The sequence below is a fragment of the Castanea sativa genome, chromosome 5 (genome assembly GCF_040712315.1).
Source record: "Castanea sativa cultivar Marrone di Chiusa Pesio chromosome 5, ASM4071231v1".
Taxonomy (NCBI): domain Eukaryota; kingdom Viridiplantae; phylum Streptophyta; class Magnoliopsida; order Fagales; family Fagaceae; genus Castanea; species Castanea sativa.
The window spans coordinates 68,718,142-68,787,228 of NC_134017.1; the positions used below are offsets into that span (position 1 = coordinate 68,718,142).

Consider the following 69,087-nt stretch of genomic DNA (forward strand, 5'->3'; position numbering starts at 1 on the left):
TTTTTACATTGAATTAACTCACTTAGCACAAAAATTTAAAAATTTAGATTAGATGGGACACGTGACACAAAATTAAATTCTAATTGAATTTCAATTTGAAATCTAACTGGATTTTCTCTCAGCTTTACCTATTATTATATATATAGATGTGTAAAATGATTTGTGTGCAATAAATTTAACTCAAGTAAATGCATATTTTCAACTAAATGGAGAGAAGTTTAGGTTATAATATATGGACAAAACTTAGGTACAATATCTTAGGTGCTGTTTCCTAGTTTCACCTCTTAAAATTCAGCTATATGGCTACTTAAATAAAAAATATATACTTTCATCCCATAAGCGAAAATCTATATGACAAAATCTAAAAAGGAAAATCTAAGGAATAGTACCTAAATACTGTACCTAAATCTTGCTCATAATATATATAGGCGTTGTAACCATGCTTTTTTATTTATTTTTTTATGGTGCCTTACTAAATGGAGAGGATTATTTTCCTGAAAGAAAGACTGATATTGAAGCCTGTTTTTGTTTTCCTCCCCAAATACAAATCTAGCTACTAATCCTCATCGGGGCTTCTTTTAATGCAAAAGGGCAATGGCAGAGTTTAATGTTAAAAGTTGTTTAATACTCTTTATTATAATTAGATTCACTTTAAATAACATTTTTAAGTTTTAATTGTAGGGGTGGCTGTTGGATGTGGATGGCAAGCATTTGTGGCATATGTAAATGTGGGATGTTACTACGTGGTTGGAATACCTTTGGGTTGTGTTCTCGGCTTTAAGTTCGACCTTGGGGCCAAGGTTTACCAATTAAGCACCCTTCTTTCACTTGTATATATAAAAATCGTGTGCCAAATAAATATGATGCACCATTATTTTCATGCACTGATTATGCATATTTATACATATTGATGCATTATTTTAGATTTGACCAAAGAAATGATGCACTGAATAAAATTGCTTGACTGAACGAAACAGGGAATATGGACAGGGATGATAGGAGGAACTGTGATGCAGACCTTCATTTTACTTTGGACAACTTTTCGCACGGACTGGAATAAAGAGGTATATTCTACAATGAATAAAGAGGATTTGAACTTTAGTTTACTACTTGAAAATTGAAATGCTTACTATCATTTATGGCTTTTGAACATTGACTAATCAGTACCTCTATATGCTAATTCAAAATTTGGGGCACATATTAAAAATAAAAAGGAGAGAGGAAAAAGAAAGAAAGATAACCATTATGAGTTTGATCGTGGAATAACAACCACAAGCTCTTATTTTCAAAATAAAATTTGAGCATCTTAAATTTTTAGATGTTCCATCAACCCAACACTGTAATGATCAAACACAATGATAGCCTAACAAAGACCTGTCACACAATGTGGCTGGCCCAAAAACAAGGGTTTTGGAAGTTAGTGCCGTTTGGACCAGTAAGGTGCAATCAATTATTTTGGGCTGGAACCCATCTGACCTTCATGGAATTGATTAGATGATTATAAATTGACCCTTCAGACTCCCCAAAAAAATGACATATCTAAGGATAAAAAATAAAAAAAATAAAAACAAACAAACAAAACGTTAATAATTTGTATCACATGCGACTTCAACCTAGTTGTAACTTGTAAGTTGTAACTGAGGTTCTAGTGATAGCCCATTAATAATATCCTTTTAGAGATGTTTTATGTCTATACTTCAAAACCACATGCACCTCCTTCTCCCTCACCATCTATCTAAAATAACTAGTGGTAATTAGTAAACAAGAACTGAGAAGTTGAAATTTTCAGGTGGAGATTGCTAAAAAACGATTGGAAAAATGGGACGACACAAAGGAGCCTCTGCTGAAGAGCTAATGAGCTTGCTCACGTTGATCCACAAGCATCAAAAGTCTGGGCCTAGGTTGTAGGAGATGGACTTACAACAATCAATCATAGACAGGATTTGAGCCATCGATCAACTACCCAAAATCTCTGGCTAGTTAACAAGCCTGCCCATCATTCTTGGACCATAGAAGGAATTGAGTTGTGGTGTGCTTTACTGGGAATCAGCCAATATTGTGGCCATCTTTCGTTCGTTTTTGGCAGCAATTTGCTCAGTGTGCTTTAAACTTTATTGATCTACATATTCTCCTAGCCTTACTGCTGGACTAGTCGAAATTCATCCTAATAATTTATCATGAGTCAAATCTATAAAATTGATGATATTATTACCCCAGCTGTTGTCCAGAGGCTCACAGTTTACTTAATAGGGGACGTACTTGCATGTAAGCTTATAGTGCAAATGAGCAAATTAATGTCTATCATGCTGATATGAATCAAAAATTATACCTGACATTGTTAATTTGCACATGAACATCCAACGATTGCAAACTCTCTAGTGGGCGAAAAAACAGGACGGGACCTCGTATTACAAATATATCTCTAATCCTAGATCATAATCCGTGTATATATGTGTGTGTGTTGATAATGGATTTGATTGTATGGGAGAGGAATGGAGACGAGAAGGAGAGAACAGACAAATTATTTTTTATTTAATATTTATTAGGCACATAGATACGATCAAAGTCAAACGGATTATAAAGAGTGATTTCAAAAGCATAAATTTGGTGTAATATGTGTTTTCTTCCAGTTGGTTTGATTTTATATCATACATTAATAATTAAAAATAAACCACAGTTTTAGTCATATTATCAATGAAAATTGGCTAATGTGCATTGTGTGGGTAAAATGGTCAAAACGCGTATTTGGGCCTTGGGCCTGATATTGGTGGTGTAAGCCTGTCCGAGCAGGGCCTTTGAGGTCCACAAGTCAGCTTTTGCTGAAAAGGTTGATGATGTAGTCCGAGAAGAAGTATCTCCTCGGCTGAGTCCAATAAAGATTGTATGACACGTCATGATGTTTGGGGAGAGAGTTCTGAAAAGTTTAGTAGGTAAAGATATGTTTCACGCTGTTGTAGAGAGGAAGAACATATGAGAAATATCAAGGGAAAAAGCTACTACCACTGCATTAAAGACCCTGCATCTACCTCTCTGACCGCATTAATGAGGAAATGACATCTGAACAGTACCAGTTAGCCTTACAGTTGTTATTTGAGGACCTCCAGAGGGCAGTGGAGAATGGAAAGATCTGGATTATTAATTTGTGTTACACGTGGACGGTGAAGGGAAGAGAAAGAGTGATATAAAAGGAAAAAGAGAAAGAAAATGAGGGGGATCTTCTTCTTCTTTAATTGTAATTTATTGCTAAAAGAAAATAAGGCAATACAAATCATTCTCGGCTTATGTCTGAGGAGAATTTCTGTTATTCTTATCCATTGATTGTGTAGATAGTGGCAATCTAGCCTGCCTATTTGTTGTTTAATATCCATAAAGCCTAGGTTTCAAGCCCACGCTCTACAAATTTCATTATATAAGGCTCTTTGGGCCTGAGTCCATCTAGTGATTAGACCGGGTACAAATTGTACACTTACAATTGGCGCCGTCTGTGAGAAATCTTGTGTTTAAGGAATTGGAATACTATGGCAGGCTCAGGTCCGCATCACGCATAGTCTCAGGGGTCCCAGTGTGAGGATCATTTCCAGCGACTTGAACATGAGAGGGTAGTGTACATACGGTGCGCACCAGTGGAAGTCGTTCACGCAGTGGAAGCAGAGTCCCCCATCAAGATGATGCGAAGGCCATGTAGAAAGAGATTGATCACCTTAAGAAGAAGTTACGTCGTGCTAGATGGAGGAGGACACCATCTCTTTCTGATCCTTCTTTTGAGGGCTCCCAAAGCAGTAGTTACAGGCCAAGGTCCAGAACTCTTCCTAGTGAAACCTTCTCGTTTGAGAAGGACGATTTTCATGGTCGTAAGGATAAGAAGTCTTCCTCTAGGGGCTTAGGAAACGATGCTATGAGTAGGGCGCTGCACCAAATCTCCAAGTCACCTTTCACGCGTAGGATCGAAAAAGGAGAGCTTCCACGACGGTTCACTCAGCCCACGTTCACCATCTATAATGGCAGAACAGACCCAGTGAAGCACGTCAATCACTTCAATAAGAGGATGGCGGTGCACTCTAAGAATGAAACTTTAATGTGCAAAGTCTTCCCTTCAAGCTTGGGACCTGTGACGATGAGATGGTTTAATGGCCTAAAGGTGAGTTCTATTGATTCTTTCATGGAGCTCACTAAGGCATTTGGCTCTCAATTTATTACCTGCAGTAGGGTTCCTTGGCCCTTGGACTCATTGTTGTCCATGGCTATGAGGGAGGGAGAGACCTTAAAGACGTCTTCTGATAGATACTGGGAGATATTTAATGAAATCGATGGCGATTTTGATGAGGTGGCGATTAACACTTTTAAGGTGGGCCTTCCAACTGATCATGACTTGAAGAAATCTCTGACCAAAAATCCTGTACGGAGTGTACGTCGGCTCATGGACCGTATTGACGAGTACAAAAGAGTCGAGGAGGATCAACAGTAAAGGAAAGGGAAGGCGAAGGTTATCCCTCAAGAGAGGAAGGATTTCCAGTCGGATCGGTATAATAACAATAGGCCGAGGAGAGATTTCGCTGGGCAATCTGGTTTGGCCACTCCTCAGGTATTTAGCACCGTGTTCCGAGAACCGGTACATCAGTTACTGGAGAAAATCCAGAAGGAACGATACTTCAAATGGCCCAGTAAAATGGCTGGAGATCCTACAAAGCGGAACCAGAATCTCATTTGCCACTATCATCAGGATGTAGGTCACACCACCGAGAATCGCTGAACACTTTGGAGCCATTTGGAGCAGCTAGTTAGTGAAGGAAAATTGAAGCAATATTTGTATCAGCCCAACGGACAAGGAAGCCATTCAAGTTCGATCAATCAAAGGAATAACTCATCCCAGCCTCCCCTAGGGACGATTAATGTCATTTTCGCTGCCCCTAAAAGGACTGGCTCCTGTCCTACTAGGGTGATGTTTGTGTCCCATGTTCTTGCCGAGGAGTTAGGCTCAAAGCCGAAGAGAATTAAAGGAAATGTTTCGCCTATTTTGGGCTTCTCGGATGAAGACAAGGTAAGGACCATTCAACCCCATGACGATGCTCTGATGGTTACGCTAAGGATAGGGGGCTATGATGTAAAAAGAGTGATGGTTGATCAGGGTAGTGGTGCGGACATCATGTACCCTGATTTGTTCAAGGGGCTTAATTTAAAGCTCAAAGATCTTACCGCTTATGATTCACCACTAATAAGTTTTGAAGGAAAAGCTTTCGTACCAAAGGGACAAATTCACTTGCCTGTGTAGTCAGGTCCGAAAACAGTTGATGTGGATTTCATTGTGGTTGACGCTTATTCCCCATACACGGCCATCGTCGCAAGGCCTTGGCTGCATGCTCTGGGTGTTATTTCCTCAACCTTACATGTCAAGGTGAAGTTACCATCGGGGGGACTGATTGAAGAGATTCTTGGGAGTCAAACAGTAGCAAGACAATGCATATCGGCTGCAATACTGCATCAGGGTGAACCGGAGTCCTCAGCCATGACTACAGTGGACTTATAGCAATTAACGCCTCTAGATGCGCCCGGTGTGGTGACAACAAAGGAGGCAACATGCGAAGAGTTAGAAAAATTTCTTATAGGTGGCAATCCCAAAAAGTTCTTTCAGGTTAGTGTTCAGCTACCACATCAAGAGAAGATGAAATTTGTTGCATTTTTGAAAAGCATTATCGACGTATTTACCTGGGATCCCTATGAGGCCCCTGGGGTTGATCCAAGCTTCATTTGTCATCATTTAAATGTCAATCCTGTGGTTGTTCCGAGGAGGCAACCCCCTTGGCGTTCTTCTAAAGAGCACGCTGAAGCTGTCAAGGAAGAGGTTCTCAAGCTTAAAAGGGCTACAGCAATTAAAGAAGTTTTTTATCCGGAGTGGTTAGCGCACACAGTAGTGGTGAGGAAGAAGAACGGAAAGTGGAGAATGTGTGTGGACTTCATTGATCTAAACAAGGCTTATCCTAAGGATTCATTTCCGATGCCTCGTATAGATCAATTGGTGGATGCTACGGTCGGACATCCTCGAATGAGTTTTTTGGATGCTTTCCAAGGCTATCACCAAATACCTTTGGCCAAGGGTGATCAGGAGAAGAAATCCTTCATTACTCCTACAGGGAATTACCATTATAAGGTAATGTCTTTTGGTTTGAAAAATGCAGGGGCTAATTATCAGAGAATGATGACTAGGATGTTTGAGTCGCAGCTGGGGGAGACTATTGAAGTGTATGTGAATGATATGGTGGTGAAAAGCAAGGTTGTGTCCATGCACGTGAAAGATTTGGATGACACCTTCCAAACGCTCAGGAAGTACAAATTGCGCCTTAATGCCTCTAAATGCTCTTTTGTTGTAAGCTCTGGTAAATTCCTAGGCTACATGGTGACTAATAGAGGAATAGAAGTAAATATGGCACAAGTTAAGGCAATCAACAGCTTGCAACCACCTCAGAATCCAAAGGAAGTTCAGAGGTTGACTGGGATGACTGCTGCTCTCAACAGGTTTATCTCTCGTTTCGCTGATAGGTGTAGACCTTTTTTCTAGTTGCTTAATAAGTGGAAGGGATTCGAATGGACCGAAGAGTGTGCTTTGGCTTTTCAACAACTTAAAGAGTACCTTTCTCGGCCACCAATCATGTCTCGGCCAAAGGTAGATGAAATCCTATTTGCATATATAGCTGTTGCCATTCACGCCATCAATTTAGTTCTACTACAGGACGATGGTGGTATTCAGAGATCAGTTTATTATGTAAGTAAATCCCTCCATGAAGCCGAGATGCGTTATTTGCCGTTGGAGAAAGCGATTTTGGTCGTAGTACATGCTACGCGTAAGCTTCCTCACTATTTCCAATCCCACACAGTTGTCGTTTTGACTCAGCTCCCACTCAAGTCGGTATTGCGAAGTGCTGATTACTCAAGGAGGATAGCAAAATGGGGGACCATCTTGGGGGCTTTTGACATCAGATATATGCCTCGCACCTCTATCAAAGGCCAAGTCCTTGCTGACTTAGTGGCAAAGTTCGCTGAACCTTCATTAAAAGAAAGTACAAAGGGGTTGCACATGGATGGAAAATCAGTTGGTATGTTCTCGTGCAAGGAACTTCCGATGTGGAAGGTATATGTTGACGGAACAACAAATCAGAGAGGATCCGGTGTGGGGCTAGTTTTGGTATCCCCTAAAGGAATTATTTTTGAGAAATCTTTAAGATTAGGGTTCTCGGCCACTAATAATGAGGCTGAGTACAAAGCGGTATTGGTTGCGATGGATATGGTTCGAAAATGGGGAGAAAATTAGTCCAAATGTTCTCGGACTCTCAGTTAGTCGTGGGCCAAGTGATAGGGACATTAGAGACTAGAGATCCAAGAATGCAAGAATATCTAACCAAGGTTAGACACTTACGATCCAAATTTGATTCTTTTGTCCTAATGCATGTTTCCAGGAGTGGAAACAACCATGCAGATTCGTTAGCCACGCTAGCAACATCCTCGGCTCAAGGTCTGCCTAGGGTCATCCTCGTGGAAGACTTATTGAAACCTGCTAGGATATCTGTTGATGTCATCCATATTCATCAAGTTAGGCTCGGACCTAGTTGGATGGACTCCATAATATCCTTTCTTAAAAGTGATGCCCTGCCTAAGGAGAGATCTGGGGCAGATAAAGTTCGTAGAAAGGCGCCCCGATTCTGGTTGTCTGAGGATCAGAAGTTATATAAACGCTCCTTTTCTGGGCCATACTTGCTATGCGTACACCCTGAAGCAATGGAGTCACTGTTGGAGGAATTGCATGAAGGATTTATGGAAGTCATATAGGAGGAAGGTCTTTAGCTCATAGAGATCTGACCCAAGGGTATTGGTGGCCCAACATGCAGAGAGAGGCTTAGGACTATGCGAAAAAGTGCGACCAACGCCAAAGATTTGCTTTTAACATCCATCAGCCCGGTGGTGTACTCAATCCTTTATCTAGTCCTTGGCCCTTTGCTCAATGAGGATTGGATATTGTAGGACCTTTCCCAAAGGCCATGGGAAATAAAAGGTGGTTGCTCGTAGGAATTGATTATTTTACCAAGTGGGTTGAAGCTAAGCCTTTGTCAAACATTAGGGACGTGGATGCAAAGAAGTTTGTTTGGAAGAACATTGTCACTAGTTTTGGGATACCTCACACACTTATTTCAGATAATGGCTTGCAGATTGATAGCAAAGTTTTCAAAAAATACTGTGGTAACTTGGGTATCACGAATAGATACTCCACTCCAGCTTATCCTCAGGGAAACGGACATGCTGAGGCTGTTAATAAAGTTATAGTAAGTGGACTCAAGAAGAGGCTAGATGATGCAATGGGAAGATGGGTGGAAGAATTACCAGATGTTTTGTAGACATATCGGACTACACCACGAAGATCCACAGGAGAAACACCTTTCTCCATGACTTATGGGTCCGAGGCCGTGATCCCTTTAGAAACCGGGTATCCGACGTTAAGGGCAAGCTCTTTCACCCCGAATAATAACAATGGTTTGCTGGAGAAAAACCTGGACCTAGTTGAGGAACGAAGGGAGAATGCAATAGTTCAGCTAGCTTATTATCAATATAAGCTCAAACGGGGGTATGATGCTCATGTGAAGTTAAGGCCGCTTGCACCTGGAGACTTAGTATTGAGGAAGGTCTTGGGTAATGCCAAGAACCCAACATTGGAAAAGCTAGGACCTACCTGGGAAGGACCATATCGAATCATTTCTGTCACAGGCATAGGGGCATATCGTTTGGCATACTTAGATGAAAAAGTTGTACAACGTCCTTAGAATGTAAATAACCTGCGAATGTACTATTATTAATGAAAGGCATTTATGCCATCTTTGTTCAAGTTATTATTGTGTTGTGACTAATTGTTGTTCAATTTTTATAAGTATCAAACAGAAACTTTGTCATGTATGGCTCCTCGGACCACATACCTTGTGAAAATTGATATTTTACTAAGTGTTAAATAGAACCTTAGTTATGTCTAGTCCTCGGGCCATCTACTTTGGGAAAATTAACATTTCAGTTCAAATTTTTATAAGTATCAAACAGAAACTTGGTCATGTATAGTTCCTCAGACCACATACCTCATGGAAATTGATATTTTACTAAGTGTTAAACAAAACCTTAGTTACTTCTGGTCCTCGGGCCATCTATTTTGGGGAAATTAACATTTCAGTTCAAATTTTTATAAGTATCAAACAGAAACTTGGTCATGTATGGCTCCTCAGACCGCATACCTCGTGGAAATTGATATTTTACTATGTGTTAAACAGAACCTTAGATATGTCTGGTCCTCAGGCCATCTACTTTGGGGAAATTAACATTTCAGTTCAAATTTTTATAAGTATCAAACAAAAACTTGGTCATGTATGGCTCCTCAGACCACATACTACGTGGAAATTGATATTTTATTAAGTGTTAAACAAAACTTTAGTTACGTCTAGTCCTCGGGCCATCTACTTTGAGGAAATTAACATTTCAGTTCAAATTTTATATCAAACAGAAACTTGGTCATGTATGGCTCCTCGGACCACATACCTCGTGGAAATTGATATTTTACTAAGTGTTAAATAGAATCTTAGTTACGTCTGGTCCTCGGGCCATTTACTTTAGGAAATTAACGTTTCAATTTATTCTCTCATATATTAGACATGGATTTGGATATGCTTGAATTTCTAGGCGAAATTAACGTTTCAGTTTATTCTCTCAAATTAGGTCTCAAATTGTATTTCTCTTGTTTTAGGTTCAGATATATTCATACTTATTTAAATGTATGCTGTTTCACTTTGGATATTACGATTTCAATACATAGTTTATCTGTTGATGGTTTAAGTTAATAGAGTAAGCATAGTTTCATGTCGGATTACCAGTGTTGGCTGGAGCATTATAAAGACTTCTCTGTACATTACGATGTTAAGTCGATGATGCTATACATGTAATTTACCTTAAGGTGAAAGAGATAAATATTTCAATGAAGGAAATTAGCAATGGATTAAAGAACAATCCTTTGAATTTGTCATTGATACTATCAGTGAGTACATTGAACATGACATTCTAAAATGAAAGGATTAAAATAAAAGTCCCGAATAAAAAAAATAAAAAAAAGAGGGGCTACATAAAGAAAAAAGTCCTAGAGGGCCTATGCCTTGGGCTTCGATGGAGGGTTTTATTTGGACTTCTTGATAGCTTCTTTTGTTTGGTCCTCTTCCCTTGTCTGCTTAGACTCACCTTCAGACAAGGCTTGGACTTGTTTTCCTTTGTCCTTCGTCTCTAGTGGAGGATCATTTGGCTCAGCATGCTTGCCTAGGCGCTTCTCAGCCTCATCATCTTCTTCCTTCTCTTTATCAGAACCAGCCAATTCTGTAGAAGGTGGAATAAGATCTTGAACGGGAGATGGCTGTGTCGAAGGCACTGCCTCGGAGGTAGTTGAGTAAGAGGAAGGTCTTCAATCACTCGGATATCCTGTGGGATCCAAATGTTCTCGGACTTCCTCAACTCAGAAGTGGTTGGGACTCCTGCCATGTTTAGGGCCTCTACCCAAACTTGTTGACAGTACTCCCTACACAATTCTGCCAGCTCCTCCATTAAACGGGTTTCTGTTGCCTCGACCCCTTCATTGTAAGAAGCCTTCTTGGCAGCCTCCATGGTTTCCTTGAGAGTACGAGCCTGTAAGAGGCAAAATTTTCAGCCAATTATAAAATGCCACATCAAAGTTTAGTGGCAAATTCTAAATTAATGTCATTAAATTAATTAAATTAGATGATGACATGTGTCATCTAAATTGGCATCACATTGGCATATCAAAATTTGCCACGTGTCATTTGGCCCACAAGATAAAGATAAATTTCCTATTCAAAGTTTATGGGTAATTATCTTTATTAAAATAAATAAATAAATCAAATAAAGATAAATTTTCTATTCAAAATTGGTAGATAATTATCTTTATTAATTAAATTAAATAGAGATAATTATTTATCTTTATTGATTATTATCTTTATCAAAATATGATCTTTATCAAAATAGATAAATAGAGATAATTATCTCTAAGAAGAATTTAGGCCAATCAAAAGTCTGCTATATACTTTCAAGCATATCAATTCATAGTGGAGCTTATCCTCTAAAATCACTATAAATAGAGGACATCCCCTCTCATTTTAAAAGAAGGGAGGTTTTTCAAGAGGCCCAGGCTCTGGAGAAATTCTGTCAAAAGAATTTTTGAAGAACTTAAAAAACATTTGAAGAACTTGAAGAACATTCGAAGGGCTTGAAGAACTTGAAGGACAACAAATCTCTAACAAGCTTAAAGTCAAAGATTCGTTGTGAAGACCATTTGATCCATCTTTCAACCAAATTGAAGAAAGTTTCGCGTTTGAGTCAAGACCATAAAGAAGATAGAATCAGAGGAGCATTTGTAAAAACTAAGATTGAACTCATTACTTGATTAATACAAAAAATATATTTGTAGAACTCATTTTTTCAATTTGTTTGATTTTTCTTCAATTGAGAAATTTGTGTTTACAGAGCCTCTTCCTTGGCTTGAGCAAGCTCCTTTTTTAGGTCTGAGTTTTCTTGCTGAGCCTTGGATAGGTCCTCGTCTTTTTGGCGTAGGAGTTTGCGTTGCCCCTCCACCTTAGCCTTGGTTGTTTTAAGTTCGGCCTCGGCACTATTTCTTTCTGTCTTTTCAGCTGTCAATTTTTGGGCCAAATCCTCATTGTCTGCCACGGCACAACCTAAAGCCTTCTCGGTCTCGACTCTAACCTGGAGTTCAGCCTAGGCCTGGTTCTGACTATCATCCACCCATTTCTCAGCAATGAAAACCTCTTGAATGGCCTGCATGGAGATGTCGAACAGATGCATCATGATAGGAGTAATAGAACAGTATTATTGGAAAGATTTTTATGAAAAGAGAGGAAAAAAAAAAAAAAGAGAAATAATATAGCGAGGAAGTAATGGTTGGATGATACGTACCAAAGCTAAATCCCTTTTCAGGGAAAGGAAAAGGTGTGGCTTGCTCATCTTATCCAAAGCCTCCATGTCCTTCAGTAGAAGAATAGGTTGCTCTAGAGCGTTAGCCAGGTGGTGGGCATGTCCTTGCCGGAACGCCCTGATGCTGGACTGGCAGGGAATGGGAGCCCCATCTAGTTCCAACGCAGGAGACCAATTGGCCTGCGTACAGCGCACCTCGGCTAGGTCATGGCTTTCCCCACTCTCTATGGAGGGGGCACGCGTTCTACCCTTAGCAGCGTTTTGTTGTTGTTGGTGTTGCTTAAGTTTCTTCTGTTTCGCCATTTCTGCCTCCTCGGCCTCATTTTTCCTTTTCTTTTTAGGGTCAGGGGCGTGAATCTTGGGGTCGGAAGGAAGAGGAGGTGGTGGTAGCTTGGAGGGGGTTGAGACCCAACTGTGTCCTTTTTGGGAGCTTCTGTGCCCCTCCTGGTCATCAGCGATCTTAGGCTAGACATCTCGTCTTCCTCGGAACTGGTATCAACCTGTGCTGCTATTAAGCCCTTTATACCAAAAGCTTCCGCAGGTTCGTTTTCTTCGTCCGAGAGTATGACGACGTGATCCTCTTGAGGTCTTTCAGCTTCCTCGAGACTGAATTGATCAATTTCCTCTTCAAGGGACAGCTGCGAAGATGCTGTCTCTTCTAGGATGTTTGTCCCCTGAGGACGTGTCGATAAAGGGACTGCTCTAATCGGTCATGTGTATAAGATGACGAAAGGATCGTCCGATAGTTCGTGGATAGAAAGAAAACCAGGTCTCGAGATGTCTATCCTTCTGCGCCTCTTGTCACCTGCGATGATCGCGTTGCTGATATCTTGGAAGTCCTCGAACAGAGGGTTGTATCCCAATATGAGATGGGCTGCTCTCACTTACAGGTCTGCGCTCACGAACACCTTGGATCGTAAAACGCGGTTGAGGTCCGCGACACTACAAAGGCTCAGACAGGGTCGTAAATGTTGTTTGTCTGCAAAAACATCCGAGAATACAAGCATGGTTAGATCAGTGATGAATATCAAATAAAAAAGTTATAACATACAATGTAACTAGAAATGATAAAGTTAATAGAACCAAGTTACAGGTTATGGAATCTAACTCCTATGGAGTCACACCTGGGTCTCCCCATTCAACTAGGCAATGAAGACCGTCGTAGCACATTCTAGAAGCAATAAGGTAGTTGTCCTTCATACCTTTGTTGGATTTGGGAAGACAGGATATGAGCCTAATAATACTAGATCTAGATTTGAGGTAGTATCCTACGTCTTTAAGTTTTTGGCACTCGTACATATAAACGACGTCGTGCCGTGTAAGGTTCAGACCCATTTGCTCATTTAGAGCGTCGACACAGCCTAAAACTCTAAACACGTTAGGTGTGCATTGGTCTGGGTATAACCTATGGTTGCGGAGGTACTCACTGGTTACATTTTTCATAGGATGTGTCATCCCACCCTCTAAAAAGGCGATGATGGGAATGACAACTTCCCCTTCTTCCCTATCGTCAACTATAGCTTCAGGGGAACAATACCTCAAACCTACGTTTTGAGGAATACGATATTTAGCCCGAAAACCCTTCATGCCGGCATCGGTATCCACTAGACACTTGAATCTACCCATTCGGTCGGGGCAAGGGTGAAATTTTAGAGAGTGGAAGGGTATAACTAATGGCCGAGAACAACAGCCGAGGAGAAATGAACTTAAAGGATTGAGAGCATACGGGAAATAGGTAGACGGTTCTTCGTGAGCTTCTTGAGATGAGAGAGAATAGGAGCTTTTAAGATTTGATTGATTTCTGAAGTGAGAGGTTGAATTTCGGTTTCCTAGATGTTTAGGCGTATAGGAAGCGGCATTGAATGGGAGTTATCCCACCTAAATCTGAGTGGAAGATCTGAACCGTTGGATGTGCATCGCACCGTTGGATGTGGGGGACAAGGCGTTACCTACAGCAATTAATGCACGTCTGGCGGATTTCGAAGCGTCAGTGACGGTTTAAAAGAGGCGAGATGATGTTTTCATGCATGCTAATTTGAAAAGCGTATGAAGGTTGTGGTGATGTGTCAAAACTTCACTTTCCTTCCTAGATGGGGAGAAAAACGAAGTTTTGAGGGGCTATTGTGTGGGTAAAATGGTCAAAATGCGTATTTGGGCCTTGAGTTTGATATTGGTGGTGTAAGCTTGTCCGAGCAGGGCCTTTGAGGCCCACAAGTCAGCTTTTGCTGGAAAGATTGATGATGTAGTCCGAGGAGAAGTATCTCCTCGGCTGAGTCCAATAAAGATTGTATGACACGTCATGATGTTTGGGGAGAGAGTTCTGGAAAGTTTAGTGGGTAAAGATATGTTTCACGTTGTTGTAGAGAGGAAGAACATATGAGAAATATCAAGGAAAAAAGCTGCTACCACCGCATTAAAGACCCTACATCTACCTCTCTGGCCTCATTAATGGGGAAATGACATCTGAACAGTACCAATTAGCCTTACAGCTGTTATTTGAGGACCTCTAGAGGGCAGTGGAGAATGGAAAGATCTGGATTATTGATTTGTGTTACACGTGGATGGTAAAGGGAAGAGAAAGAGTGATATAAAAGGAAAAAGAGAAAGAAAATGAGGGGGATCTTCTTCTTCTTTAATTGTAATTCATTGCTAAAAGAAAGAAAGGTAATACAAATCATCCTCGGCTTATGTACAAGGAGAATTTCCGTTATTCTTATCCATTGATTGTGTAGATAGTGGCAATCTAGCCTGCCTATTTGTTGTTTAATATCCATAAAGCCTAGGTTTCAAGCCCACACTCTACAAATTTCATTGTATAAGGCTCTTTGGGCCTGAGTCCATCTAGTGATTGGACCGGATACAAATTGTGCACTTACATGCATCTTTTATGAAATTTTTATATACATATTCTTGTTGTGTTTTGTTAATAACATAAATAATAGCTAATTGAATATTTATCTTGATATTAATTTGTTTCTTTTTTCTTTTCTTTTTTAAGGGGGGTATTTATTTGTTTCATTGGATGAGAAAAACAATAAAGTTTATGGATTAATGGGATCTTAGAGGTGTTTCATATTTTGGTAAAAAATTTGATTTCCAAACCCACAAGGAGAAAGTATTAATTTAGAATTAAATTAAATAGATGTTATCTCTATATATTAAGAGGATTCAAAAACTACCGCACACCCTTAATGCGATGGTCACTCCACAAGTATAAGTACTTGTGAGGTGTGGGGGCCAACTGGTAAGGGCCGGGGTTCAAGTCTCCAAGAGAGAGTCTTTCACACATATACACTTAGATTAGGCCAGAGTAGAATTCTATCTTGTATAATAAAAAATAAATAAATCAAAAATCAAAAAGTTGGGAAGACAAGATTTACAACACTAGCACTTACTACTATTCTCTCTTTCCCCATCCCCATGTCTTCAGTCTATATCATCTCAAAAAAGAAAAAAGAAAAAAGATAAGTGGTCTAAAGTACCACATCAGTTAGTTAGTGAGTAAGTCTTCGGTTTATTAGTCTTGTTAGTACTTACAAACGTTAGGTCCTTTTGTTATTTCTAGTATTATAGGCCTTGTCTTTCCTCTCTCTCTCTTTCTCTATCCTCATATCTTCTGTTTATATCATCTCAAAAAGGAGGATTCAAAAAGTTAGTTTTTTTTTTTTTAATTTAAAAAATATCTCTAATTTAATTGATTTATAATTATTCTTAAAGCATAAAAAATAAGGTTAAAACCGTAAATCAACAAAAATTAAAAACAAAAAACCTACTCCATTTTCTATAAAACTACCCCATGTACACAACCAAAACTACCACATGTTCTATATATATATATATATATATATATATATATATATATATATATATATATATATATATATATATAAACTACCCCAAGTTCCTTTTTTTTTTTTTTTTAAAGAAAAAAAAAGAAAAAGAAAAGAAAGAGTCATCGCATGCGTGAAGCACATGTGACAAGGAAAAGGTATTAATTTTTAATTGAATAGGTGTTATTGGGTTATTATTCGTTTGACTTAGGATAATCATTTAGGGATTTAGAAAATTCTCAAGCATTCTCATTACTCCTTACGAATAGTTTGAGGGAATGCAAATGCTTTTGGAAGTATGACAAAATCTCTATATATTAAAAGGATTAAAAAAGTTAGTTATTATTTTTATTTTTATTTCTAAAAATACACCTAATTTAAAGAGGATTCAAAAAGTCTTTTTTTTAATTTCAAAAATACCCTTAATTTAATTAATTTATAATTATTCTTAAAACATAAAAAATGAGGTTAAAACCTTAAATCAAAAAAAAAATTTAAAAACAAAAAACCTACTCCATGTTCTATAAAACTACCCCGTGTACACAACCAAAACTAGCACATGTTCTATATATATAAAAACTACCTCAAGTTCCTATTAAAAAAAAAAAACTAAAACTAAAACTAAACCTAAGAAAAAAAGAGTTTTATCGCAAGCGTGAAGAGCATGTGATGAGGAAAAAGTATTAACTTTTAGTTGAATAGGTGTTATTGGGTTATTAGTCATTTGGCGTAGAATAATCTTTTAGGGACCGAGAAAATTCCCAAGCATTCTCATTACTCGTTATGAATAGTTTGAGGGAATGCAAATGCTTGTGGAAGTATGGCAGAATCTCTATATATTAAGAGAATTTAAAAAGTTAGTTATTATTTTCTTTTTGTCCAAAAATACACCTAATTTAGTTGACTTAACCTTACTCTTACAAAAAAATGAGGTTAAAACTGTAAATTAACAAAAATTAAAAACAAAAAACCTACCCCATACTCTGTAAAACTACCCCATGCACACAACCAAAACTACCTCATGTTCTATATATATAAACTACGCCAAGTTCTTTTTTTTTTAAAAAAAACAAAAAAAAAAAAAAAAAAAAAAAAAAAGAATCTCATTGCACATGCAAAGCGCACATGATGAGAAGAAAGTATTAATTTTTAATTGAATAAATGTTAACCAATTGCAACAAAGCTACGTCGTTTTGGTGTAATAGGTACTCTCTCACTGGATATGAACATTGCTCCATTACTGTTTTTTAACAAATATGGGCAGAATGTTTAGATTATCATGATTTATAAAATCTAGTATTTCATATATATATATATATATAATATAAGGATTGAATTTGTAGAAACAAACACACATCTCTTTAACATTAGTTTCCTATGATCATAACTATACTGCTTTGATTTTTTTTTTTTTAAAGTTACATGTCTCGTGCGTACTAGCTAGTATCTATATATATATATAATAGACGAAGCTGAGAGAAAATTGATTCCTACATTTAAGGACGTGTTAACAAATAGGATAACTGCCTATTTAAAATTCAGACACGTGTACAATTTTTTTAAAAATAACCGTACGTTATGATGCTTGACTTTTTAGACTCCAGACACGTCTTACTTTAAAAAGTGATATATTACATTTTTTGATAATGCTACAGCACAGCCCGGTATAAAAGGAAACTAAAAAAAAAAAAATTGCTCCGCGGTGATAGAAATAGAGAGGCGATGAGACCTAGAGAAAGAAATAGAGAAAGAGGCAGAGTTAGAGACCTCTCAAGCCAGTACCACCGTCGGACTTTGACCACCAAAATTCTTGCTTCCCTCGACTGGCGATGCACCGTTACAGAGTGAGTTTTCTTTTTTTGCTTTCTTTGTTTTTCGATTTTTTTATAAATTTTTATAAGTAAAAACCTAAATCTGCGATAACTATAATTTATGTTTATAGCAATTTGGGTCGCTCACCAGACTTAAACCGCCGGAACTGCAAGCACACAGAAAGAAACCGTTAAGCCATACATCCGCCACCCAGATCGTCGAAACCGGCTCCGGTCTTTTTTCTTTCCATTTTTTAGATTTGGGTATGAAATGTTACTTTAATTGATTTTTTTTTTTTTTGTTGAATGGGTTTAGATTTGATTCGTTTTTGTTTTGGGATTTTCGGTATGAAATGTTTTCAAAATGTTTGTTTCCTCAATTTTAGATATTTGCTTTTGTTTTGTTTTTTGTTTTCTGTTTCATTGAGATTATTGAAACTTTTCCCCTGTTCATTCTCTGGCCGTTTCGTTTCTGCAACTCCATACACACAAGGTGAGTATAGCTTTGTTAATTTTACTGTTTTGGATACTAAATCTGTGTAGTTTACCGAATTTGGCCCACTTTAGTTCCATTTGTGTTTTCCGTTTCAAAACAACAGACATAGGGAATAGAAAATCCAAAATCGCAAACCAATTTTGCCTCTTCAAAAATTGAAAAGAACCCTTTTCTTTTATCAAGGAACAATAGCATCTCTTACAATCTGACCCATTTTGTAACGGTCAAATTCTCCCATTTGATCAGACACACATGGATAAACCCTTTTCTCCATCAAATTCCTTATGCATATTTATTCCTTATTAATTGTTGTTGCTCTCTATCAATTGGTAAGCCCTATATCTTCTCTAAATTTCATTGACTTCCTATGCATTTCATGCATCAAAGTAAGGTATTTCCATGCTCATGCATAATGATTAATTTAGCAATAGTCGAAAACTTGGGTTAGTAGATTTTCATATGAATGTTAGGATTGTGAAAGGGAAGTTTGTCCTACCCATTGCATTTGGGTGTAAAAATTTGACAGAATCAAAATATGCTGTTGTTTTTTACAGTAGCAGGTTTAATTATGCACTTGAAGTGTTCGATAAAATGCCTAAAAGATGCAAGGTTGGTTTTTATTGGGATGCTTTGGTCTCAAATTAACGTCTCTACCTTTTTGTTTTGAGAATTTTTCCAGAGTGAAATTTTGAGTAGAAACAAACAAATAAATAGTAAATAGTTTGTTAAATAAATGTGTTACTGCATATTAAGGAATTATTTACTTAATATGGTTGTGTGATTATTTACTTTTTGATAGTTTGTTTGGCGTGTTTCTATCTTTCATCTCTCTTCTGTCATTTTAAAAAACCTTCTTACCCTTTCATTTTTTGTTGCAATTCAGATTCGCTGAGTTTTTCCTGTCAAGTACTAATAATTCATTAATATGCCAAATTTTCGAGGGCCTCAATTACGTTTTCACTTATCAGTAATTTTGTATATTCAATGACATTTTTTTCCTCACGTGCTAATGTAGATCTATCATCTCGGCTCTGGCTTTTAAGACAGTTGGTAGCTATTCAAGAAGAGCTACTTGATTAAATAAAAAGGTCTGGCCAGCCTAATTTTCCTTCGTTGCTTTCATTTAAATTTGTATCTCTTTATCATTTGTTAATATTTGATTAAATAAAACTTTAAACAAAAGCAGTTTAAAAAAGATGGGTTTAGTATTTTTTTTTTTTGAATTCTTTGGTCTCAAAATATCATCATTAGTATTTTTTTTTTTTTTTAAAAAGCACTGGGAGTATCACCCTATTGAAAATAGATGTGTTTAGGAAAGGCCTAGGAGAAGATAGAACTATGAGAAATTTAGAAAATACAGCTACTGATGGAAGAGAAAACTAACTGCCATTAACACATTACCATCAAATCGTCGGAACTACCATCGGTAAAGGTTTTCTTTTCTTTCTTTCTTAGATCTGGGTATGAGATTGGTTGGATTGAATTTATTTAGGTATTTGGATTACACTAGGTTTTTTTTTTTTTAGATTACAGAAATCACTAAAAAATATTGGTTTTAGTTTGGGTACTTCTGTTTCTAATCTTAACCAAATCGTTGGGATTAAATAAGTATAGGAAAGGCCTACAATTGATGTTTTTTTTTTCCTTTTTTGATTTCCCAAAAATTGATCAATAACTTGCTGAGATGGGGGAGACTCCAGTGTAATTTGTTCATGTAATCGTGTATGGTGAATTGTGGATATAAATCAAACTTTTACTTCCTATATTAAATTTTAATTGAAATAGCTTTATAGTCTCAATAAGGATCAAGAACGCCCTGACTCTCGAGGCTCAAATATCCACACATTTCCTTTTTCTTGATTTTATCAATCTGAGTACTCATTGACCAACTAAAAACCTTAATAATTTAAGTATATGAATTGTGGCATTAAACCATGTGCTATCTTTGTCATATCCTGGAAAAGAAACCAAGCATACCCAATCTTCAATGACCTGTGAAGCTTAATCCTGTGTTTTCCTGCCAAGTAGAAGCAAGTTAAGGTGGAAAATTAAATTTTATGATGCATACATTGATGTAAACATTTTTGTTATTGTCAACCCTTTAATTTCCTAGACCTGTTTGGGCTTATAGTTGTCAATCGGACTCAAATTAGAGTTGTGAATGGGATTTACACTACTTTGATTCAAAAGAACAAAATCAAGCCCTCTCTTAAAATTCTTTTTAAAAAACAGAGACTGCCAAGAAGAAACCTGCACTTGACCATAAATTAGTACTCAAAATAGCTAAATTGAAATTCAGTGACTGATAGAAGTCAGTTCTTTACATGGCAGGAAGAAAAAGAGATAGAAAGTCATGCCCCTGTTAGACATCCAATTTATCTACTTTTTTCCTTTCTCTGCATTTTAGAAATCCTTTGGAGATTGGTACCCCTCTCCTGGCTTATCAGATATTTACTGAATAACCTGCTTCACGGTGAGCATAAAGCATATTTGAACGCCAAATGTTTGTTGAAAATGAGTGATAAATGAGTGATAGAAAATCTAATAGCCTATGTGCAAATAAATATTAGCTACAAAACATTGGCAAACCATTTAGACCAACTTTATAGCAATTCATTATTATTGTCTCTTTTACTTTCCACAAAGCTTTATGCTTAGAGCTTTAACATAATATGTAATTCATATCTATGAGAAATACCTAATTTGAGGCAACTGGCCTCCAAGAATGAGAAATAAGATTTAGAGAGAATAGAGAAGATTAGGAGAGAACCGTTGCTTATTTCATTCAATGGTCCTTACAATCACCACTCAAGCAAACCACTAATATCCAGTTTTCTTGAGTATTCAAAGTTATTCCAAGTAAAGGCATATATGTTGCATTCTAAGGACCTATATATCTAACTAACTGACAGCAACTAACAGATGTTAACAGCTTTTATGGTAAAAGACTAACAACTCCCTAACTCTAATGCAGCGGCTTAGGACAAGTGTACATTAGGCAACATCAACAATAACAACTATGGCAGCAAGTCAACTTTAGCAGCAACATCACAGGTGTTGCTTGATGACTCTTAACATATACTATATTGTTAAGTAATAAAATAGTTTACTATATTTTAATATACAAGTTACAAGGAAAGTTTTGATGCATCGGTTAAATATGATCTGTCATGATTTATTATTGCATATTATTTTCCTTGAGTTTGGTAATGATTTGATTTGATGCAATGATTTTCTATGCTTGGGTTTTTACCAGAATGAGACTGATTTTCAGAATTTATGATGGCTGAACCAATGCTCATGATTGGTGGCAATAATGCTCAACATAAGTTGCTGCATAACTCATGTTGGTGCTGCTGCTGGAGGTTTAAAGTAGCTGCATAATTGTTGGTGTTGTTGTTGCTTAAAGTCAAATTCCTTTTTTAGACACTACATGCTTAAATATATTACATTATTTAAGTTTGAATGTATGCCATGGAAGTATCATAACTAAGTTTATCTAGGATGCAAAGCTCATAATTAAAATGTAAAATGTTCCTGCGCATTGCGCGGGTTAAACACTAGTTTATGATAATTTTTAAAGAAGTAGGATTTTAGTTATGTGTATAATTAAAATTAAATCCTAACATGAGGAAATTAAAAAAGAAAAAGAAAAATAAGAAGATGCTATTTCAAGTCTAAAATATTTAGGCACCATTCTATCATACTTCCACAAGTATTTGTATTCCCTCAAACTATTTGTAACGAGTCATGAGAATGCTTGGGAATTCTAAGTCCCTAAAAAATTATCCTAAGTCAAACAATTAATAATCTACTTATTATTATTATTATTAGTAGTAGTAGTAGTGTGGGGGTAAAATAAATAAAATATATATATTTGGGCCTTGGACCTGATTTGGTGATGTAAGCCTGTCCAAGCAGAGCCTTTGAGGCCTGTAGGCCAGTTCACGCTACAAGGGGTGAAGGAGTTGTCCGAGGAGGAGTATCTCTTCGAACAGGTCAAGTAAAGGTTATGGGACATGCCAAGGGGTTTGGAGACAGAATTTCGGAAGATCTGTTGGGTAAAGGCGTGATCCACGCAATTGTTGGAAGGAAGAACGTGTGAGAAATATTAGAGAAGAAAAAGCTGCTACCACCGCATTAAAGACCCTGCATCTACCTCCCTAGCCACATTAATGGAGAAATGACCTCTAAACAGTGAGGTTCAGCCTTCTAGCTGGTATTTGAAGGTTTTAAGAAGGTGCTGGATGAGACAAGTATCTAGTTGGAAGATTTGTGATATACGTGAAAGAAAAAAGGAAGAAGAAGAGAGATACAAGAGAACAAGAGAGAGATAAAAGGTAGAAAAGGGCAAAAGAAAAAAGGGGATTGAATACTTAAACTGTAGTTGCAATATTGTTCTTAAAGAAAGAAAGGCAATACAAGTGGTCATCGGCTTACGTCTGAGAAGAGCTTCTTTGCTATTCTCATCTATTGAACACGCGGATAACGGCAATCTAACCTAATTTCTCTCTTTATCTAATATCCATAGTCTAGGTTTCAAGCTCATACTCTATAAATTTTATTGTATAAGGCTCTTTGGGCCTGAGTCCATCTGGTGACTAGACCGGGTACAAATTGTGTACTTACAATTGGCGCCATCTGTGGGAATCTAGTGCTAAAGGAATTGGAACATTATGGCAGGCTTAGATTCGCATCATGCAGAGTCTCAGGGGTCCCAACGTGAAGATCACTTTGAGCGTCTCGAGCGTCAGAGGGATCGAGAGGGAAGTGTGCATACGGTACACCCCGGTGCAAGCCATTCTCGTGGTGGAAGCAAACCCACCCATGAGGATGACGCAAAGGAGATTGACCACCTTAAGAAAAAATTACGTCCTGTCAGACGAAGGCGAGCCTCACCTCTTTCCGATCCTTCCTCTGGGGGCTCTCGGGGAAGTAGTTACAGTCCAAGGTCCAGGACTCCTCTTAGCGAAACATTCTCTTACGAGAAGGATGAGTTTCCAGGTCATAGGCATAAAAAGTTTCCCTCTAGGGACTTAGGAAATGGCGCTATGAGCAGGGCGTTGCATCAGATCTCTAAGTCCCCTTTCTCACGTAGGATCGAGAAGGGAAAGCTTCCACGACGGTTCACCCAGCCCACTTTCACCATTTATAATGGCAAGACGGACCCAGTTGAGCATGTGAGTCATTTTAATCAGAGGATGGCGGTACACTCTCAGAACGAGGCCTTAATGTGCAAAGGCTTTCCCTATAGCTTGGGACCTGTTGTTATGAGATGGTTTAATGGATTGAAGGCGAGTTCTGTTGATTCTTTCATGGAACTCACTAAGGCATTCGCGTCTCGATTCATTATATGCAGTAGAGTTCCTCGGCCTTTAGACTCATTGTTATCTATGGCCATGAGGGAGGGTGAGACCTTGAAAATGTATTCTGACAGATACTGGGAGATGTTTAATGAAATCGACGGCGATTTTGACAAAGTGGCAATTCACACTTTCAAGGTGGGCCTCCCAACTGATCACGATTTAAGGAAATCTCTGACTAAGAAGCCCGTGCGAAGTGTACGTCAGCTCATGGATCACATTGACGAGTATAAAAGGGTTGAGGAAGACCAACAACAAGGTAAGGGTAAGGCGAAGGTTATCCCTCAAGAGAGAAGGGATTTCAGGTTAGATAGGTACAGTAACAACAGGCCAAGGAGGGATTTCTCTGGGAAATCTGGTTCAGCCACCCCTCAAGTAGTTAACACCGTATTCCGAGAACCAGTGCACCAATTATTGGAGAAAGTCCGCAAGGAGCCCTACTTCAATTGGCCTAGTAAGATGGATGAGGACCCTGCGAAGTGGAATCAGAACCTTGTTTGCCAATACCACCAGGATGTAGGCCATACTACTGAGAACTGCCAGACACTTTGGAATCATTTGGAACAACTAGTCAATGAAGGAAAGTTTAAGCAACATTTATATTAGCCCAATGGGCAAAGAAGCAATTCGGGTTCGATTAACCAAAGGAATAATTCATCTCGACCCCCCTTGGGAACGATTAATGTCATCCTTGCAGCCCCAAGTAGGACCGGTTCCTGTCCTACTAGGGTGATGTCCGTATCACATATTCTCACCGAGGAGTCTGGCTACAGGCCGAAAAGAATTAAAGGTGCTTCTCCGCCTATCTTGGGCTTCTCGGACAAAGATAAAGTTGGGACCATCCAACTGTATGATGACGCCCTAGTGGTTACTCTAAGGATGGGGAACTATGATGTAAAGAGGGTGATGGTTGATCAGGGTAGTGGTGCAGATATTATGTACCCTGATTTGTTTAGGGAGCTCAATTTGAAGCTCGAGGATCTTACGACTTATGATTCACCACTGATAAGTTTTGAAGGGAAGGCCGTCATACCAAAGGGACAAATTCGTTTGTCGGTGCAGTCAGGTCCGAAAATAGTTAATGTGGATTTTATTGTGGTTGATGCTTATTCCCCATATACGGCCATCATTGCAAGACCTTGGCTGCATGCTCTGAGAGATGTTTCCTTAACTTTACATATCAAAGTAAAGTTCCCGTCGGGAGGACAAATTGAGGAGATTCTTGGGAGTCAATCGGTAGCAAGGCAATGCATATCGACTACAATACTATGTCAAGCCGAACCAGAATCCTCGGCCTTGACTATGGACAACTTATGGCAATTAACGACTCTGGATGCGCCCGGTGCGGTGACAGCAAGGGAGGCAACGTGTGAAGAGTTGGAAAAAATTCTTATTAATGATGACCCTGAAAGGTTCTTTCAGGTTGGAGTACGACTACCACATCAAGAGAAGATGGAATTGGTGATGTTTTTGAAAAGCAATATTGATGTATTTGCATGGGATCCCTACAAGGCTCCGGGGGTTGACCCAAGCTTCACTTGCCATCATTTGAACATCAATCCTGTCGTTATTTCCAAGAGGCAACCACCTCGGCATTCTTCCAAAGAACATGCCGAGGCTGTGAAGGTTGAGGTGCTCAAGCTCAAAAGGGCTGGGGCTATTAAAGAAGTTTTCTACCCAGAATGGTTGGCGCATACTGTTGTAGTAAAAAAGAAGAACGGGAAGTGGAGAGTATGTGTGGACTTCACAGACTTGAACAAGGCCTGTCCCAAAGACTCATTTCCAATGCCTCACATCGATCAGCTGGTGGACACTACAGTTGGGCATCCTCAGATGAGTTTTTTGGATGCCTTCCAAGGCTATCACCAAATACCTTTGGCGTTGGATGACCAGGAGAAAACCGCCTTCATTACTCCTATGGGAAATTATTACTATAAAGTGATGCCATTTGGTTTGAAAAATACAGGGGCTACTTACCAAAGGATGATGACCAGGATGTTCGAGTCGCAGCTTGGAAAGACTATTGAGGTATATGTGGATGATATGGTGGTGAAGAGCAAGGCGGTGCCTATGCATGTGAAAGATTTGGATGACATCTTTCAAACGCTTAGGAAGTATAAGTTGCGCCTTAACGCCTCCAAGTGCTCTTTTGGGGTGGGCTCTGGTAAGTTCCTAGGCTACATGGTGACTCATAGAGGAATAGAAGTAAATCCGGCACAGGTCAGGGTCATCCATGGCTTGCAACCACCTCGGAATCCAAAGGAAGTTCAAAAGTTGATTGGGATGACTGTTGCTTTCAACAGGTTTATCTCTTGGTCCACTGATAAGTGCAGACCCTTTTTCCAGTTGCTAAATAAGTGGAAAGGATTCGAATGGATCGAGGAATGTGCTTTGGCTTTTCATCAACTTAAAGAGTATCTTTCCCGACCACCCATCATGTCTCGGCCAGAGGTCGATGAAGTCCTGTTTGCATACATAGTTGTAGCTATCCATGCAGTTAGTTTGGTTTTAATATGGGACGACAGTGGAGTACAGAGACCGGTTTACTATGTTAGCAAATCTTTGAATGAAGTTGAGGTGCGATATCTACCTTTGGAGAAGGCAATTCTAGCTGTAGTTCATGCTACGCAGAAGCTTCCTCATTACTTCCAATCCCACACCGTTGTGGTTTTGACTCAACTTCCTCTCAAGTCGGTATTGCGAAGTGTTGACTACTTAGGGAGGGTAGTCAAGTGGGGAACTATTCTGGGAGCTTTCGATATCAAATATATGCCTCGCACCTCCGTGAAGGGCCAGGTCCTTGCCGATTTAGTGGCAGAATTCGCTGAACCCTAATTAAAAGAAACTACAAAGGAGTTGCACATGGATGAAAAATCAGTTGGTATGATCACAGGCAGAGGTCTTCCGGTCTGGAAAGCATATGTTGATGGCGCGGCGAACCAGAGAAGGTCAGGTATCGAACTTGTTTTGGTATCCCCTGAAGGAATCACCTTTGAAAAATTGTTGAGATTAGCGTTCTCGGCCACTAATAATGAGCCTGAGTACGAAGCTGTCTTAGTTGGTATGGATATGGTCCAGAAAATAGGGGGGAAGTCAGTTCATATGTCCTCGAATTCTCAGTTAGTCGTGGGCCAGGTGATGGGGACTATAGAGGCTAGGGAACCGAGAATGCAAGAATACTTGGCTAGGGTCAAATGTTTACAATCCAAGTTTGATTCTTTTATCGTGACACATGTCTCTCGAAGTGGAAACACACGTGCAGACTCATTGGCCACTCTAGCAACATCCTCGGCTCAGGGTTTGCCTAGGATTATCCTCGTCGAAGACTTGCTGAGGCTTGCTTTAACAACCGCAAGTGTCATCCGTATTCATCAGGTAAGACTCGGACCTAGCTGGATGGACCCCATAGTTTCTTTTCTAAAAAGCGATGTGTTGCCCGAGGAAAAGTATGAAGCAAATAAGATTCGTCGAAAGGCACCTCGATTCTGGTTGTCCGAGGATCAGAAGCTGTATATACACTCCTTTTCCGGACCATACTTGCTATGTGTACACCTTGAAGCGACAGAGGCACTTTTGGAAGAATTGCACGAGGGGATTTGCGGAAGTCATACTGGAGGAAGATCCTTAGCCCATAGAGCTCTGACCTAGGGATATTGGTGGCCCAATATGCAAAGAAAGGCTCAGGAATACGCGAGAAAATGTGACCAATGCCAGAGATTTGCGCCCAACATCCATCAGCCTGGTGGTGTCCTTAATCCTCTGTCTAGTCCTTGACCATTCGCTCAATGAGGACTGGATATAATGGGGCCTTTCCCGAGAGCTGTGGGAAATAAAAGGTGGCTACTCGTGGGAACTGATTACTTCACCAAGTGAATTGAAGCTGAGCCTTTATCAAATATTAGGGATGTAGATGCCAAGAAGTTTGTCTGGAAGAACATTATCACTAGATTTGGAATACCCCACATACTTATTTCAGATAATGGTGTGCAATTTGATAGTAAAGCTTTCAGAAGGTATTGTAGTGACTTGGGCATCACAAATAGATACTCCACTCCAGCTTATCCTCAGGGAAATGGGCAGGCCGAGGCTGTTAACAAAGTTATAGTCAGTGGACTCAAGAAGAGACTGGATGACACAAAGGGTAGATGGGTAGAAGAGTTGCCACACGTTTTGTGGACATATTGGACTACACCGCGAAGATCCACAGGAGAAACACCCTTCTCTATGACTTACGGGGCCGAGGCAGTGATACCTTTGGAATCTGGGTTTTTGACATTAAAGACAAGCTCTTTCAACCCAAAAGATAACAAGGATTTGCTAGAGAAAAGCCTGGATCTAGTTGAGGAGCGGCGAGAGGCCGCCATGGTTCAACTGGCTTATTATCAACAGAAGCTCAAACGAGGATATGATGCTCATGTGAAACTAAGGCCACTTGCGCCTGGAGATTTGGTCTTGAGGAAAGTCATGGGTACTTCCAAAAATCCAACATGGGGAAAGTTAGCACCTACCTGGGAAGGACCATACCGAATCACTTCTGTAGCGGGCATAGGGTCATATCGCTTAGCTGATCTAGATGAAAAAACTGTACAACGCCCTTGGAATATAAATAACCTGCGAAGGTATTACTATTAATGAAAGTTACTTTTGTCATGTCTGTTTAATTATCATTATGTGGTACTTCGATTCATTATCCTAAATATCAAACAGAAACTTGGTCATGATTGGTCCTTGGATCACGTACCTTGTGGAAATTGATATCTTATTTAATGTTAAACAGAACCTTAGTTAAGTCGGGTCCTCGGACCTTCTACTTTGGGGAAATTAACATTTCGATCTATTTATTATAAATATCAAATAGAAACTTGATCATGTTTGGTCCTCGGACCACGTATCTTGTGGAAATTGATATCTTATTCAATGTTAAACAGAACCTTGGTTAAGTCGGGTCCTCGAACCTTCTACTTTGGGAAAATTAACATTTCGATCTATTTGTTATAAATATCAAACAGAAACTTAGTCATGCGGTCTATGTACCTTGTGGAAATTGATATCTTATTCAATGTTAAACAGAACCTTAGTTAAGTCGGGTCCTCGGACCTTCTACTTTGGGGAAATTAACATTTCGGTCCATTACGCTAAGCATCAAACATAAACCATGTCCTGTGGTTACATACCTCATGAAAATTGATGTATTGATAAACCATGGTAAGTTTGACGGTTTGCTTTATGTCCCAAACTAAATACCAAGTTAAGTCTTAGACTATGTGTTGTTGTACTTTACATATTACAGTCCATGCATGTAATTTACATTAGGGTAAAACGAATTAGTATTTTTCTATTGGAGATTGGGAATCAGTTAAAGAACAACCTTTCAAGTTTCTCATTAATTATGTCAAGGGATACATTGGAAATAAAACTCTGAAATAAAAAGGTTAAAGTAAAAGCGCTAATACAAAAAAATCATTACATAAGGAAAAGGGGGGTCCTAACTGGCCTATGCTTTAAGTCTTGGTAGGGGGATCCCGCTAGGACTTACTGGCAGCTTCTTTGGTCTTGTCCTCCTCCTCTGTTTGTTTAAGCTCCGCTTCGAATGAGGTTTGGACTTGTTTCCCTTTGTCTTTCGCCGCTGGTGGAGGAACGTTTGGCTCGGCATCCTTGCTTGGACGCTTCTCGGCTTTGCCACCTTGTTCCTTCTCTTTTTCGGAACCAGCAGGTTCTTTAGGAGTTGGAATGGGTTCTTGAATGATGGATGGCTATGTTGAAAGCGCTGTCTCGGGGGTAGATGTGACAGGAGGAAGCTCTTTGAGCACTTGGATGTCCTGAGGAATTCAAATGTTTTCAGGTTTCCTTAATTCAGAGGTCGTGGGAATTCCTGCCACATTCAGAGCTTCTACCCATACTTGTTGGCAATATTCCCTACATAACTTTGCCAATTCCTCTGTCAGTCAATCCTCTGTTACCTCCACCCCTTCATTGTACGCAGCCTTCTTGGCAACCTCCATAGTTTCCTTGAGAGTACGAGCCTCTTCCTTCACTCGGGAAAGCTCCTTACTTAAGTTAGAGTTTTCTTGCTGAGCTTTAGATAGGTCCTCGTCCTTTTGACGTAGAAGTTTGCGTTGCCCCTCCACCTGAGTTCTAATCGTTTTAAGGCTGGCCTCAGCACCGTTTCACTCCCTCTTGCTTGGTCAGGTTCTCGTTCTCCGCTAGGGCTTAGCCTAAGCCTTCTCGGTCTCCATTCTGACCTCGAGTTCAGCTGTAGCCTTTTTCCGAGAATCTTCCACCCATTTCTCTACAGCAAAGACTTCTTGTATGGCCTGCATTGAAATATTGAACAAGTGCATTATTGTTGAAGCAAATTCAAAATGTGTATGAATGACTTTATGCTAAAGCGTAATGACAACAGTAATATGGAGGTAATTGGAGGATACTCACCAAGGCCAAGTCCCTTTTGAGGGAGAGAAAGAGATGTGGCTGAGTCATATTATCTAGAGCTTCCATGTCCTTCGGTAGGAGAAGAGGTTGCTCCAATGCGTTAGCCAGGTGATGAGCATGTCCTTATTGGAACGCCCTAATACTGGACTGGCAGGAAATTGGGGTCACATCTAACTTTAACGCAGGAGACTAGTTGGCCTACGTACGGCGTACCTCGGCCAGGTCACGACTTTCCCCACTCTCTACTGAAGAGGCTCGCGTCTTACCTCTGCCTACTTTCTGTTGTTGTTGTTGTTGCTTAAGTTTCTTCTGGCTCTCCATATCTCCCTCCTCGGCCTCGTTCTTCCTCTTCTTCTTAGGCTCTAGGATGGGAATCTTAGGCTCAATCGGAGGAGGGGGTGGTAGCAAAATGGGAGGGGGTTGTGACCCAACCGCGTCCTTTTTGGGAGCCTGTGTGCCCCTCCTGGACATCAACTTTCTAAGGGTAGACATGTCGTCTTCCTCGGAACTAGAGTCAGGTTGTGCTATTACCAAACCCTTTATGCCAGAAGTTTCCGCAGGCACGCATTCTTCGTCCGAGAGGATGACGAGGTGATCCTCTTGAGGTCTTTCAGCTTCTTCAAGGCAAAACTGATCAATTTCCTCTTTGAGCGTTTATTGCGAAGATGTTGGTTCTTCTCGGACGACTATCGTCTGAGAGTGCGCCGAGAGAGGAACTGTGGCGATAGGGTGAGAGTACAAGATGATGAAGGGGTCGTCCAAAAGTTTGTGGGCAGAAAGGAAGCCCGGTCTTGATATATCTATCCTTTTACGTCTCTGGTCACCTGCGGTGATCGCGTTGCCAATCTCTTGGAAATAGTCTAATAAAGAATCGTATCCCAATATTAGATGGGCTGCCCTCACTTGCAGGACTTCACTTACGAACACTTCGGATCGAAGAACGCGATTGAGATCCGCTACGTTGCAAAGACTTAAACGAGGCCGTACGTGTTGTTTGTCTGCAAAAACATCTGAAGAGACAAGAATGGTTAGGTCAGCAGCGAATGCCAACTAAAAAAAAAAAAAAAAGTAATAACAAACAATGTAACCAGTAATGGTGACATTAATAGGACTAAGTCACAGGTTAGGGAATCTAACTCCTATAGAGTCACACTTGGGTCTCCCCATTTGACTAAGTAGTGAGGACCGTCAGACCAGTTTCCCGAAACGATTAGATAGTCATCTTTCATTCCTTTGTTGGATTTGGGAAGACTGGATATGAGCCTAACAATGTTAGATCTGGATTTAAGGTAATACCCTACGTCTTTAAGCTTATGGAACTCGTACACGTACACAACGTCGTGCCATGTGAGGTTCAGACCCATTTGCTTGTTTAGAGCATCGACACAACCTAGGATTCTAAACACGTTGGATGTACATTGATCTGGGCATAACCTATGATTGTGTAGGTACTCACTGGTTACGTTTTTCATGGGAAGGGTCATCCCACCCTCTAGGAATGCGATAATGGGGATACTAACTTCCCCATCTTTTCTAGCGCCATCTATGGCTTTTGAAAGGCAGTATTTTAAGCCTACGTCTTGGGGAATATGGTACTTGGCCCGAAAACCCTCCATACCGGCGTCGGTATCTACTAAACACTTAAATCTACCCATTTTGTGGGGGTAAGAACAGATGTTTAGAAAGGGAAAGGATATAATTGGTAGCCAAGGATAATGGCCGAGGAGAAATGAATAAAGAGGATTAAGAACTTATGGGAAAAAGCTAGACGATTCTTCACGAGCTTTTTGAGAGGAAAGAGAATGAGCAATTTTTAGATTTGATTGATTTCTGAAAGGATAGATCAAAGTTCGGTTTCCTAGGCGTTTTGGCGTGTGGGAGGCAACCTCGAATCAGAGTTATCCTGCCCAAATTTTGAGAAGGGACCCAGACCGTTAGATGCGCATCTCACCGTTGAACGTGGGAGACAAGACGTAACTCGCAGCCATTAATGCGAAAGTTACGAATTTCGAAGCGTCAAGGGCCGGTTTAAAAGAAGCAAAGTGACCCTTATACATGTGGTGATTCGCAGAGCGTGTGGAGGCTTTACTGTTGGTTCAAAACTCCAGTTCTCTCCTCGGATAGGGAGAAAAATGAAGTTTTGAGGGGCTATTGTAGGGGTAAAATAAATAAAATATATATATTTGGGCATTGGGCCTGATTTAATGATGTAAGCCTGTCCAAGCAAAACCTTTGAGCCCCGCAGGCCAGTTCACGCTACAAGGGGTGAAGGAGTTGTCCGAGGAGGAGTATCTCCTCGGACGAGTCAAGTAAAGGTCATGGGACATGCCAAGGGGTTTGGAGACAGAATTCTGGAAGATCTGTTGGGTAAAGGCGTGATCCACGCAGTTGTTAGAAGGAAGAACGTGTAAGAAATATCAGAGGAGAAAAAGTTGCTACCACCGCATTAAAGACCCTACACCTACCTCCCTGGCCGCATTAATGGAGAAATGACCTCTGAACAGTGAGGTTCAACCTTCCAGCTGGTATTTGAAGGTTTCAAGAAGGTGCTGGATGGGACAAGTATCTAGTTGGGAGATTTGTGATACAAGTGAAAGAAAAAAGGAAGAAGAAGAGAGATACAAGAGAACAAGAGAGAGATAAAAGGTAGAAGAGGGCAGAAGAAAAAAGGGGATCAAATACTTAAACTGTAGTTGCAATATTGTTCTTAAAGAAAGAAAGGCAATACAAGTGGTCCTCGACTTACGTCCGAGGAGAGCTTCTTTGCTATTCTCATCTATTAAACACGCGGATAACGGCAATCTAACCTGATTTTTCTCTTTATCCAATATCCATAGTCTAGGTTTCAAGCCCATACTCTATAAATTTTATTGTATAAGGCTCTTTGGGCCTGAGTCTATCTGGTGACTGGACCGGGTACAAATTGTGCACTTACAAGTAGTAATAGTAGTAGTAGTTTCCTGATAAAACTACCGCCATCCTTGATTATTTCTCCTTTATCTAGATTCAAGTTACACAGAGTTAGATTTTAGCCATAATGATAGAAATTAGAAGATTTAGTGTATCCAATTTAAATCGTAGCCAAGGATTCTCATCAAAGGTTACTTTCTTTGCACCAGGTTAGGATTTTCATACTGTGTGATTTATACATATGGATTTATCTTCAGTCATGTGTTCATGGTTGACTTCATATAGTCCACTCAATAAGATCTTTTTGATTTGATTCATACATGTGGATTTATCTTCAGTCATTTGTCCACGATTGACTTCACATAGTTCACTCAATATAAGATCTTTTAGGATTTTTTTTTTTTTGGTATTTATTTTATCGGGTAAACAATTGGGGGAATTTCTTTTCTTTTTACCTTTTTTTTTTTTTTTTAACTATGATGAAGAGGTTATGAGTGAGATCGCTTTGCCATTAGAGTCCAATACCCTTTAAACAGGGGTGACATTTTTTTGGTAGTCTATTTAGTTTATTGTGTTAAGAATTGTTGGGTTTTTTGCTTTTTTTTTCACTTTCTTTTTTAATTAATTTTGATTAGCAGGTTTTGAGTGGATTGTGTTGTCATTGGAATCCAACATGCTTTATGGGGAGTAAATTGTAAACATGAAATTGTGGGGTTTGTGCAGGTTGTTATCCGCCTTCTTTTTCTTTCTCTTTTTCTTTTTCTTTTTCTTTTTCGGTTTAATTATATTTTTAATTTCAGTAATTTGGTTCGGATGTATATATTCATCTTCTACGTTGGCAGTTTTGAAGTCAAATATAAAGGTATCACCCACTGATGCCATTGTGTTTATTTATTATATTTTAGGGTAAATTACGTATTTGGTCCCTATCTTATACACTATATATTAATTTGATCCCTAACCTTTCAATTATGTCAATTTGGTCCCTAACCTTTCTTTACCGTGTCAATTTAATCCTTACAGTTATCTTTTGGATGAAAATAAATGACATGTCTAATGGCCAAAATAAAAAATTAGCTTATGTTGATGTGATAATAAACTAAATTTTTATTTTGGCTATTTGCTATGTAAACAATTTTCATCTAATATATAATGGCAAAGACTAAATTGACACGAAATTAAAAGGTTAAGGACCAAATTGACACAATTGAAAGATTAAGGACCAAATTGAAATATAATGTAAAAGCTAGGGACTAAATATGTAGTTTACCCTATATTTTATTATGAAAGTGAATAAAAATTATTAATCTTTATGAAAAAAAAAAAAAGGAGTCTTTGAGCACGCCTGTGCTCAGAGGCTGAGGCTAATTTAATGTAATATATATATATATATATATATATATATATATATATATATATATATATATATATATAAAATAGGTAAAGCTGAGAGAAAATTCAATTAGAGTCTAATTTTGCGCCACGTGTCCCATTTAATTTAAGTTTTTAAATTTTTGTGTCAAGTGAGTTAATTCAATATAAAAATTAGATTTCAATTAGATTTTAATTTTGCGACATATGTCCCATCTAATCTAAATTTTTTTTTTTTTTGTACCAAATGAGTTAATTTAGTGTAAAAAACAAAGAGTCCAAAATAAGTAAACCATAAAAAACATAATTTTGAATGATTTTATATTTATGAGTTTTTTTTTTTTTGAGTAGAACTAAAAACAATTCAAGTTTATAAGCCATCTATATATATATATATATATATAAGGAAAGCTAGGAGAAAATACAATTAGAGTTTAATTTTGCGCACCGTGTCCCATCTAATAAAAAAAAATTTAAATTTTTGAACTAAGTTAGTTAGTTCAATGTAAAAATTTGATTTCAATTAGAGTTTAATTTTACGGCAGGTGTTCCATCTAATCAAAAAAATTTAATTTTTGTGCAAAATTAGTTAATTTAGAATAGAAAACGACGAGTCCAATATAAATAAATCATTAAAAAAAAAATCATATAGCTAACACTATATATAAAATTGGAGGAAAAGAGAGTTTCAATGATTTTATGTTTATGAGCCTTTTTTTATAACTAAAAACAATTCATTTGGCATAAAAATTATATATATATATATATATATATATATTAATAGATAAAGTTTAGAGAAAATCTAATTAGATTCTACAATTGAAGTCTATTTTTGTGTCATGTGTCCTAAAGTATTTATTTTTAGATATTTTTATTTCTTAATTTTGGAATCAAATGTGAGACCATATCATAAATATCTATTCAAGTGAGTTGTTGTGTACAAAAATCAAAGAGTCTAAAATTAATGAACATAAAAATATTTTAAAAGATGAACAATTTGCATTTTCTACCTAATAACATTTTTACAAGACTTCTTGAAGAGTTAAAAAAATATATATATAAGAATGACTATTAGTAATATTCAAATTATATATGTAAGATTATTATACTGTGCATCTTAATGTGTATCTTTTAAGTATATCAATACATATGCATAGAGTTATAAGCTAGTATAATATAATAGACAAAAGTTTGCAACTGTCCTCACGTGCATTCTTTGATTGTCTAAGCAACAATGGTAATATAAAACTCTTATATATATATATATATATATATATATATATATATATATATTATAATCATTAACTTGAATTATAGAAATACTAGAGAGTTGAATTGTATTTTTTAATGATAAGTACTGATAATGCGAAGAAAATCAGTAGGTTGGATGCTTCGGACTTGAAAGGACTACTGGCTGACTTGATGGCCTAAAAAAGGAAGAAAAGCAATCAAAGGTGACTGGGGTCGTCGGCCAAGAACCCTCCGATGGCAAAATTAGTTTTTCTCTCTCAAATTTTGTAGTTCCAACTTTTTAGGATGTGTAAAAACGTACCTTTGTTTGGTATAAATAAACGTTTATATAGTGTTGTAAGAACAGTTATTAGACTTGCAACCTCCCCTGGATTTGAGGAGATGTGAGAGTTCATGGATAACTTCCTCAATTATTTAGGAGTTACATTTTTCTCACATAACGGTCACTGAAAGTTATGCGTGTGATACGGAGTTGTTGTACATACTCGGGAATTTTCCCAAGTGTCAAGGGCTCATCTAGGGGTCCTCATCCAGAGGTCCTCTGGACGAGCATATCTCGCTTCTAAGAGAGGTCGTTCCGTTATGGACGACCCTCTCATGGACGAGGTTGATAGTTTCCTTGGACGGCACAGTGTGGTTTTGTAAAACTTGATTATGCAAAGCTTCGTCCAAGTACCTTCCTGCATGGACGAGCTCTTTATGGACGGGGTTCTCACAGCCTTTGCTTTCTTGGTCTTGCCTTGGATGACCTCAATGGACGATATTGGAGTTTGTACCCCATCAAGTGCCTTTATACACACAAAAAAAAAAAGTGTACTACAAGACATTACCAAATGCACTTGGGTTTGATCCATAAACGTGGTTGTCCTATAAAATATTGAACTGGACAAAGTAGTGTCATCAATAGTTTTTTTTTTTTTAAATAAATAAACCAGATTATTTGTAATTTGATTAATTGCAAATTAGCTGTATAATCAAAGACAATTAATTCAAAATTATTTCTAAATAATTCTCATTGTCAACTATTATATTTTATTATATCCAATCATTTTATTTTCGATTACTTTCTTAACAGGGAGAGAGGATTAAAAAAATGCATTTAAAAATTGCAATTTTTAAACCGTTTAGATGAGATATTTCTTACACAATTTCATTCCTTGGGAAAAAAAAAAAAGAGAGGTGCCTTAATTATAAGCACACTATGATTTATTTTTTAATGAGAAATGATATGTCCACAACATTTTTACAATATTTTTACAACAAATCCTAAGTGGCAAATTGTTACTGGTTGTTATTGTTGGGACAAAAAAGTAATCTTAGTGTTAGATTCAAATTTGAACCTATAACAACTAACCACCTATGATTTGTTGTAAAATTGTTGTAAAAATGTTGTGGACGTAACACCTCTCTGGGTAAATAATGCAAGAATGGAAAGTGGGATTCAAAGCAAAAAATATAAAATACTATAAAATATGTCATTATTATTAGACTATCACTTAAATAAGTTAAACCCCAAGAGTATACCATAATTTGATCTTGAGGCCTTGAAAAATGATTTGTTAAAGATAATCATAGATACTCACTAGGTGAAAGTGCAAAATTTATTTTAAAAGAAGCAACTATAAGATTCAAATTTTATTATATTATGTTTTATTATTAATATATATACAACATTATATAATTAAATCATCAAGCAAGCTTACAAAAACTGAAGGAAAAAGAGAGAGAGAGAGAGAGAGAGATAAATAGTAGTAAATATTCTTTTATAAAAAATAAAAATAAAAAGTATTCCTGACACAAACAGCTAACAATTAAAGCCCCGACCAAAATATTTATTCTCAAGTTCTTCATTCCATGCATCACATTCTTCCAACCCCTCCAAATCCTTTAACAATTATCTCTCTCTTTAGAATCCTCACCACTTTCTTCACTAAACCATGGCTTCCCAAGATGAGCTTCACCAAGCCATATTAAACTCTGACCACTCAGCACCACAAGAACAAGAACACATATCTTCGCCTGTGCTTCATGAAGTAGACTCTCGGCTGGAGAAGGTGTTATCGGATACCCAGTTACCGAGCATCAAGCGCCTCCGCTTGGCCTCATGGATCGAACTCAAGCTGCTCTTCCCCCTCGCCGCTCCGGCTGTGTTTGTTTACATGATCAACAATCTCATGTCTTTGTCCACACGAGTTTTTGCAGGTCACCTTGGCAATCTTGAGCTCGCCGCTGCCTCTCTTGGCAACAGTGGCATCCAACTCTTGGCCTATGGACTCATGGTATGTCATTTCGATATATATGCATGTATCTATATACTTACACATACACAGAGACCTCTCTCTCTCTCTCTCCTCTCTCTCTGCGAAACGGTGACATTCATTAAAAGTCTTGTTGCTTAGTCCTCCTCCAAACCAAGAAAAATGCTAACTCAACAAAGATATCTTCTAAATTATTTTGAGTAACTCTGCCATATAGCGCTTAATTCTTATATATTCATTTTAAAATATGTGGATTGAATTTTATTACATATATCACTAATAATTTATCATATTAATGATGAAAATCAATATTTTTATAAGCATTAATAATATTGTGCAATTCATAATCAGATATTTATTTAAGCTAAGAGTCTTGTAATTTAAAATTGACATATTATAATATTTCTAACAAAATTATAAAAGAAATAATAGAGTTATCTAAGAATTCTAAAGGGATCTAAATTCTAAGTTTGAAAAAATAAAAAAAGGAATTATCATCTATAAAATTATTATCAATTTTACTATAAAGTATTTTGATGCTGCACTAATTTGGGTCTAACTACGTAATAAATAAATATCTGAATTACTAATCGGTTATCATTTATGTGCCATTATGTGCAAGTACCAACCATAAATGCGTTTCTGTGAAAGCTAAAAGTCGAATCACGCATTCAATGTTTACCACACAAAAAAAAAAAGAATCACAGCATTCAAGCCCCAAAAGTAAAATTAGTTTGTCTCTAGTCTCTCATACTAGTTCATGTTTTGCTTGCAGTTAGGTATGGGAAGCGCTGTAGAGACTCTATGTGGACAAGCTTATGGAGCCCATAGATACGAAATGTTAGGAGTATATCTACAAAGAGCAACGGTTGTCCTTACTCTGACTGGGATACCCATGACTGTTGTCTACTTATTATCAGAGCCAATCTTGCTCTTACTAGGTGAATCAACGGCTGTTGCATCTTCAGCCGCAGTTTTTGTCTGTGGTCTAATCCCACAAATTTTTGCTTATGCTGTGAACTTTCCCATACAAAAATTCCTCCAATCTCAAAGCATTGTAGCCCCAAGTGCATACATATCTGCAGCTACACTTGTTGTACACTTATTGATAAGTTGGTTGGCTGTGTACAAATTGGGATTGGGATTGATTGGTGCATCACTGGCTTTGAGCTTATCATGGTGGATCATAGTGGCGGCTCAGTTTGTGTATATTTTGATGAGTAGTAAGTGTAAGCACACTTGGACTGGTTTTAGCTTGCAGGCCTTTTCTGGGCTTTGGGGGTTCGTGAAATTGTCAACTGCATCGGCTGTGATGCTGTGTTTAGAGACTTGGTACTTTCAGATACTAGTTTTGGTTGCTGGGTTGCTCAAAGACCCTGAGCTCGCTTTGGATTCTCTTGCTGTTTGGTAAGGAAACTTGGTCCCTTTCATCTTGCATTGGACCCATAGATAGTTTTTTTTTATAGATGGCGACCCATAGATAGTTGAAACCTTGAAAAGCTCTATACCAAATAATAATGCATCATGATAAGTTTTGCTTCACATGTATTACGTTTACTGAAGAAAGTAGCACTGCAAAGGTTGTGTATATAAATCAACTTTCTTTCCCATCACAAATAGTAAATAAATCAACTTTCTTCAAGACTTTTGACTAGTAAAGAAAAGTTGACTTCACTTTATTTTTAAGTTTTTGAAAAGTTACATTTTACACTTTAAAAGTTTTTTTTTTTTTTTTTATAAATTTTGGTTTGAAATAAACCTCCAAGAATAAAATTGTTACAAATTAAACCTTATAATTTCACTAGTTTCAAATTGAACCCCATACTTTTAAAGTCATACTAATTTAAACCCTAAATTTTTAATTTTGATTTTTGGGTTTGATTAGGGGTTTAAATTAATACAATTTTAATCTAACTTAAGTATATGGTTTAATTTGTAATAGCTAATTTTAGAGTTTAATTTGAAACTTTTAAAATTATAGGGTTTAATTTGAAAGTACTCCTTAATTATAGAGTTTAAAATATAATTTTTCCTAATTTCTTTTTTCATATAATAGGGTTGTCAACTATTTCATGTCTATAATTAATAACTTTATCCAAAAAATTTCTAAAGCAGAATCCCCTTAAATTTGGACATCTTAAGCTTTTTCAAAACCAATAATATCATTGTAATTTGGGGGAAATGAAGTTTGGATATATTTACCTAATTTCTGTATTAAAATTTGTTATTTACATTTCCTTTTTCATACATTATTCACCCATGAATTCTCAAAAGAAAATATAGTTTTGATAAGTATTATGTGAAATAAAGGATGAAAAAAATGTGTGAGAAGATATTTCAAATAAAATAATTGTTGTGGAAATTGGTCTTTTGGAAACACATTGGCCAATGGAAGACAGAAATAAAAAGATAGGATCAAATGATTTGTTTGTGATAACTTTCTATGTGTCCACGTTACAAAGTAGATGGTGGTGGCATTCATTAATTAGTATCTTGACAAGTATGTACCGACACGATTAATTGGGGTTAGTTCCGTAATTAAATTTAGGCTAAAATTTATGAGATATGTTCTGTTCATAATATTTTCACAACAAATTTACAGGTTGTTAATGGTAGGATAAAAAAGTAATTTCAATAATAAGTTCAAATTAGAACCAATAACAACTAACTACATATGATTTATGGTGAAAACGTGAAAATATTGTGAATGTAGCACTTCTTAAAATTAATGTAGTTCATTATCTTTTACTTTAATTGTCAAATTACTCTTTAAGATTTTTTTTTTATCAATTTAATCTCTTGCCTTTTCAAAATGAAACAATATGATTTTCTGCCCAAATTTATTAGCAAATAAAATTGTTTAAACTTAAAAAAATAAAAATAATTATACTCACACAACTACAAGATTTATTAAACGACATATCTCAAAAATATTTTCAATTAAATGTTTAATAAAAATAAACGTTTAAAGAATGTCATTTGCTAACTGATTTGAACAAAATGAATATATTGACTCATTTTGACAAATTGGTGGATTAAATAAGCTAAAATCAATCCTTAAGGATTAATTTGATAATTCAAGTAAAATTCAAGAGACTAAATTTAATATTAGCCTTAAATGTAATAATGTAACTTTGGACGATTTAACTCTATATATACAAGGAAGTGTATTGATCAAAAAACTACATACAAGTATGTCTATATATTTATATTATTTAAAGTACATAAATAACAAGATAATTTATTTTCTTTTTGAGAAACAAATACACACACAAAAGGGAGAAAAATGAGTTTTAAAACAAAAACACACCACAGCTCAATATCTAAAGAAATTAGTAATGAAGAATTCACCCAAAAAAAAAAAAACTACCTTGATTGGGACTAATCTTGTCATTTGTGGTTTTGGTTAATTTCGAACCCCTATAGGCTCATTCACCAGTTTTTCCTTGTTATTTTCATAGGCATTTTTGATTCCACACTTATTTAGATGTAAATCCTTAAAATTCCTCTATTTAAAATCAGATGGGTATAGGAGATTTCTTTTGGGTTTGACCTCTACATGTTAAGTGGATATGATTAAGTGGATATGATAACTAGTTAGCACATGAATTCTTCACCGTATGTTTTCCTCTCTCTTTGTTTTCATGCATGAGCTTGAGTACATATCATACAGAATCTTGACTCACATTTGACAAAGATTTGACTAAATTATTTTTAAGTGATAAAATCAAAGTCTAATTATACCTTTTTGTCCAACTAAATTCACGGTCACAGACATGCATGTGCCTAAGAATAGAGACAGACAGACTTCAGCACCAAAAAAAAAAAAGAGTAGAGACAGACAAATTTTTTTATTTATTTAACTATTCCCTGTGCTGCTTTCTTTCTGAAAAATATCTCTACATGGGCGATCAATGTCATTAATCTAAAGATTCTGCCCACAAGTAAGGAACTGTCAGGATAAGAATAATAATAAAGTGTGTTCTTCAAAGCATTACTAGACTCCTATGAATGCTTATGAAATGAATTACTGTCGTCATATGTTATCCACCATTCTACACTCACCTAAACATTGTTTCTTGACAATTTGACTTTGACCTATAATTAATATTAGCCTTAACCTTCATATTAACTTTGACTTTGACCTATAACTAGGGCTCCTTGCTTCACTGCCAACACAAGTTTCACCTATCCCCTTTAATTGCCAGAAATAAAAATACTAGCATGCTGATCTATTATATGTATAAACATGTTTGATGGTTTCCACTTCAGTGAAAAGAAAATGCGATGCCAATATGAACTGATCGATCCCACTAGATTTATAGTGGATTTAATCATATGTCTAAGCATGATGGTTAATTTTGTGGGTTTGAAGTCCATGCCTCTATGGTCCTAAATCCATTCTTTCTTACAATTAGTTATCTAATACAAAATTTATAATAGAACCAACATTATGTGCATTAGGAATAATACTAGAGATTTAATTTTTTTTTTTTTTTCACAACTGGTTAAGTAGGTAAAGTTTGATTTTTGAGTAATATTACTCTTTCATTAATCCATTAATAATACCACCTTTATTATGTACTCATTAAAATAGGTTAGTGAAAATTTTGTATCATTGGAATAATTGTTGTATGATACATAAATAACTCTAGATCTAAGTTTAGTCTGGTAAGTACATGTGTGCATTTCTGCATAGGGCTGATTATTGATAGGCTCTAATTAGTAACCAATGATTTCATCCTATGCAGCATGGCAATTACTGGACTATTGTTCATGGTGTCAGTCGGGTTTAATGCAGCTGCAAGGTCAGTCAAATTGATTGTTATTAGTACATTTAACTTATTATTCAACAATTTCTTTTGATGTACAATCCTACAACTTTGCTTTATCATTCAAAGATGTCTAATGTAACCACTAAAGTGACTAAACACCTTTGTGTCAATATTTTTCACAATTTTTATTTTTTTTACAATTTGTTAAGGTAATAAGTTGAAATTAGAGCAATATATCACTTTTATATTAGCACAAGTACCACTAATATTGATGTTATTATGTATCAATCACAACATTTTAAAAAAAAAATGTGACAATTTTTGTATTCAGGAATGATATTCAAGTTTTACCTACATATATCATGCTTGAACCCAAATAATTGTTCCTAACTATTAAGGCCTGAATAGAATTTGATTGAAACAGTGTCAGGGTGAGCAATGAGCTAGGGGCTGGTAATCCCAAATCAGCAGCATTCAGTGTTATAATCGTGAATATAGTTTCTTTCATTATTGCTGTAATAGAAGCAATCGTTGTGCTCTCACTTCGCCATGTCATAAGCTATGCCTTCACTAGCGGTGAAACCGTGGCTAATGCAGTCTCAGAGCTCTGTCCATACTTGGCTGTCACTCTCATTCTCAATGGAGTTCAACCAGTCTTGTCCGGTAAGTACTCCACACATAAAAATTTGGTTATTCAACATAATTTCTGATAGATATTTGAGATTTTTTGTATCATGCAAGTAACATATAATTTTTCACAACTATTTTCTCGTGATGTATTGTAATTTTTCTGCTGCAAGACGTGATATATTATTATTTTATTGATACATAATAAAAGTCAGTGAGGTTAGCAATAGGAAAATGTGAAAAATGATGTTGCCTCTTTAAAAACTTCGGATTTGTTAACAGATGCACAACTTGTTGGGCTTTGTGGAACTAGTTGTGCTTGATTCGGATTATGACTTGACCTAAAATAATATTGTTATAGTTGTGCATATGATATAAAGATTGTTGTTTTGGAGATTAGGATATTATGTTGTTTTTTAGAGAGAAAACTGTATCACCGCACTCTATTTTTTTTCCTAAGTGCAACTCCATGGACGTAAGCAAATTGTCGAATCACGTAAATACTGTCTTGTGTGTGATTATTTTTCTTTAGCGTTTTTTTTTTTTTTTTTCTATTTTTGCATCTCACAGATTTGGGAATTTCGTATATATTCCCATCACAACTTTGGGTCAAGTTAAACGGTTCTCTTATGCACTTATGAAAGTAGAATTTTATAATACAATTAAGTCAGAGAATCCGTATTTTTATTAGATTTTGTTATCTCCTAATACATGCGGGACATTTTTAAAGCCTACCTAACAAGTGCACAAGGACACGCTTTTGTTAACGGATGGCCTAAAACAGAATGGATCCCACATGCATTGAGAAGTAACAAATGAGTAAAAATTAACAGTAAGGGAAGGACTATATACATATATATATATATATATATAGAGAGAGAGAGAGAGAGAGAGAGAGAGAGAGAGAGAGCTACCACACAAGATACCACCTCAACAGCCTGCTAACCTAGCCTTGTTGCTCAACTTGATTAAAGATTTTGCCTCTGGCTGCATCAGAGGAATCCGCACAATACTGTTTTTTCATGTGGTAACCTAACCAAACCACCAGTCAAAATGAACCCTTATCACCATTGCTAAGCCTGCCCTGCTCCTCTTCTCGCAAAGAAAATACTGTAATTCTTTTGGTCTTCTTCTATAGAATAAAAATTCTATTGTACTGGATTTGTTTGAAGCGGCAAGGGAAGGACTACTTGTTTAATGTAGTAACATGCATCATATAACTGTATGGCCCAAATTCACCATTGGGATCAGTTGCGGGCTCTCTTTTCTCTATCTTTTCTTAGCTGCTGGGACAGTCTTAGAAATCTCATGTCATCAAAGATGTGCATAAATATATATATATTTCCTAGTACGATGCATGGTACTACGTGTTGCATATTGTGTTGGTATCAATAAGTTTTGTTGGACCTATGAAAAGTTAATTATTAGGTAAGGAGCAGTGTTTATTACTCATTATTTATTTTATACGATCACTGATATAAGTATCCTGTGTGCAAAAAGTTTAATTCATATAACCACCGCACATCTTTGGTGCGATGGTCACTCCAAAAATATAAGTACTTGTGGGGTGTGGAGGGTAATAGCTGAGGTTCAAGTATCTACGAGAGAGCTTCACACATATATACACTTAGATTAGGTTAGAGTAAAAATTATATCTTGTATCAAAAAATTCAGATAATGAAATACCTATTTATTTCAACTAAATGGAGAGAGGTTCAAGTTATAGTAGAGGCCTTGTAAACATGTTATTTATTTTATTTTTTATGGTGCCTCACTAATGAGAGGATTATTTTCCTGAAAGAAAGACTGACATTGTAGCCGTTTTTTTGTTTTCCTTTCCAAATACAAATCTAGCTATTAATCCTCATCGGGGCTTCTTTTTTAATGCAAAAGGGCAATGGCAGAGTTCAATGTTAAAAGTCGTTTTAAACTCTTTATTATTATAATTAGATTCACTTTAAATAACATTTTTAAGTTTTAATTGTAGGGGTGGCTGTTGGATGTGGATGGCAAGCATTTGTGGCATATGTAAATGTGGGATGTTACTACGTGGTTGGAGTACCTTTGGGTTGTGTTCTCGGCTTTAAGTTCGACCTTGGCGCTAAGGTTTACCAATTAAGCACCCTTCTTATATAAGTCATAAATATGATGCAACTTTGTTTTCATGCACACTGATACACATTATTTTAGATGTGACCAAAGAAATGATGCACTGAATAAAATTGTTTGACTGAACGAAACAGGGAATATGGACAGGGATGATAGGAGGAACTGTGATGCAGACCTTAATTTTACTTTGGACAACTTTTCGCACGGACTGGAATAAAGAGGTATATTCTGCAATGAATAAAGAGGATTTGAACTTTAGTTTACTACTTGAAAATTGAAATGCTTACTATCATTTATGGCTTTTGAACATTGAGTAATCGGTCCCTCTATATGCTAACACAAATTTTGGGGCACATACAAAAAAAAAAAAAAAAAAAGGAGAAAGAAAAAAGAAAAGATAACCATTATGAATTTGATCGTGGAATTACAACCACAAGCTCTTATTTTCAAAATAAAAATTGAGCATCTTAAATTTTTAGATGTTCCATCAACCCATCACTGTAATGATCAAACACAATGATAGCCTAACAAAGACCTGTCACACAATGTGGCTGGCCCAAAAACAAGGGTTTTGGAAGTTGGTGCCGTTTGGACCAGTAAGGTGCAATCAATTATTTTGGGCTGGAACCCATCTGACGTTCATTGAATTGATTAGATGATTATAAATTGACCCTTCAGACTCCCCAAAAAAATGACATATATTTAAGGATTAAAAAAAAAAAATGAAGACAAATTGTTAATAATTTGTATCACATGCGACTTCAACCTAGTTGTAACTGAGGTTCTAGTGATAGCCCATTAATAATATCCTTTTAGAGATGTTTTATGTCTAATTCAAAACCACATGCACCTCCTTCTCCCTCACCATCTATCTAAAATAACTAGTGGTAACCAGTAAACAAGCACTGAGAAGTTGAAATTTTCAGGTGGAGATTGCTAAAAAACGATTGGAAAAATGGGACGACACAAAGGAGCCTCTGCTGAGGAGCTAATGAGCTTGCTCACGTTGATTCACAAGTATCAAAAGTCTGGGCCTGAGTTGTAGGAGATGGACTTGCAACAATCAATCATAGACAGGATTTGAGCCATCGATCAACTACCCAAAATCTCTGGCTAGTTAACAAGCCTGCCCATCATTCTTGGACCATAAAAGGAATTGAGTTGTGGTGTGCTTTACTGGGAATCAGCCGATATTGTGGCCCGTCTTTCGTTCTTTTTTGGCATCAATTTGCTCAGTGTGCTTTAAACTTTATTGATCTACATATTCTCCTAGCCTTACTGCTGGACTAGTCGAAATTCATCCTAATAATTTATCATGAGTCAAATCTATAAAATTGATGATTTTATTACCCCAGATGTTGTCCAGAGGCTCACAGTTTACTTAATAGGTGACGTACTTGCATGTAAGCTTATAGTGCAAATGAGCAAATTAATGTCTATCATGAACCGAAAATTATACCTGACAGTGTTAATTTGCACATGAACATCCAACGATTGCAAACTCTCTAGTGGGCGAAAAAACAGGACTGGACCTCGTATTACAAACATATCAAGTGCCTTTGTCCTCTGAATTGTACCATTGATGCTTTTCTTTTTCTGTTCTTTTTATTCAAGTTACAAGTAGAGGAGAGGGAATTTGAACATTGGTTGTCCTTGTGGAAGATGCCAAACAATGCTACTGAGTACCATGGATTCTTCTTAATAGATTCTTAAATTCAACAATAACAGTTTCTCACAATGAAAGAAAATGAAACAAGCCAAGATCGCAAAAAAATGAAGCTAAGTGAACCAAAAAGACTAATATGAGATGAGATGAGATGAATTCAAATATTAATAAATTATGCAGTTTATTAGCCAATGGATTTTTAGAATGGGTTAGTAAAGAGGTCGAATGAGGTGGGGACGAGTATCTGGATCTAAATTCAGTAAATCATGATTTCTTTTATTACAAAACAGGGGCCTTGGCCAACAAAATCTATATTGTTTACATTTACAAATTAAAGCACTCCACAATTTCCTTTTTTATCCTACACATTGAATTAGTAAATCGTAACGAATAATCTAAAAACAAGAAGCAAAAAGTTATATTCATGAGAACAAACAAAACCAGTGCTCACCTTCTGAGAATGTTTCAGCTGCTACTAGAAGTGCAAGATTTTACATCTGTAAACATGCATAGAGATTCCGCATCAATCTACTTGCATGCGAATGCCATCCGGTTTGTCTCTTTGGTCTGAGTCATCTTCATCCTCAAAACTGGGGGGAGAAGCATTGGATCTCATTATGTGTTTGCATGTCCTGAACAACAAATCCGTGGAGGCATCAGGTTTAATTTTAAAGGTAGAGAAAGCCAAAAGAAAAAGATGTAATGGAAACAGCAACAAGATGAAAGATAACAAACAAACACAATTTGTCAATGAAAAGAGAAAAGAATACACCAGTTCCATAAAAATTTCCACTAAAATTAAAGTTAGATAAGGGCAGATGTTTGTAGGATAGGATCTTCACGTGACCAAATCTACTAGCAGCTAAGTACAAATATATTGAGTAATAAACTTCTTTCAAGGATTTGGTGTGGGATTGCATTTGTTGTGTTCTTCGATAGATGGAACATGAAGTGCAACTGAGAAAAATATCACGTAAATATTAAATGAAAGCAAAGGCAACACAGCAGCAGTAACATAACTTTCTCATATATGGCAGCTGTTATTGAGCTAGACACCTGCTACCATTACATTTTATGTGATATCTATTGATTTTTATAATTATCCAATCAAATTTAGAGTATAGTCCACATATACTAATTACTAATACAAAACAACAAAACCCTCATCCCAAAACTTTAAAGGATCAGTTACGGATTCTCAACATGCCATGCATTCTCCACAATTATCTATCCAAAATCATTCTCTTTGTCAGCTCTTTAAATAAATATATTATAACTGAAATTCAGTATGAATAGTCAGCAATTTAAACTCTATATGTGGATTCCCATCTCTCAGATTTTTAAAGTCAGTACTCTGTGAAGTGAAGATACTAAAGTATGAGAACAGTACATGTCAAGGGCCTCTGACTTTCTCTTGATTTCGTTTGACCATAATATTGGATCAGCATTTTTAGGCAAAGAATTCTGATGTTGGAGTTTCTCTTGCAACCATTGTTCTGCTTTATTGCATTCATCAATGACCTGCAAAATAAAATAATCAAATAGTGAACCGTGAAAGACTGTCTTCACCACCAACGAAGTAATGGACAAGGATCATACCACATCTCTCTCACCGACAGGATGTGATTCTACAACCATCCGATAATTTGTGATGCAATCTAATAGATCCTTACTAGCTCGGGCTCGTGCCTCTTCCTCTTTATATCGGTTTTCAATGGGATCAACCAGCTGTTACAACCCAAAACACTGTCAGATGTATCATTTAACGGAAAAATATTCATAAAAATTGTAGAAAATTTATAATTTATTTATCACCTTTTTAAGATACTCCAGCTTTTCTGTATAAGCATCTACAGATTCATCAAATCCATCCTCATAAAGCCAGTCTTCTGTCTGTTGAAGATTATAGGATATACCTTCCCTCTCTGACTCGGTGGAAAAGCCACAGTATGTATGTAATACCTATTCACATAAGTGTGTTATTCTAACATCTGGAACAATCAAGTCTAATAAAACAGCCCAAATACCTAAATTCAATTCAGTTATAATTTAAGATTCACATATGAAAATTTAGATATGGGCCAAGACAATGCTGGACTTGACTTGAAAAAAATTTACCAGGACATCATGACAGACTGACAGGATACAGATATGGGGACCCTGTTCAAGTCACATCCACTTAGTTGAAACTTCTTAAGGTCACCAATGATTCAAATTCAGAGATTCAATCACCAGTCAAATATACGAGGAAAATTCACAAGTAAATTTTTTATTTCAAAACCTGTAAAATATATTTTTTTGAAAAATTCATAAACGAACATTGTGAGCTAGAATTTTCATGAACACAGATTGCAAGTTTTTGGTCATAGTTTCCATCAAAATCATAGGGGAAAAGAAATTTCACATGCAGCCATTAAAGAGCATTAACAAATGTTTCAAGTGAAAAAGGGAAATAAGAAAAGGCATATTTTTATAAGGGGGAAAGCTGTAAGGTTCATACTTCAAATGTGATTAAGAATTGACATAAGTAAGGCTCAAAGGAACAGGCCCAGGAAAAAAATATTACCACTGCCTACAAGGAAAGTCTAAAGGTGCACACCACATTGACCTTTTGATACACACTATTTTTCATATAAGTACTTTTTTATAAACTCATTACATCGAGGAATTGAATAAAGTATGCCACATAAGAACATCAGCTCTATTCCTATACACAACTACAACAAGTTTATAGCATATTCTACAAAGGCTTTGCTAAGGTGAAATAGGTATGATTCAAATTTTTCAGCAGGCTCCCCTAGCCTGAGAAGGGGGCTTTAGATTTGGGATTATAACTCAACCATTCATTCTGAATTTTGATGTTATACCTTATCACGCATCTCGTAGACATAAGACTCCAACGCATTTTTCATTTCTTTTGCGTGCTCCATCTTTAAGTCTTGTTGCACCAGCTGATGTTCTATCTTTTCAGCTTCTGAGAGCTCTGCTTTTGCTATTCCACCAAAGACACACTCACTAACGGGAATATCCAGCCTTTTGACAAACTTGCTTTTTCTTAGTCCATCGCCCTACACAAGGAAATTCAATTTCTAAGCTTCCAACTTATCACACATAAATACAAAAGAATGTCATCAGCTCAATACTATATAGCATAGACATGACAATTTGGCCTGCTATATAAGATAAAGGTTTTTGAAGGTGAGGAGAACAACTAATGAAAGCAAGCATACTTTTTAATTTTCCAGAGAATGTTGGAATGCAGTAAATTAATGATGTGAATGCATCTGGAGATAAGAAACGCATACATAAATGGTTAAACAACTGAACTACTTACAGAAGATACGGATGAAGGTTTCATCCGTTTAAGATTACTATCTTCAGCACTATTTGGGACAGCAGAAGACCCATGATTGGCTTCAGCCTCCATCTTTGCTGAAGTCAAATGATCATCACTCTTTGCAAGGGAATCATCATCTACATTATCTTCTAATAGCTGATTCAGTAGAAAACACTCACAAGAAATTAGAATAATCTTACACAAAAGTCTCAAGCTCAATATGTTCAGTATATGAATTGATAGAATTGTATACTTACTGAGGCTGATACTACAGTAACAATCCCATGAATGTTTAGCTGCACTCTAACTTTAACTTTTGTTGCTTCCATGTTAGAAACTTGGAAAGGGCCAATCTAGAGAAATGGAAAATCATAAATCAAGCCTAAATAAACCAATGAACAAAACTAAATAGTCAAACAGCTTGGAGATTGGGAAATCTAGGGTTCAATATCCCCTATGCTGAAGAAAGGGGCCCAACAGACATTGGTTATATACAAAAGAGACTGCAATATAAGTAACTCGCTTAAAAATTATATATATAAAAAATTTAAATAAATTTAAATTCAAAAAAAAACAGAAGAAAGAATAATTACATATTTAGAAACAAGAATAAATTTTACCCATGCTGTCACACCATCCTCAATTTTGGAAATAATCCTGCAATACATTAAGACCCACTCCTGCCCCCAAATAGGCTAAGTGCTAACAGGGATTAAATTAAATAAGATTGTAAGTTTCAGGATTCATGCTAATAACCTACCCAATGCATCCTGCGCTTTTGTTCTTAGGAATACTATGTAAACTGCAAGTAAAAAAATGTTATAAATAAGTTTTTGTCACTGATTAATGCAAAGTTTATAATGTTGAAACATTCTTACCAGGGCTTACTATAGGGAAAGGGTGAAAACAGACAGAAGGAAAAATAGATAAAGATCACCCTGAGAAGTGTTCTACTTCTACATTACACAATGTTTGGATTAGGGAAGAGGAGAGGAGAGTAGAGAGCAATGGAGGTGGGGATTTAATTCTCCCTTGCTTGGGTGTTTTTTAAAAGGGGAGGAGAAAGGATTTGAGAGGGCTTGGAGGGATTTTTTTTTTTTTTAATTTCTTCCAATTTGGGGGAATTTGGAGGGGAAGGGATTCAAATTCATTGGATTCTTGTGTACTTCCTATTTCGCCCTTAACATTTTTTATGTATAGAGCTTAATAAATCAAGGACATAATTGCCAATTTCTTTATACATTATCATTTACTCTCCTTCCAACCCTACAGCCAAACAAAGGGAGGGGCATCTACTCCCCTTTCTATTCCTCTCCTCTCTTCTACCTCCCCCGTCTTATCCTATCCTCCTCTCCCTCCCAACTTCCAAACATAGTGTTACAATTGCCAAGCACCCAAAAGGTGATTATGTCTAGTGGTCCAATTTTTAAATTTCAAGCACAAACATTGAAATTCACACTCACTAAAGAAGTTGAAATTATGTGAATTTGAATATTGTCTAAACCACTTGCATGCATGATTTAGATTTAATATAATTTTGACATGTCTCAAAATTTACATACACAATGAAATAATCATGTTCAAAAGGAAGTCGTACCATAGAACTGCTGATTTTAGGTGATACACCAGCAGGTAATTCATTTAGATCAGCATAATAAGCTTCCATATGGAACGTATCAGTTCTATGCAAACAAAGAATCTTAATACTTGGAAATGATCGGTGCTTCTGCAAAAGAGCACTATTCGACAAAGTGCAAATTGGACCTTCTTTTGTTGAGAATCCTATGGAGAAAGGAAATGCATCTTGAACCTGCAAATAATAAATTTTTTTAACACCATAATCTTAAATAGGAACAAAACTTACATAAACATAAAAGTGCAGGCATCTCTACTTATATTCTCGTGTAAAAAAATTGCAGGCATCTTAAACTATATTGTGGAGGTGTAAAAGTGCAAGCATCTCTACATATATTCTGGTCGTGTGCTCATGTCTGTGCCTAAAGAAAAGCAAATTGAAGACAACTTAAACTTATGATGATCCATGTTTGTTTCAAATATAACTCATTTTTACCATGGTTATTAATGAAATCAAATAGCAAAAAAAGAAGATACAGAGGATGCCATCGCATAGTTTTGTATCCATAACTCCACTCCCAGGGCCCCACTTTGGTAGGCCAACACTTGGTAATGATATTTAAAAAAGCTCATGTCCTCTCTCATTAAAGTAATAAACAAATAAATAAAATAGAAATATAAAATACAAAAAGATTTTCCCTGAGGGGCTATAGGCAATCTTCCAAGAAAAACATATTAATAAAGGGTAAACATTACACTATTAAGCAACATGGACACAGGTACGGGTACGATACATCAACACAACATTTTTTGAAAAAATAGGACATGGGTACAGTGGGACACATCTATTAAATTATTATTAAATATTTTTTATTTCTATTTTCTATATATTGTCAAGCATTTATTTTTCATATAATGTTAAATATATATCAATTTAAGAGCAATAATGGATAATAAAGTGAATTCATGACTATTAAAGGATGTTTAGAAATTAGAATAAAAACCAAATATAAGAATATTTATTACTTCTCAAATGCACTATTACTACTAGAGCATGAATCCTCTCTTTGTTTTGTGAAATGGTATTCGATTCCTCTTGTTCCCATGTCCTGCATTTTTATTTTTAAAAAGGACATGGCTGGGACCTGCATGGAGATGTATCCCAGGCATGTCACGTATCCATGCTTCATAGACATTACAAGGACATTATGGCCAACAACTACTGCATAGCAGTTCTAATTTTGAAGTACTATCTTTTCAAAATTAACCAGGAATGACACCCTTGGAAAATAAACAAAGAATACAAAGGGACAAACATCTGATAACATAATTGATGTATAAATCAAGTAATGATTAATAGTAGAAATCAGTTTATCTTCATAGAAACACTGGAAACTTTGCATTTGTGGATAGATAAAGACAAACCTCATATTCTCTGACCCGGTATATTGGGCTAAGCATTGCACACTGAAGAGCACAACCACGAGCCACACACTCACTCGCATTGATTGTCCGGCTTGGTTCTCTATTAAATAGAGAAGTTAAAATCCTAGTAATAGCTGGTATCCGAGACCCTGAGCCTACAAGCTCCACTGAGAGGATCTTCTCTACAGTCAAACCAGAGTCAAGCAAAGCCTTATGACAAGGAACACTAATTCTATCCAACAAGTTTAATGATAATTTCTCAAATTCGTCCCTTTTAATAAAACCCTTAACATCCTTCTCATCCATCAAGCACTCTATATTTAGTGGCGCCTCTGCATTCGCACTCAGAACCTTCTTTAGTTTCTCACAAGATGCCCTCAACCTAATAGACGCTTTGGCATTTGCATAGACATCAATATCATACTGCTCCTTGAACTGTGCTGCAAAATATCCGAACAGAACCTCATCAAAGTCTCTCCCTCCCAGGTTCCTGTCAAAAGCATGGGAAATTATTTTCATTTGTCCACTCTCAAACGATGCTACACAAACTTGTGTGTCGCAATGACCAATGTCAACAAACACAACATAAGTTGGGCCTGCAACAGAGAAATCATTCTTGTAAATACCATAGCCAAGAGCTGTAGCAGTACAGTCATGCATCAATCTCAGCGGCCTCAGTCCAGCAATTGTTGCTGCATCCAAATAAGCACGCCTCTGCAAATCCGTGAAGTAAGAAGGAATCCCAATCACACAATCCGAAACATTCAATTCAAGATCCTTCTCAGCTATTTGCTTCAAATGAGAAAACAGCATCCCCAGAATCTGAACCGGAGAGAACATATGCATCTCACCCAAATATTCTAAACGAATTAAAACACCGCCATCCTGACCTTCCAAACATTCAAAAGGGAACAACCTAAGGTCATTCTCAATATCCGGCTCCCTAAATCTCCTACCAATCAACCTCTTCACTTGAGATATAGTGGACCTAGGATTCTTTGTCGCGCTAGCAGCCCCAATGGACCCCATGAACCGCTGCTTCTCGCCAAAAGACACCACAGCCGGTGTTTCCCTCTTCGACTCATCATTCAGCAACACATCAATCCCACGTTGCTTTGCAACCCCAATTACACAGTTCTCATTTCCAATATCAAATCCCACCACACTCATTTTTTTTTTCGACTAATACAAAACCCTAAACCTCACAAAACCTCTCTTTTGATCACTATAATTGAGGAATTGGCCTCAACAGCACCACATTGTATCCATCATATCCGAATTGAATTCAACAAAATTCAGTCAAACCTACCACAAAATCATCAAATTCACCAAGCTTAAATTCATGAATAATTAAACTAAACTCAATCAACTAAAACTAACAGTAAAAATTCATTAATGAAAGTAATAATCAGGTACGGAGAATTTCATATTAGCTTAAAAATCACACTCAAAAGAAACTCAAATTTCAAACAGCAAGCAAGCAACATTTCCGTTTGGTAGCTGAGAAACCCTAGGAAAAACCACGAGAAATCATAATTCAGAGTTCAAAAGTTCAATTAGCTTTTCTTTTCTTTTTTCTTTTTTAATCTTCCGACGCTTTCTCGGCAACCAAACAGAGTGTTAAGAAAAATGAAAAAATCGAAAATGTACCTAAAAGATTACGAGAATGTAGGGCGTGTATGTTTGGATTGTAAATCAAAAATTAATCGAATTCAACAGCTAGATCACGATCGAAGATCTCTGCAAAAAAATAAACGAAACCAAACAAATAACAGAAAAAAATGGGTTTTCCCGATTGGTGAGGATAAAATAAAAGTGTGAAAAGACTTGTTTTTGCGGCTTTTGATAAAGTGGGGGTGAAACAAACAGAGTCTTAAGTCTTAGCAAAGAAACTCAACCAGTCACAGACTCACAGAGTGTGGTCGTTTCCGAGTTCGGTTTCCACGTCAGAGTTGAAGTTGGGGTGGGGACAGAGTTGTAAGGATTATGGGCCGTAGGATTTGACAAGGTGGAATGATATCGGACGGTTGAGGGGATATTGTTGTTAATCAAGTAAACGCGGCGAGTGAAAGACCACCCGGTCCTAGATTTGGGCCTATTGTTTTTGAGTCTTTTAGACGGTTCTCAAGTAGACGGCAGTGTGCTTTGGGCCTAGTGCAAAAAGTGTGTTTTACACTTAATAAAAAATAGAGATGTTATCTATTACATTTTTTTCAATATTTTTATATCAAATTTTAAGTGGTAAATTGATACTGACTATTACTAGTAAGGAAAAAAGTAATTGTAATGGTGAGTTCAACTTATCACTTAAGATTTTTTGTGAAAGTGTTGTAAAATATTGCACTTCTCTTATAGTAATACACTAAAAATGCATCTTTAGGGTCTTTTGGTTGTAGAAATAGAAAAGCGGGTTAATAAAAAATATTTTAGTTTCTTTTGTTTGTATTTGGTTGGAGTGGAAAAGTGGAGCGATAAAAATTAAAGGTTGTATACATTTACTCTCATATTCTTATTATATAACTTTTTTATAAATATTTTATTTATGAAATAAAGTATTATTGAGTAAATAAATAAAACAACCCAATTGATTGAAATGAAGGAGAAAAAAGAAAACATAAATCACATTAGTTTTATTTAGGTTGGGGGGAGAAGGGGTAGATGGGTCTCCCCCAAAATCTCTCCAACCAAACACTCCTCCCACCCAAAATCTCTCATATTTTCACATCAACCAAACATAACCTTAATAGCATGTTCATATGAAAGTGGTATTATACAAATTATAATTTACAACCTCAACAAGTTGTGAAATATTCTATGCTTCTAATATTATTTATGATTAATTGAAAGTCTCGTATAATTATTTTTTTTTATAAATGTTTGTTGATGCTATTGATTGTATGGACTAACTAGCAGGGTCGGCCCTAGGCTTAGGCCAATTAGGCCATTGCCTAGGGCCCCCTCACTAGAGAAGGCCCCAAATTTGGGGGAAATTTTTTTATTTATTTTTTATATATAAAAATATTTGGGAGATATTAAAATATTTTAGTTTATATTTTTTTCACTATTAAGAAGGCTCAAAGAATTAAGTAATGCTAGAAATAAAGATAAGACAAATTTAAATAAATAGGTCTTACAAATAGATGTGTTACTAATCACAAGTAATTCAAATAGGAAAATATTAAAAATAATATAAATTTTACTACATAAATTTTATTTATTTAATTCTTTTTATACAAGATAAAAATTCTATTTCAACATAATCTAAGTATATATGTATGGGAAACTCTCTTCTAGAGACTTAAATATTGGTCATTGCCCCCCACACCCCACAAATACTTATACTTGTGGAGTGATTACTGCACCAATGGTGCGTGGTAGTTTTCATAACTTTTATAATTTGTGTGACAATGAATATGATAAATAAATTTCAACAAACTATTGAATACATTTTTGAATGAATATTTGTGATTGGTGATATATCTTTGTAATTCTCATGTTGTAAATTTTATAATTGTACGGGCCATATCCCCCTGTTAAGCTCAATCGCCCTAAGGCCCATGAAGACTAACTCTTATAAGAGTCTTGCGCTAGTCACACATAGTAACGCGCACGCCGTGCAAGAGGTTCAAGCTCGGAGCGCTCAAAGCAGCCTGCGACGTGCCCCTGCCGAGCACATAACTTACATACGGGGTTGGTCCCAACGCCACTATCATTTTCTCCTTCCCGCCGCCTAACATCCGCTTAGATGAAACGGTATTAGACCTCCCTTCTATTGCCTAAGGAACGCCCCTGCTGAGCATCAAACCCAGCGGTGGAGCCAGTTCCAATGCCACTCTCATTTTCTCCTACTCCCAACTAAACCCCCACTTATGGGTAATAGCATTGGACCCCTCCCTCCACCCATCAGGAGAATAATCATGACCGTCCCACTAAGTTTGGCTATAAATAGACAGAGAAGATTCAGTCAAAAGAGTTGGCAATTTCAGAGGGAATAGACTAGAGAGAGAACTAATTTCAACTCTCCACAAAGAAAAAAGAGGAAAGATAGTAAAGAAAAAGGTGCGACTCAGGAAACGGGCCTGCCGAGCATTGCGCCACCCGTGGTAGGAAATCCAAAAGCCCACTATGCAAATAGATTATGAGCCCGAATTCCTTCGAGGCCCAGCAGCCTTATCATGGGTCGCACAATTGGCGCCGTCTGTGGGAATCTCCTACGTAGCTGTGGTGCTATCTTGGCACGCTTGTAAGGATGTCCGGAAGCAGACAGAGAAGCCATGCAGAGAGCGGCACTGGAGGGTCTTCGCGGGGATCTACATGGCGAGAAAGGAGGCAAAAAAGGCAGGAGGATAGAATGCACGAGGAGGCAGAAGAATCTGGGCCCAGAGAGGGGTCGTATCAAACCCTCCGGACAATGTCTGACGCCTCAGGCCACAGCCGCCTTGATAGAAGAGACCAGGAGCTTGAACGGAGGGACCAAGAGCTAGAGCGCCTACGCAGGGCGGTTAGGGACTTGGAGTTGCAAGCACGGGGCCGACGCAGGAGAAGGGACCAGGGAGCACGAAGGGAAAGGTCAGTAAGTGTGGGGAATCGCCGTGAGGCAGGGTCTCGTCAATCCGGGTCTCATAGGCACCGCGATCGCTCGCGAGAGTATGCGGACCGTGAATCAACCTCCCCCGACACGGAGTGACCGCGTAACGCGGCAATGGAAACCATGAGCCGAGCACTGCGTCAAGCTGCCCGGTCACCGTTCTCTAGAGAAATCGAGAACGCGCCTATGCCAAGCCGGTTCACACGGCCACCGTTCAATTCCTACATCGGGAAGACAGACCCGGTGGAACATGTAAGTCACTATATCCAGATGATGTCCTTACACTCCCATAACGATGCATTGATGTGTAAGGTTTTCCCCTCGAGCCTTGGGCCCACTGCTTTGAGATGGTTCAACAGGTTGAAGAAGGGCTCAGTCCACAGTTTTGCGGAACTAATTCAGGAGTTCGGGGTGCGGTTCATGACTTGCAGCCGAGTGCTGCAGCCCGTGGACTCGTTGCTATCAATGAAGATGGGGGCTGGAGAGACCCTTCACAACTACGCCAATCGGTACTGGGAGCTGTACAACGAGATTGGCGGGGGTAATGAAAAGATCGCGGCGAGCACCTTTCAGATGGGCCTACCAGAAGAGTCCGGGCTGAGAGAATCATTGACCTTAAAGCCTCCCGAGGATATGAGGTAGTTGATGAGGCATATCGAAGAGTACAAGCGCTTAGAAGATGATCGGCTGTAGTCCAAAGGGAATGAGCCAATAATCAGTTATGCTCGGAACAACGGCTTCAACCCCAGACACAGGAAGGATTTGAGAATTCAAGATCTCGACCCGGCGGTTGGGGGAGTCAACGCGACGTTCAAGGAGCCTGTACACCGCATTATTTATAGGATAAAAAATGAGCCATATTTTAAGCGGCCGAACAGGATGGCAGGTGACCCGTCAAGGAGAAACCAGAATTTGTATTATTCCTATCACAGGGACAAATGGCACACCACCGAGCAGTGTAGGGTGTTGAAAGATCACCTGGAGTAGTTGGTGAAGGCGGGCCATTTGAAAGAATTTCTAGTGGAGGCAGGGAATCAGGAGACCGGACAGGCTGATCGGCCGCGTAGAAACCCTCTCCCACCCCCTTTGGGAGTGATAGAGGTCATCCACGCTGCCCCAAGGGCAATTAAAACACCTACGGTAAAAGGGGTGTTGGCCGTGGTGTCAGCGGAAAGAAGCACGGGCAAGCAACCCCCGGGGAAGAAGCCAAGGTACAGTATACAACCCATCGCGTTCGACGACGATGACCTGGAATGTACTACCGAGCCCCACCACGATGCTTTAATAGTCACGGCCCGAATAAGGGGATTCATAGTGAAGAGAATAATGATAGATCAAGGGAGTGGCGCAAATGTAATGTACCCGGACCTGTACAGGGGGTTCGGCCTGAAAAAGAGGGACTTGTCCAAGTATGATACACCTTTGATGATATTCGACGGACACGTGGTGATTCCAGAGGGGCAGATTTTGCTCCCAGTTGTCATGGGAGGCAGGGAGGTAATGGTGACATTCATAGTGGTCACCTCTTTCTCACCATACACAGCAATATTCGGAAGGCCATGGATACATGACATGGGGGTTGTGCCGTCCACTTTGCACGTAAAAGTCAAGTTCCGAACTGATGAGGGGATTACAATAATAAAGGGTGACCAGCAGGCGGCTAGGCAATGTTTGGTAGCCGCGGCAGTCAAACAAACCGAGCAGAAGGAATCAGTCGAGAAAGCACCCCTATAGCAATTACAGCAGCTCCAGGTGGAGGGGACCACCTCTGCCGAGGATTTGGTAAGCGTAATGATCTTACTGGGTAGTGAAAGGAGTTTTCAGATAGGGGCAAGGTTGAATGATGGGGAAAGGGTGCAGCTACTGTTATTCCTCATACAGAACGTGGATGTGTTTCCATGGAGTCCGTATGAGGTGCCCGGCGTCGACCCCGAGTTCATAGTTCACAAGCTGAACGTGGATCCTTTATGCCCCCCCCCCAAGAAACAGAGACCGAGAAGGTCTACCAAGGAGCACGTGGAAGCCGTCAGACAGGAAGTCGGGAGACTGAGAGAAGCGGGGGCCATAAAGGAAGCGTTCTTTCTGGAGTGGCTTGCAAACACGATGGTCGTGAAGAAGAAGAGCGGCAAGTGGAGAGTTTGTGTTGATTTTACCGATCTTAACCGAGCATGTCCGAAGGATCCATTTCCGATGCTGAAAATCGACCAATTGGTGGACACTACATGCGGGCACCCGAGAATGCGTTTCCTCGATGCTTTCGAGGGCTATCACAAAATTGCCCTAACCGCTGAGGACTAGGAGAAGACGGCATTCTTAACGCCCGATGCTAACTACCACTATATCGTGATGCCGTTCGGTTTGAAGAACGCAGGAGCCACATATCAACGAATGATGACGAGGATGTTTAAGGATAAGATTGGACGGATGGTGGAAGTATACATTGACGACATGGTGATAAAGAGCAAGCAAGAAGGGAAGCACGTTGGCGACCTGAAGGAAGCATTCAAGATACTCCGACACCACCAGCTGCGCCTCAACGCTGATAAGTGTGCATTCGGGGTTGGATCCGGTAGATTCCTAGGTTATTTGATTACTAAACGGGGGATAGAGGTCAGCCCCAATCAAATTGAAGCCGTGAAACGTCTCAGATCGCTGGGCAATCCAAAAGAGGATCAAAAGCTAACTGGTATGCTGGCTGCTCTCAACCGATTTATTTCCAAGTTCGCTAATCAGTGCCAGCCTTTTTACCAACTTCTGAAGAAGTGGAAGGGGTTCCAGTGGGACGAGGAGTGTGACAGGGCCTTCCAAGATTTAAAGGATTACCTCGGCCGAGCACCGACGTTGTCTGCCCCAGAGCCTGGAGAAGACTTGTACATGTACCTCTCCGTGTCCGAGCATGCAGAGAGCGCCTTACAACTAAGGGATAACAGCGCACAGCTCCCGGTTTATTACATCAGTAAGACACTAGTCGACGCAGAGACCAGGTACTTACCATTGGAGAAGCTGGTGCTGGCACTCGTGCACTCCACCCGAAAATTACCCCATTATTTTCAGGCCCACACAGTCCACGTCTTGACCGAACACCTGCTCCAGTCATTATTGAGGAGATCTGACTTTACGGGGAGAATAGCCAAGTGGGGGACTCGGCTTGGCTCATTCGACATCAGATACAAGCCGAGGAACTCTGTGAAGGGACAAGTACTTGTGGACTTTATTGCCGAGTTCTCGCCAAGGGTTACGAGCATGACCGGCGTGGTAGAAGTCCGGGCATGGAAGGTGTTTGTGGACAGAGCGTCTAATGCGGCTAGAGCAGGGGCAGGGATCGTGGTCGTCACCCCGGAAGATCTAAAGCTAGAACACTCATTCAGGTTAGGCTTCAGGGCTTCTAACAATGAGGCTGAATACGAGGCCCTACTGGTATGACTGAGAGTTGTCATGGATCTGGGGGCAAAGGAGGTGGAGGTATACTCGGACTCCTTCCTCGTGGTAAGTTAGGTCCAAGGGAACTTCGAGGCCATGGATCCCCGGATGATAGAATACCTGCGACTAGCAAAGCAGATGATGGGTAACTTTGAGACAGTCAAGATCGAGCGGATAGCCCAGGGACAGAACCGGCATGCCAATTCCTTGGCAACTCTAGCATCATCAATAGCTGACGAAGTCCCCCGGCTAATCAGGGTGGAGTTGGTGCCCGAGCCAAGTATTGCCGCAAGGGCACTGATTGTACAGGTCACTGAAGCCGAGAAGTGCTGGATGGACCCGATCATCGACTTCCTTTCAGAGGATCGAGCCTCGAGAGATGAGAAGGAGGCAGCCAGAGTACGGCGAACTTCCACTCGGTACTGACTGTCTGCCGACCGGAAGCTATATCGCCGATCATTCAAAGGGCCATACCTGCAGTGCCTTCGCCCCGACCAGGCTAAAGAGCTGTTAGCCGAACTGCACGAGGGAACCTGCGGTAGCCACATAGGGGGACGCTCGCTGGCGCACCGAGCAATGACCCAGGGTTTCTGGTGGCCGCGGATGAGGAAGGAACCTACCGAGTATGCTCAGAGGTGTGAACAGTGTCAGGTTCACGCACCAATGATCTGCCAATCGGCTGGGAACTTGAACCCGGTTTGCAGCTCGTGGCCATTTGCCCGCTGGGGGCTAGATATAGTCGGGCCCTTTCCCCGAGCAACGGGCAACCGAAGGTTCGTGCTAGTGGCAGTGGACTACTTCATAAAGTGGGCTGAGGCGCTGGCCAACATCCAAGATGTCGATGTTAAGAGATTTGTATGGAGGAACATTGTAACAAGGTTTGGCGTGCCGGAATCTTTAATATTGGACAACGGCCTGCAGTTCGACAGCAGAGCTTTCTAGGAGTTCTGCGAGGGCCTTGGCATCCGGAACCGATACTCCACGCCGGCCTACCCGCAAAGTAACGACCAGGCGAAAGCAACCAACAAGGCTATCGTGAGCGGCCTGAAGAAGAGATTAGAGGGCGCCAAGGGCAGATGGGCCAAGGAGTTGCCAAGCGTCCTATGGGCGTACCGAACCACTCCGAGGAGATCCACTAGAGAAACGTCGTTCTCTCTAACCTACGGAGCGGAGGTAGTCATCCCCGCTGAAGTAAACCTGTGTAGCGCCCGAGTTGCGGGATTCGCTCCTGACGAGAACGAGGAATTGATGGCCAGGGAGCTGAACCTGCTGGAGGAGCACCGAGATATGGCCACCATCCGGCTGGCAGAACCGAAAGATAGTGGGGAACACACGAGACGCTAGCGGGGGAAAGCTGGCTCCAACCTGGGAGGGGCCCTACCGTGTGACTGCTATTGCCGGAGTAGGGGCATATTATCTAGAGAATTTGGAGGAAAAACCGCTCCCCCGGCCGTGGAATGTTCGCAATTTGAAAAAAATTTATCAATAACCGGACACCTTCCAAAGATACAAACCTGATGTAACCGGGCACCACTGCATGTTTGATATGAAGACCTTGATTTAGTGCCCCTTTTTAATTTCAAGTTATTATTGCCAGGCAAGGATTATAAAGAGGGTCGCGGGGTTAAAAGCAACTCGTTCACGGCAAGGACAAAAACCTGCCCTCGGTTTGAGCCCTGTCACCGAGCAGGTGAAAACCTTACCCTATTTTTTATCTAAGGACGAAAACCTACCCTCGGTTCGAGCCCTATCACCGAGCAGGTGAAAACCTTACGCTATTTTCTATCTAAGGACGGAAACCTGTCCTTGGTTCGAGCCCTATCACCGAGCAGATGAAAACCTTACGCTATTTTCTATCTAAGGACAGGAACCTGCCCTCGGTTCGAGCCCTATCACCGAGCAGGTGAAAACCTTACCCTATTTTTTATGTAAAGACAGGAACCTGCCCTCAGTTCGAGCCCTATCACCGAGCAGGTGAAAACCTTACGCTATTTTTTATGTAAAGACAGGAACCTGCCCTCAGTTCGAGCCCTATCACCGAGCAGGTGAAAACCTTACGCTATTTTTTATCAAAGGACAAAAACCTACCTTCGGTTCGAGCCCTATCACCGAGCAGGTGAAAACCTTACGCTATTTTTTATCAAAGGACAGAAACCTGCCCTCGGTTCGAGCCCTATCACCGAGCAGGTGAAAACCTTACCCTATTTTTTATTTTAGGACGGAAACTTGCCCTCGGTTCGAGCCCTATCACCAAGCAGGTGAAAACTTTACCCTACTTTTTATCTAAGGACAGGAACCTGCCCTCGGTTCGAGCCCTATCACTGAGCAGGTGAAAACCTTACCCTACTTTTTATCTAAGGACAGGAACCTGCCCTCGGTTCGAGCCCTATCACCGAGCAGGTGAAAACCTTACGCTATTTTTTATCTAAGGACAGGAACCTGCCTTCAATTCGAGCCCTATCACCGAGCAGGTGAAAACCTTATGCTATTTTCTATCTAAGGAAAGGTATTTGCCCTCGGTTCGAGCCCTATCACCGAGCAAGTAAAAACCTTATGCTAGCCTCATGTAGGAATAGGGACCCGTTCACTTACGCCGGGCGTCCAGTAACATAAGCCCCGATGGCTCGAACTCAAAGGGGTCACTCTCGGCAATTAAAAGCCAGAGAGTAAGATATGATGGCATTTAACAACGATATAAACGACATAAATTGAAACAACGGTATCTAAAAAAAAACATTAATTATAGAGGTGTGGTAGACAGGGAAATTGTTCTATCGCCACGGCCCGGCGATTTAAGCTCTTCGAATGACAAAGAAAAAACAATTACAGCAATCAAACAAAAGGAAAAAGCAGAAAGACAAAGAAGGGCTGAAATTATCAAACGGCAGGATCGGCTGGAGGGGGGGAAGGCACAAACAGCTCGGTTCCGCTCACAGTTGTCGGTGGGACGTGGTCTGGTGCAACGTCGGCCCCTGCATGGATGCGGATTGACACCTCAGGGCCAGCTGCCTCCATATAAGCGTCAATGTCCCGCACAAGATCGATCATACTCGGAGTCTCCTCCTCGTCTGATGCCTCGGCCCGACTCTGAACGGCAGGGGGAGGAGGGGCCGGGTAGGGGATATGCTCGGTGTTCCACAGTAGAGAGTCCGCGGCCACCCCCATCGCCTGAAGGGCAGCTAGCCATCCCTCCTCGAAGCCATGGTGCCGAGCTTGGTGAATGATCGACTCCACGGAGTTTTCAACATCCGAGAAGCCGACATTGTACCACTTCTCCTCGCAGGCTTCGAGGGACTCCTTCAAGCCGGCGATCTCATTAGCCTGGGCTAGACTCAAGCTGTCCACCGTCGCCAGCTTAAGCTCGCTCTCCCCAAACTTTGCCTCCAGGAGGGTCAGCTTTCCCTCGGCTGCCTGCCGAGCTTTCTCGGCATCCACCGCTTTCCTCTCCGACGCCGCGGCAGCCTCCCCCTTCTCCCTGGTCGTGGCCTCAGCAACAGCCTTCAGCGCCTTTTCCCCCTCCAGGGCCTCGGTCGCATCCTTCAACCGCCCGGTCACAACGCTTGTCATCTGCGCGGCCTGGAGATAGGATAGTAACCAAGTGACGAAATTAGAAAAGAAAAGAGAGAAACACTCAGTGCAATGCACACTGTCAAGGGGGATAGAGCGTTACCGTGATGGAGTGCCATAGTAGTCGCGTGGCAAGTGTCTCGTCATCGCCCTGCGCATAGTAGTGCACATCCTAGGGCAGCATGAAGCCCTATGCCAAGCTTTGAGCCACTCGCCCCCTACACCCCTGTCCCATAGCTGGACGCTGGCGGTTGCCAACAAACACTTGTCACCTAACTAGAAGGTGTGTTACCAACCGGCCACCTGCCGTGAAGAGGATGCCACGTTCGTTCCTGCCTGCGCCGCGGGGGGTGTCACCGTCGGCCCTTCCGAAAGCTTGGAACTGCCCACTGCACGGGGAGGGGTCTTTGGCAAAGCGTCCCCCAGTATAGGAGGGTTATCCTCAGCAACCCTTTTTCTCTTCCTGCCCTCGCCTCCAGGAGGAGTTTGACTCGTTCCTCTCGGGGACTGGGTTTGAGCCGCAGGACCGGCGCTAGGGATGAATCGGGAAAGGGTCATCTCCCTATGCTTCACCATTCTCTCTGCTTGGGCGGCAGCGGGTTCCTCGGCTACGGGGGCAGCGTCCTCTGGCTGTCCGATCTCGCTTCGTGCTTTCGTCAACTCTGCGACACTCGCTCGGCAGTGCCATCCTTCACTGGCGCGATGTCGTCGGCAGTGGTATAGCGCGGGCCGCTTCCTCGAGCCTCGCCTGGCCTGTGGTGAGCCCGGAGGGAAGGAAGGTCTTGTACCGCACGTCGATATACGACAGAAGTGGGCTGTCTACCAAGAGCGCCTGGCCGAAGTTTTGCCAAGTGGTGTACACAGGGTTGACGTCGAGGATCAAATGAGATGCCCTAAGCTACCCGTCGTCGTGCACGAAGATCTCCGACCTAAGAATGAAGTTGAGGTCTCGTGTGTGTATAACTCGACTGTCCGGGAAGAACCTTCTGGATTTTGCAATAAGTCCAGGAACAAACTGATCAACTAAAAAAGAAAAAAAGAATATAATATAATATGTATATAAAGGATGCAAGAACCAATCAGAGGGGGATTGTCGGTACCGACCAATTTCACGTGGTGAGAGTGGGCAAAGAAGCTCACTGGCGTGCCAGTTACCACGCACCCGAACGAACTCTCCGGCCGAGTTCCTATTAGAGTCGGGCAGGTAGGATATGAGCCGGACTCGGGTATCTCTAGTTTTCAAGTAGTAACCACGGGCGAAGTTGCCGCACAGTTTATACATGAAATTTATGTCGTGCTGGTTCAACTGCAGGCCGAACATGTGGTTTAACCGGACGACACATCTAACAACCCTATAAAAGTTGGGGGGAAACTGGTCGGGGCACAGGCCATAAAACCCTAGGGTACCTATGACGAGAGGGTCTACAAGGAACCTAACTGGTCGGGACATCAGCGGGAAGAACGCTGCGCTCGAATCAACAGCCCTCTGAAGTTCGAGGTCTCCCACGTTGCAAAACGCAACGTCGACATCCCCTGGGATGCCAAAGGTCTCTCTAAAACTAGCCAAGGCAGCCCTAGGGGTAAGTAGGTGTGAAAATCCCATTACTATAGTATGAAAAGGAAGAGAATCGAAAAGGAAAGAGAGGCAGAAGGAACTTACTTGGGGCTCTAGAGAGTGGAGAATTGAGGAGGTTTTTTGCGCAGAAGAAGATTGCTCGGCAAAGGAGGGGTTGGAAGCAATAGAGACACGAAAAGTGGAGAAGGAATCCAGAATGGGCTACTTATAGGCCCCTGAAACGTTTTATGAGGCCAGAGGCGGGAAAAATAACCCTCCCAAATCTTTTTCTTGGATAACCCCCCACACGCGTGGGCACGGTTCACGAACCGTCAGACGGTTCATGAACCGTCTGGCATTCGCCAACTACCAAATATTAATTACTGACGTGACGATCTGATACCATGCCATTCTCGAGAAATCCGCTAAGACGATCGCCCTGGTCGGGTGCTGAGAGTATAAGTCCGTAGGAAGCCATCACCACGACTTGCCCGGGATCCTTGATTCATCACCTGAAGTAGAACATGAATCAAAAGGGGGCTATTGTACGGGCCCTATCCCCTTGTTGAGCCCAATCGCCCTAAGGCCCATGAAGACTAACTCTTATAAGAGCCCCGCGCTAGTCACACATAGTAATGCGCACGCCGTGCAAGAGGTTCGAGCTCGGAGCGCTCCAAGCAGCCTGTGACGTACCCCTGCTGAGCAAATTTTACATATGGGATTGGTCCCAACGCCACTATCATTTCCTCCTGCCTGCCGCCAAACATCCACTTAGATGAAACGGTATTGGGCATCCCTTCCATTGCCTAGGGAACACCCTTGCTGAGCAGCAAACCCAGCGGTGGAGCCAGTTCCAATGCCACTCTCATTTTCTCCTACTCCCAACTAAACCCTCACTTATGGGCACTAGCATTGGACCCCTCCCTCCACCCATCAGGAGAATAATCATGACCGTCCCACTAAGTTTGGCTATAAATAGACAGAGAAGATTCAGTCAAAGAGGTTGGCAATTTCAGAGGGAATAGACTAGAGAGAGAACTAATTTCAACTCTCCACAAAGAAAAAAGAGGAAAGATAGTAAGGAAAAAGGGGAGACTCAGGAAACGGGCCTGCCAAGCATTGCGCCACCCGTGGTAGGAAATCCAAAAGCCCACTATACAAATAGATTGTGAGCCCAAATTCCTTCGAGGCCCAGCAGCCTTATCACGGGTCGCACAATAATATTTCTAGTATTTTTGTAAGCCTCATGTCATTGATCACATTCATTACAACACCAGTTTGTAGTAAAATTTGTTATAATTTTAGCATTTTCTAAAAAAAATCATATTAAAAATTAAAAAGAATGGATTTTAAAAAAATTATTATATAAAATGTTAGTTATATATTATTTAAGTGACAACATAAATGCCCCATTTGAAGATTTTGCCTTAGGCCTCCGAAATGTTTAGGCCGGCCCTGCTAACTAGAACCTGTCATACAAAGCATTTATTATTATCCAGATACCTCATTACTTAGCAAGTAATTGAAAAGGTTGAAAACCCTGCAAGGAACTAACAATTAATTAAGCAGAAATGTATTGGATTTTAGTTAGTTTTGTTAACCGAGGAAAAGAAGATAAAGAAAACAACAGTGTCGTTTCTACAAGTCCTCCTTTCAGAGACAAGACCAACGACACTGTTCAACAAGTCACATGTGACAACACTTAAAAACCAAAATTTCACACGTGTGTTGATCACTCAAACGATGTCGTCTCTATAATAGTAGTTGGAGTCTTAGACAGTTAGTTACAACTGAGTTTAACATACGTAAGAAAATTCTAGGTTTGTTAGAGTTTGTTACATAGGGTTAATTATGGTGTAATCCATGTGTTTGTAATTTGGTATGAGTGGGCTATAGTATATAAACAGAGCCGTTTCATATAGAAATATCTCTTCCTTTCTCTCTTTTCTCTCATATCTTGTTCTTCATAAATTTCCTTCCTTGCTTTTCTCCATTCATCCATATAGACCATAAATCACAAAATTCTTCATGCTTAACTGAAAAAGTCTCTTATTGTCAAATAAAGAGACTTTGGATCCAAGTTTCGCTTATATCAGAAATTAATTGATGCCTTGACCTAATTATAAAAAAACAATTATCATAGAGCAGGAGCAATCATCATAGATGAAATTGGTTTGATAATAAAGAAGATCTATCATAGAGTATATATGATTTGGTTTGATAATAAAGAGATTCATTATAGAGTAGATATTATCGGTTGAAATTATATCATATATATTTATAAAATAAAATAAAATTTTAATTTTAAAAAAATAGATAGATAGAGGATGTAGCAATCAACCACATTACTGGTTATTACTATTAATTAGTTTTCTGATGCCGACCTTCCTACTTATATCTTCTCGGTCCAATGCCACCAAGATAGTCGGTCCCACTATATTTGGGCTCGTTTTCTTTTTCCTTTTTTTTTTTTTTTTCTTTTAATGAATTTGGGGTGGTTTTCTAGTGACATTTGTTCCTTCCTTGTCATTATTGTTGATAATGTCCTGAAATTGTCAGTGAGTTGTAGGTTTCAAAACTCTCCAATGGGTACCTGTGGAATAAGAACAAGATGAACCAAACAGAATGCACCAGCGTGGTACTAGCGAAGAACCCTCCGAATGTCAAATTAGTGAATGAGAAATCTCTAAGAACTCCGTAGTGAGAGAGTTA

General features: G+C 39.0%; 4 protein-coding genes and 1 long non-coding RNA gene across 5 annotated transcripts in view; 4 read left to right on the top strand and 1 right to left on the bottom strand.

Moving 5' to 3' along the window:
• The window catches only part of LOC142637320 (protein DETOXIFICATION 40-like), a 9,995-nt gene extending 7,653 nt beyond the window's left edge, over positions 1–2,342 (top strand). Inside the window, exons 5-7 of the mRNA XM_075811594.1 lie at positions 682–800; positions 978–1,064; positions 1,790–2,342. Of these exons, the coding sequence (XP_075667709.1) occupies positions 682–800; positions 978–1,064; positions 1,790–1,855 (272 nt within the window). The 3' untranslated portion in view covers positions 1,856–2,342. The remainder of the gene's footprint in view (positions 1–681; positions 801–977; positions 1,065–1,789) is intronic.
• Positions 2,343–17,537: 15,195 nt separating this feature from the next.
• On the top strand, positions 17,538–21,709 carry LOC142636986 (uncharacterized). The gene is made up of 5 exons (XR_012844453.1): positions 17,538–17,683; positions 17,782–17,914; positions 19,162–19,234; positions 21,121–21,200; positions 21,403–21,709. It is a non-coding gene; the product is annotated as an uncharacterized LOC142636986 (long non-coding RNA).
• A 15,632-nt stretch (positions 21,710–37,341) lies between these two features.
• LOC142636070 (protein DETOXIFICATION 40-like) lies at positions 37,342–46,591 on the top strand. The gene is made up of 7 exons (XM_075810140.1): positions 37,342–37,752; positions 38,507–39,138; positions 42,483–42,539; positions 42,931–43,169; positions 45,121–45,239; positions 45,377–45,463; positions 46,169–46,591. The coding sequence occupies exons 1-7, from the start codon at positions 37,411–37,413 to the stop codon at positions 46,232–46,234; spliced, it is 1,542 nt and encodes a 513-aa protein (XP_075666255.1). The 5' UTR covers positions 37,342–37,410; the 3' UTR covers positions 46,235–46,591.
• A 564-nt stretch (positions 46,592–47,155) lies between these two features.
• LOC142636068 (heat shock 70 kDa protein 16-like) lies at positions 47,156–55,135 on the bottom strand. Its single transcript, XM_075810139.1, has 10 exons — positions 54,896–55,135; positions 53,246–54,550; positions 51,843–52,055; positions 50,503–50,598; positions 50,243–50,401; positions 49,776–49,976; positions 48,724–48,870; positions 48,508–48,636; positions 48,299–48,429; positions 47,156–47,540 (listed from the first exon to the last, which is right to left on the bottom strand). Exons 2-10 carry the CDS (start codon positions 54,413–54,415, stop codon positions 47,432–47,434), a joined length of 2,355 nt encoding a protein of 784 aa, XP_075666254.1. The 5' UTR covers positions 54,416–54,550; positions 54,896–55,135; the 3' UTR covers positions 47,156–47,431.
• Positions 55,136–57,947: 2,812 nt separating this feature from the next.
• Positions 57,948–59,567, top strand: LOC142635669 (uncharacterized). Its single transcript, XM_075809792.1, has 3 exons — positions 57,948–58,471; positions 58,553–58,655; positions 58,830–59,567. Exons 1-3 carry the CDS (start codon positions 57,948–57,950, stop codon positions 59,565–59,567), a joined length of 1,365 nt encoding a protein of 454 aa, XP_075665907.1.
• The last annotated feature ends 9,520 nt before the right edge of the window (positions 59,568–69,087 follow it).

What these genes read in the sequence shown, in the direction of transcription:
- LOC142636070 (XM_075810140.1), top strand. Translation starts at nt 37,411, where the DNA reads ATGGCTTCCCAAGATGAGCTTCACCAAGCCATATTAAACTCTGACCAC. An exon ending in AGTTCAACCAGTCTTGTCCG is followed by an intron (nt 43,170 to 45,120) that starts GTAAGTACTCCA and finishes TTTTAATTGTAG; the next exon opens with GGGTGGCTGTTGGATGTGGA. An exon ending in GCACGGACTGGAATAAAGAG is followed by an intron (nt 45,464 to 46,168) that starts GTATATTCTGCA and finishes TGAAATTTTCAG; the next exon opens with GTGGAGATTGCTAAAAAACG.
- LOC142636068 (XM_075810139.1), bottom strand. Translation starts at nt 54,415, where the DNA reads ATGAGTGTGGTGGGATTTGATATTGGAAATGAGAACTGTGTAATTGGG. An exon ending in AACCTTCATCCGTATCTTCT is followed by an intron (nt 49,977 to 50,242) that starts GTAAGTAGTTCA and finishes TTCCTTGTGTAG; the next exon opens with GGCGATGGACTAAGAAAAAG. An exon ending in TCTACGAGATGCGTGATAAG is followed by an intron (nt 48,871 to 49,775) that starts GTATAACATCAA and finishes TTATGTGAATAG; the next exon opens with GTATTACATACATACTGTGG.
- LOC142635669 (XM_075809792.1), top strand. Translation starts at nt 57,948, where the DNA reads ATGGAAACCATGAGCCGAGCACTGCGTCAAGCTGCCCGGTCACCGTTC. An exon ending in AAGCCTCCCGAGGATATGAG is followed by an intron (nt 58,472 to 58,552) that starts GTAGTTGATGAG and finishes GCCAATAATCAG; the next exon opens with TTATGCTCGGAACAACGGCT. An exon ending in ACGCGACGTTCAAGGAGCCT is followed by an intron (nt 58,656 to 58,829) that starts GTACACCGCATT and finishes TAGTTGGTGAAG; the next exon opens with GCGGGCCATTTGAAAGAATT.